Source organism: Telopea speciosissima, chromosome 6 (assembly GCF_018873765.1).
Source record: "Telopea speciosissima isolate NSW1024214 ecotype Mountain lineage chromosome 6, Tspe_v1, whole genome shotgun sequence".
NCBI classification, from domain to species: Eukaryota; Viridiplantae; Streptophyta; class Magnoliopsida; order Proteales; family Proteaceae; genus Telopea; species Telopea speciosissima.
This window is the reverse complement of record NC_057921.1, coordinates 48978132-49050220: the sequence shown is the minus strand read 5'-3', so window position 1 is coordinate 49050220 and position 72089 is coordinate 48978132. Positions and strand designations below refer to the sequence as shown.

General features: G+C 38.3%; 3 protein-coding genes and 1 long non-coding RNA gene across 4 annotated transcripts; 2 read left to right on the top strand and 2 right to left on the bottom strand.

The window, feature by feature from the left end:
• The first annotated feature begins 20002 nt into the window (after window positions 1–20002).
• LOC122665113 (tobamovirus multiplication protein 3-like) lies at window positions 20003–35339 on the top strand. Its single transcript, XM_043861180.1, has 11 exons — window positions 20003–20435; window positions 21495–21585; window positions 21673–21725; window positions 21831–21923; window positions 22002–22073; window positions 28304–28376; window positions 28460–28505; window positions 34046–34109; window positions 34195–34248; window positions 34494–34571; window positions 34928–35339. Exons 1-11 carry the CDS (start codon window positions 20283–20285, stop codon window positions 35018–35020), a joined length of 870 nt encoding a protein of 289 aa, XP_043717115.1. The 5' UTR covers window positions 20003–20282; the 3' UTR covers window positions 35021–35339.
• LOC122665114 lies at window positions 29926–34074 on the bottom strand. The gene is made up of 2 exons (XR_006333434.1): window positions 33991–34074; window positions 29926–30238 (listed from the first exon to the last, which is right to left on the bottom strand). It is a non-coding gene; the product is annotated as an uncharacterized LOC122665114 (long non-coding RNA).
• A 5769-nt stretch (window positions 35340–41108) lies between the features above and the next one.
• LOC122665875 (putative disease resistance RPP13-like protein 1) lies at window positions 41109–44000 on the bottom strand. Its single transcript, XM_043862007.1, has one exon. The coding sequence runs from the start codon at window positions 43998–44000 to the stop codon at window positions 41109–41111; it is 2892 nt and encodes a 963-aa protein (XP_043717942.1).
• Window positions 44001–55973: 11973 nt separating this feature from the next.
• LOC122665874 (flotillin-like protein 3) lies at window positions 55974–65202 on the top strand. The gene is given in 4 exon segments (XM_043862006.1): window positions 55974–56916; window positions 57384–57519; window positions 62707–63734; window positions 64693–65202. Coding segments are annotated over 4 exon segments (2604 nt in total). The 5' UTR covers window positions 55974–55986.
• Window positions 65203–72089: the final 6887 nt, after the last annotated feature.

Below are 72089 nucleotides of genomic sequence, written 5' to 3'. Positions count from 1 at the left end.
TCCTTGATGAGACTATTATTAATGTTTAGATTCAATGTTATGTTTGCAGGTAAAATGTCTTCTGCTAGTGTCAATGGGAGCTATTCAGCGTACCTTAAGTTTGAGAACAAGCTGTGTTTTTGTAGGAAAAGAGCTACTGTGAGGATCTCGAACTCAACAGACAACCCAAATAGGCTATATTATAACTGTGCAGACAAAAATAATGGTGGCTACAACTTCTTCCAATTAGGGCTGTAAACGGATCGGATTCGGCTCGGACTCACTACTATCCGAATCCAAATCCGTTTAACAAATGCCATATCCGAATCCGATCTCTTTTAAAATGTATTACCATATCCGAATTCGGGAGTTTATCGGATATCCGGATATTATCCGATCCGATAACCTCTCCGATTAGTGAACACATCTGAGATTACAATTATGGCCTCCTTCGAGCTATTGATTAAGATTCAAAACCAAAGAACACAAAGGAGTCACAAAAATCAATTACAAATTATTTTAGATATAGATTGAAGCAGGGTAGGGATTTATTATAGATCCGAAAAGATAAGAAATTAAAACGAGATTACAACTCAAAGGCAAGATCCAGTATGGATCAGACAAAGAAAAATAAGATTGGATGAAGACCGATGCATCTGAACGCTCTAGTGTATAGTGTCAATGATTAGCTTACTTCGATTCTCCATTTTCACTGTCTTCTTCGCTGAGATTTTGCCTTAAATCTCTCTTTTCTCAAACCTTAGATTCAGGTTTTCATTTCTTTTTTCTCTCCTATCCCTCCGTTTTCTGGCCTTCCTCACACATCCTTATGTAGCCTTACAAATTTCTTCCAGTTTCAAGAAGTTGGGTATAATGATGTGAAAGAGATGTCACAAAAGACTAGATCACTAGAATTTAAGTAGCAGAACAATTTCTCATTTTTTATCTGTTTCATAGCTAGAGAGCTACCCTGTTGTCATGAATTGTGCATTTATATTTCCCAGTGTTCAATATAGGCTGAACTCCACTTCGCTCGGTGGGATGCCTCAGAGATCAAATCTATAATTACTGAAAGCCTAAAAAGCAGATTTTCTTCCCCATCCACCCTCTTTTTGAGTGAGTGGGTGCTGAAGGAGGGTTTGTGAGAGGATGTAACTGAAAGCATCTTCAACTTAAATGCCAAAAAACCATCAGAGGGTGCTAGTGACCATTATCATTGAGCCAACATCACAGATCGGGTTCTGTTGCCATTGTCATCTCTGGCTGCTAGGCAGCAGTGCCATTACGAGGGCTGTTGAAATGAACCAAAGAGAAGGAAGAGAATGAAACAAAGAAAAATTAGGTGAGAAGAATCTCTATTTTCTCACTCAAAATGAAAGATCCCAAAAAATCCCTTTTAGAAACCCTTTTCTATCTTTTTCTCCTGTTTTCTCTCTTCTCTCCCTTTTTCTCTCGCCCAGAACGAAAAGATGGTTAAGAAACCTAATCAAGAGTTGAGATGGAAAAACAAAAAAAAGGGAAATCAGAAGGCAGAACCTACCGTTGTCGGTTGTGCGTGTCTCACTGTCGGTGAGAATCGAGTGTCGAGAGCGTTGTGCATATGCCGTTGCCGGTGCCAAGTCAAGAATCGAGAGTGAGAGTTGAGGTCTTGAACGACCTTGAGGCTTGAGTGCAGACTGCCGCTGAAGGGGAGGGCTTGAGACATTGAGACTTGAGAGACAAGAGTGAAAGAGTACAAACGGAAATGGGATTAGTCAATTAGGGATTAGGCTGTATTACCAAAATAACCTTAAAAAATAAAGTTGTAAATGAAAAGTTAAATGGATCGGATATCCTATCGGAAATGGGGAACTATCCGAATCCGTATCCGATTAGTTATCGGACGGATTCGGATAGTTTCCAAACGGATACGGATAGTAATTTTTTGAATACGGATAATCTTAAATGGATTCGAACACGGATCGGATTCGGATTTTTGGCTATCCATGTACAGCCCTATTTCCAATGGTGTTGTACCATTAGTGAACCAGGTCAATTTAGCCTCACCAATGTTCCAGCTCCACATCCAGGTCCAACAAATACTATGGGTGACATTAGTGTAGAAGAACAGCAGAGGATGGAGCAACAGAAGAGGGATCAACAGAAGGAGGAAGAATTCTGTAGGTTTAATAATAGACTGATTGAGCTGGAAAAGTCAGTGCTGCAATGAAGATGTTTTGTCAAATGATGGTTGCTTTTGTTTGTCTTGAACTTTGTTGTAATTGTTCTGAAAAGATGATAGAGTATATGGGGTAAGGCACTTAATGTATGGAAAGGGGAGTTTCACCTAATGTATGGGAAGGGGATGTTCAGTAAACATGGTCTTGTTTGGTATTTTGAATGTACATTTTGCTTTTAATGAATGGTATTTAGAATTATAGTGTATTGTATTTGGAATTTTATGGTATTTTGAATGCGAAAACTATATTGTGGGTCACTGCTTAAGTGTTGGAATTTTATGATTAGAGAGTATCTCAATAGACTTCCTGCTTAGTTCCTGTGACATGTTGGAAGGAGGATCCTCTGCTATGATGGCTCATGTGGGTCAGTGGGTCACTGCTTAAGTGTTGCTAATGCCTTCAAAAGGTATGAGAAAGCATCTCAGGGTACTATGTGAGATACATGGAGAATTAGTGTCATTGGCTTACCCATGTAGATAGATACCTTTTCATGTCTTTTGAGGCCATCAGCCCACATGAGCAGGGGCAGCAACAGTAGCAGAGAGGAATTCTACCAATGTTATTCGCATATAGAATCACAAAAAACAGTTGATGGTAACCACAACAAGATTCATAGTGAAATCATGGATCTAATCAGAGATTCTCAATGATGGCTTACTTTGTATCTCAGAATAACTCACCCCCTAATCCAATGCTCCTAAACATTTTGTGATTTATCCCCTTGGTTCAACTGGTTGGGATCAACTCACCCACTACTTCTCGGGTCAATGACCATGTCAACTAGGCTTAATTAAATCTTACTGTTATAGATGATGATGGTTATTGGTTAACCCATTGCTATTAGCATTATGGTTTACACACTGAGGGAGCTAGGAGATAGCATCATCAACATGAAGAGGTTTAGCAAAGTTGTGGCCTCTCAGCCCTGCAGTGTTAATAGTGGTAAAGTTGCAGTTATCAAGAACTACCACATGATGATGATGGTTTTGCAATGGCAGGCTTTTGTGTTTCTGCTGTTGGATTGACACTATTAGAAGTGATCTGCATTGCTCAATGACCAAATTTTAGGATAAAAATCAGACCATTCTCAAACCATTACATTGCTAATTGTTTTCCAAGCACATTGGTCCATCCATCATATTAAAAACAACATTTGCAAACATAATACAAAATGTTGATCCAAATCCAAGTCAAACCATTACATTACAAAATGTTTTCCAACCAAATAGGTCCATCAAAATAGAACTTGTTGAATCATAAATCAACCCATAGCCTTAGCTTATCTAGAATGGTCCTAGACAGCAACTCCCCTAGATAGCAACTCCACTTCAGCTCCACCAATCTTTAGCTCCAACACTTCAACTCCACTTCAGCTCCTCCAGCCTTCAGCTCCAAAACACTGCACATCCAACACAGTAACTCATCAGCTCCATGGACTGCTCCTAGATAGTAACTGAACTGTACATGGAAAAAACACATATCAGTTTACCAATGCAGGAACTCATGCATTTATTTAAAATTTTAAACTGGCTAATAATTCATCAAAGTAAATCACATGTTGTGCAGTTAGACTGGTGCTAGACAGCAACTCCACCCACCATTTCATTGGGTAGCTCTATTGGCTCTCCTTGCCTTCTCTTTCATAGCCTTGGCTGCCATCCTTTTCTGAATCACATCTTGTGCAGTTGTAGATGAATGTTGTGACGATCTGACTACATTTTGAGAGGATGATCTATCATCAGGTGTATCACTCCTTGCTTTTCTCTTCAATTGCATCAACAAAACATATATGTAAAATTTCAAGTTTTATGTACAAAACTCTAATATGAAAATGATAATTCAGTTAATAGTACTACCTTGACACCAACATTCTGCTGAAGGAACCTCTGTTGAGAGGACCTGGTTACCACCTAAGGGGACCTCTGCTAGAGGGATCTAGTTACCACTTGAGGGGACCTCTGCTGAGAGGACCTGGTTACCACCTGAGGGGACCTCTGCTGAGGGGACCTGGGCTGAGAAGATCTGGTTACCATCTGAGGTGACCTCTGCTGAGAGGACCTGGTTACCACTTTAGGGGAGCTCTGCTGAGGGCACTTGGGCTGAGAAGATCTGGTTACCATCTGAGGTGTCCTGTGTTGAGAGGACCTCTACTGAGGGGACCCCTGACATCAACAAAACAAAGAATTATAATGCTAAATATTTATGCACAAAAGTTTAATTGTAGAATGATAAAATCAGTTAAGGTACCTTATTCTTGGAAGAAAATTTCTTCTTCTCAGCAATTGGACCTCCTTTGCATGTCCTCCTATTGTGATCAAATGATTTACATTTACTACATCTTACAATACTAGACCTCTTCCTAATATCTTCTTTAGGTGCCTCATCTTGTTCTCTCCTCCTTGACTTATTTGGTCTGCCAATTGACATCTTCATTGGTGGTGGAAGTAGGGATCTGTCTTCTAAAGTGCTTAGATCAAACAATGGATCAATCATTCCCTCGTGAACCAGTATATACCTATTTATTGAGTAGTATGAATCACAGTATTATAGAAGAGTTACCCTATTAAATTGAATGCATGCTCCCACATGTTTACATGGCAATCCAGTTGCTATGTAGATCCCACCCTCACAGAAGTTATTTGCCATGTCCACCACATACCTAACACTGTTATCCTGTACCTCATACTTATTTCCTCTAGATAATGTTGGTCTACAATACCTGACACATTTCTGCAAATCATCAAGTTTTTTCTTCATTCTTAGAGTGAAAGTCTCTTCAAAGTTACAACCCTTTGAATACACTTTCTGTAACCTACCCATCAACTTAGATCTGATTAAATCGATTAAGGCAAGGACTGCCTTATCCCTACATGGTCCAACCCAATGGTTGAATGACTCAGTCATATTATTGGTTATTTGATCACTCTTGGCTCTATAATCAAATGCATATCGACTCCACATACTAACTGGAGTTTTCATCAACCAATCATATGCCTCCTTCCTTTCTGCTCTCATACCATCCATGGCCTTTTAAAATTCAAAAACATTGTATGGTTTGCTGGCTCTCCAGAAATAACCTCGTAATGCAGGCCCACCTCCAAACACTTTCTTGAAATTGTTGTATAGATGTCTGCTGCAGTGTCAATGGTTTGCTTCTGGGAAAATGGTTAAAATTGCTTCAATAAGACCCTGTACAAAACATATTGATTTACATAATATTAATAAGGGATCTTTTGTTTAAGTGAGGGATCTTAAGAAAAAAATTATAAATTTGAACTTAAGCTTAAGAAAAAGATTATACCTTCTATTTGTCAGCCATAAATGTGAGTATATCATGAGGGGTTGGTGTTCCATTGTAAACCTTTTCTATGCATCTCTCAATGGACTCATGTAAATGGTGGAGGAAGAATAGTCAACTGTCATTTCCTTCAGATTCTACAACTCCATATGCAACTGGAAATATCCCATTGTTTCCATCAACTGAAATTGCAGAAACTAAGACTCCACCATATAAACCTTTAAGATGATAGCCATCAAGGCCTATGAATGGCCTACATCCTTTAAAAAATCCTTGTATGCATGCATCAAAGCATAGAAACATACACTTGAACTGTGAATTTACTCTCACCACCCCATATGCATCCTCCTCTCCATATTTATTTCCATTCTGGTATTGGATAACATATGAATTGCTAAGGTTTTTTGCCTTTATCATGTCCCCACATGATTCCAACTTATTAAATGACTTTGCATAGCTCCCATCAATTTCTTCCCTGGCTCTCCATCTTGTCCTATATAGTCGCATATTAGTTGTATCCACATTGTACTTCTCGTTCAACATATTTTTCATTACCTTGTTGCTCATTCCAAGGTCTGCCCTAAGATTGGAAGCAAGTTTCTTTGCTATCCATTTTGAAGTTACATTCAAGTTGCTAACTTCTCTCCTACAAGTATGTATGTCCACAAGTGTTTTGACCACAAATGTGATAAGATCCCTAGGCATTACTGAAGCATGGATCCTCTATAAACACCCATCCCGCGCACATATATACTGCAGATACTCTTGATTTCTTATTCTTCTGCCTCAAAGCTTTGAAGCCCTCTTGAACTTCATAATCCTCTAGGACCTCCCTAAAATGATGCACATTCTTGAATTCTTGACCAACTCTAAATGTGACATTTTGGTCCACATCCCCTTCTCCATCACTCACATTATCCCCTTCTTCTGATTGACATTCAGATATGTCATCATTACTGTTATCCTCCTTCTCCAACTCTTCTTCACTAACATCATCTTCACTACTGCTTTGACTCTCACTTATTTCATCTGACTCTCTAGCTTCCCATTCATCATTAGATGTATCACTAATGATCTGATTTTCTTTCACTTCCTTGTCAGGCAGCTTGCTAGGTGAAGCAACAATTTCAAATGCAATACTGGTACCACTTGTGGTAGATGCCCTGAGAAATCCACCGTCCCTACTTACATATCTAGTAGACATCCCAACCTCTTGAAATGACATACCACACTCACTCATATTGGCAGTACTCTTGTTGTAAACAGTCACACCAACAGGATTTCCATCTCTAGGCTCGAGAACATAAGTGTTACTATAGTCATTCTTCACAACAGGATTCATTTGTGAGGTACTACTAATACCAACATTCCTTCTTGCAGTGGGTGTAGTACCAATGCGTGTAGTACCAACGCGTGTAGTACCAGTGGATGCACTACCAATGGCACCACTAATTAACTTGGGTAAACCTAAAGTACCACCATTGTACCCCTCCTTACAGTTGTTTTTGATCTCCTACTAGTTTCTTCAATTTCTCTTGGAAAAGTCTCAATTTCTCTTGTTAAAGCACTACCAAATAGCTCTGCAGGTGAAAGTAGTGCCTCTCCACTTACTGGTCTATCAATGGCAGTATCACCACCAATCACTTCAAGTGTGTGTCCATTCACATAAGTACATAACACTGGATCATCCACTTGCACATTGTAAACATATATGTTCAGTTCAGGTTGGTCCTACAAGACATGAAACATCTTCAACCCATCTTCATCTTTATCCAAGTTTATATTTTCACCCGTATCGGTGTTATGTATTTCAAACTAAAACTCACAGACCTTCCCTTGGGTATATAACTCAACAATAAGTTATATATGTCACTGTTTGAGTTAAAATAAAACAAGCGTACGGGTCAATCGTAGCTACGGTCGAACACAAGAAGATATACGCCACTCTATTTAACTAACTTAAAAGTAATGCAAAATGAACCAAATTAAAGTGTTAAATTAAACTAATTAAACTAACGAAAATCAATGCATCCTAACTCATAAGCATCTAACAAAATTAAGGAATTAAATCGGCTTCCTAACACATGAGCATCTAACCTATCAAACTAAAGCGAATTGAAAGGAATAAAAATACAGCCACACATACTAACCACATAAAAAGAAATAAGGGAATAAAAATGCATCCATAAACCACAACCATATAAAATTAACATAAAAGAAATAGAGGGGGAAGAAGAAGAAGATAGAGAGAGATAGAGGAGATGGAGAATGAGATTGAGAGTTTAGATAGTAAAACCTGGATGTGCTTGCATGAATGTAAATGAAAAGCTTGAATACTTGCATAAACTTACCATGGCCTCCTCTTCTAAATCTTCAAGTCTTGTCATCAACTTAAGAACTTAGACTAGAAGGCTTAAAACCTAAACTAGAATTAAGAAATTACAACCCAATTGAAGACTTAAATTGAAATTAAAGCATAAACTAAACCTATTATAACCATTAACTAAAAATCATAAAAGCAAACTAGAACTTAGAAAAGTCAAAAATCACAAATTAGAAGGAGAAGAAGAGAAGAAATTTCACTAAGTGAATGAGTCAATTTTTACAAGAGAGGTAGGGGGTATTTATAGGTGGAAGAGAGGAGAAGAGAGAAGATGGAAGTGTAGGAGAAATATTCCCTAAGAAAGAGAATATTCTCTTCTCTTTCCTCTTTTACAATGCCTTGAATCCTAAGAAAAAGAAAAAATAGAAAGAAGAAGAAGAAGATTGTTTACATGGCACCTTCTATTTCTAGAAAATAAACTTCCAATTCTAACAAGTCTTCCTTTTCTTTGTAGATATCTTCTCCAAAACAATAAAATCAAAGCATCTTTGATTTTTCAACCTTCCATAGATGAGAAAATATAAATCTATCCCAAGTAGAATTCCGAAGTGCCCTTGAGAAGTTGGAGGAGAGAGAGAGTAAGGGTGATGACTAGGATTCCTTGAGAATAAATAAAATACCCATTCTGTCTTTTAGAAAACGTGGAGCATGGGATGCTTATATAGGTCTCACCATTGTGTTCCTTGCGAAAAATCACACAAAATAGACCCAAATTTCATCCATTCGGAGTTGGGGAGCCCAAGATATCTCAAGTTGAAGTTGGACTGTCCGAGCCTTCCAAATGGAATCTTTCGGTACAGAAAGTAACTTCTGATAATTGCATTAAGGCTCCTAAAATCCGAACTTCCGCTTCACTTTGTCCCCATCCGACTGTCAATAATTATAAATAAACCCCTGCAGACCATTTTCCGCGCGTCGTTCTAAAACGCCATAACTTCTTCGTTTCAACTCGGAATTAAGTGTCGTTTGAACCATTGCGAAAGCTGACTCGATGGGCTATGCATCCATTTACACTTCTAAAAAGCTTAAAAACATCTCCTTAGCATCATCTCCTTCATTTTCACAAGAATTCACCTAAACCCTAAAAAGCACAAGAAAACACCGAGTAACTCGTCCAATGTGGTAAAATGTATAATTTATGCCCTAAAATTTCACACATAAATGTGTTCATCAGTCACCAATCAAGTCCAAATACCCAAATCTATTCACATCTACAATTTTGGATTCAGACTTCACATAATGATAGACTAACTTGCATACCATTTTCTCCATTATTCAAATCTTGCCCTGTAATCAACAACATTGTACAAAATACATAGACACAACATATTACTGCATTAAACAAGTATATAAATTTTGGATCATCATCAAACACGCCAAGAAATAGAACTACATCTGAAGCAGCACTTGAAGTACAAAGTCAATGTGACTAGTAAGAATACAATATTCTTCTCCAATAAAAGGAAAAGCGAAAAGCAGATCAAGAGAGAAAACAAGATAGTAATGATAAAGAACAAATATAAAATGAAAGCCTCCTATTTTATATTAAAGCCTCCACTTGTTTCACTGAATAATTATCAACCATGGGTTTTCAAAGCTGACTTCAGCAAGTATCCACCAACTCCAGACATTCTTGACAGAGACCTAAGTACTATTAAGAGGGACCAACTAATTGACTAGCTTCCACAGCCTCATTGAAACTTACAAGTTTTGACTTTTATTTACAGATCAAAAATTCAGAGGTGAAGATGGCCACATTTGAAAATAAGTTACAATAGGATCATTTTCAACCTTTACCAGAATCTCATCTTCAGAGGAAGTAGTAGAGAAAAGTGGCTCATAAGTCTAGGTTTGGCTCATATGTATTTCAAGTTTCTGTTTTGAGATATCTTCTTTGTCCAATAAACATGATTGTTCTTCTAATCTAGACCCATCAATTTGTGTTGAGTCTAAACTAGATGAACTACAAGATGTCGATGAGAGTGATCTCCGAAGTTCCTTAGGATCATCATGGCTCTGTTCCAAGACAAGTAGACTCTATTGCAAATAAAGACAGGTTCACTACTGTTTATCAGCACAACAAGTATATATCTCATTGCCATGCATAGCTAGCATTCATGATTATTGTTTTTCTTTGTCCAATTTTGGGTATTCTGGACAGCAATTTTGGGCTTCAGTGAGAAGTGAGCAGTGAGCTTTACTCAGGGTCATGGATTGGACTGAGATATATCAATTTTGGGGTTCAAACTCATATACGATTGCACAAGCTGATTAGGTTTTTCCAACATTTCAAAAATCAGAAACGATTGCTCTTGGATGAAGAAAAACAAAACATTACTTACAGCTCTTGGAGTTGCAGGTCGAACTGAAGTTGGAGAAGTTCCAGATCCAACAATGGTGGTCCTTGAACAGAGCTTGGAGAAGTTGCAGGTCCACGAACAGAGCTTGGAGAAGTTGCAGGTCCTCGAACCGAGCTTGGAGAAGTTGCAAGTTCAACAATCAGGTCCAACAATGGTGGCCCTTCCCTTTTTTTCCCCTTTGCTCTTATAGTATGGATTGATTAGGAGATCAACGCAGTGGTCATAGAGGTTTTAGGTCACGATTGGGAGGAAGACGAGTTGCAACTGTAAAAGGGCTTTGATTTGGGATTTTTCACCAATTTAGAACCCTAAATCCCTTAACGGTTTACATGGTTTTGAAACCCCAATGGCAAGGGCAATTCCATCAGTTCAAATCTAATTTTTAACGCAGTTAGTCATGAACTGACAGAATGGGCTTATTGTTACCGTTTACAAACCTCAGGGGGGTACGCAGAATTTTCCAAAACTAGGGGGTAAAAATATCCTTTCGTCAAACCTCAGGGGTGGTATGTGTAAACTACCCTTTTTTTTATTTTGGTTTGTACGTTGATTGTTCTGATTGCTAACCAATTTTTTTTTCCATTTCAGGTTTTAGGAAGTTCAATTAGGCTCGTTTTATTCTTCTCTTCTTGAACATCTCCACTGGAAGATTCATCTAGGTTTAACGCAGGTATGGCATATTTGTTCTCTCTCTCTCTCTCTCTCTCTCTCTCTCTTGCCTTACCTATCGTTGTGTATAATTAGGGTTTTTTTTAAACACGTCCTTACTGTTTTTTGATTTTCAAATCTTCTGTGTTTAGTCAAATTAGTAACTTTTTTAGTTAGGAAGCCATATGAAACAGAAAATATTGATGGATTCTAATGAAATAGAAGAGATATCTAATGGAGTATGAGAGGATTGACAACGTTCAGGTATGGTTTTGTTTGCAGAACACACTGAACAATGAAACCCATCTCTTAATTTTTTTTCCCCTTTTGATGCTATGTTAGCAGACCCATATTTTCTTGGTGATGGAGTTCTCTTGCAACTGCATTATTTTGATTTTTGCAGTTGCAGTAACTTCTGTTATTTCTTTTTGGTGGGTCTGAAAGAAATGTAGGAATTATCATGAGTTTAGATGGATTCAAGAGTTTCCTTTTTCTGTTCTTTGTTGTACTAGCCCTTTAGGATGGTTTATAAGCTGAGGTTGGACATGTCTGTATATTCTAGAGCTTGATCTGAAGATGGGAAATAAATATACTTTCGAAACTAGATTGCTTAATAGATATTGGTTCTTTAAAACTCACAGCAATAAAGTACAGGGAAAAATAAATCTAAAGAACTTCACAAGGGTCTTGGGTTGTGTTGTTTTCCTCTTGTAGATGCAGGAAATCTCTAATGAGAGACTAGTGGTGGCTGGTGAGAAACTGTTGCCATATCCTATCATCTTTTTGTTTGTTCTATCCTTTCAAATTTAATCCTACACATCCAAGCTTGGTTTGAGGTATCGGATCGGATCCGAATTTTGGCCACATCAGATCGGTATCGGCCGAGACCGATCCCAATACCAATACCAATCTGATCCAGCTATACAGACAGGGGTAAAAATGTAAAAAAATTAGTTTTATTTATAAGAAAACAGGGACAAATGTGTCACATTTGCCCGAGTTTGGGCAATCCCGATCCGTATCGGCCAATCCAATCCCAATCCAGTTGATACCAAGATCACGAACCATGCATCCAAGTAAGTAGAGTGGTTGTTCCTTTTGATTTAATACTGTTTAAAGGTTGGTGAAGAGGTTTCTGTTTCATGCGCTTAGTGGACTGCAACATTGTGGTGTTAATATCTCTACATCTAGCCTTTGGATTGCTTAGATTTTATGAAGTTATTAAGTAATTCAAGTTGTGCATTCAATCCCAATATGAATTAATCTGTCCTATAGATAGGAATGTGTATGTAGAAAAAGGGAAAACAATAGCTTGTACACAATTTTCAATGAAGAAATGGATTTGCCAATATGGTTGATGTCTCAGTCATTAATATAGGTGAGTCTTTAGCTCAAATGGAAGAGCATGTGGGGTTACACCCATGGGATGGTGGTTTGATTCCATCAGGACTCGAGAACAATTTTTCCTTTCATTTTTATTGTTTGTAGGTTTACTTTTTTTTTTTTTTTTTGGTTCCTCTAACTGTGTTCTTATAAGGTGATTCAGGTTCGATATTTCTCTCTATTTTCAAATTATTTAACTTAAGTTGTATATAAGGCTTGAACATTACATTAATGTGAAAAACTATGCTCATCTTATCCCTCAATTTTCTCAATTGCTCATGGTTTTTTTTTTATGTGAAAAACAAAACTAGGGGTGCATTCTCTCTAAATTTGAAAGTTGTCCTCCCTTTCTCTCATTGATCAAACAAACACATGGCCAGACCAAGTTTCTCTTCCTGTTACCTCATGGGAAGACAACTAGATGCAGTCGTAGGTAACTATGGTGAATATGTATTTTATGTTTGACAAGGATGACTATGAGTCATTTCTCATTCATTGTGGTTTTGTTTTAGCAATTGAAAAGGTTTTTAGTGTGTTATATCTATAAATCTTATCCTCAAAAGGCTTTATCTTTCATTATTTCCGTAGTATTTGATTTGCTGTTGTCTGTGACAATTCATACTTCATTTAGCTTTTGTACATGATGCTATCATAAATCTTGATCTTAACAAGTGATGATGTCTAGGAGGAGGGGGGAAGAGAATGTCAGAACTTTTTTAATTATAGGGTAATTTACACATACCACCCCTGAGGTTTGACGAAAGGATAATTTTACACCCCAGTTTTGAAAAATTCTGCGTATCCCCCTGAGATTTGCAAACAGTAACAAATAAACTCATTCCGTCAGTTCATGATTAACAGTGTTAAAAATAAGAGGTGAACTGACAAAATTACCCTTATAAAAAAAAATAAAAATTAAAAACCTACAACTCATCTTTCCCAAAATTGCAGTTTCAATACCCTTTCAACCCTTAAGAACTCTCTCCCTTTCAATTATTGAAGTTCTCCACCAATGTTTGCATGGCATGGCATGTATGGTGCGCCCCACCCACCAAGGTCGGTCTGAGATAGAGACGATGACTCACCTAAGGCTAAGGCCCACCTGAAATCAAACCAAAGCTCCTACGCTGCTATTTCTCTTTGTTGACGCAATCGTCAAAATCAGGGCTTCATCCTCCAGTCAAGCGCTGGTCTACTTCATCCTCTCCAAATCATCCTCCATTTTTTCCAATAACATCCCTCCTCGCTCCCTTAGTTTCAGACCTGCTCGCTCTCTCAGTGTACACAGATTCTTGGCTGCTCTCTCCGACTTACCTGCCGGCGCTGAACCATCACCTTCGTCAAGCGGATCACAGCCTCAGCCACCAATGACTCCCCAGGAAGAAAATTCTGCTGCGGGGAATGATTATTTTAAACAATCCTAGTTTCAATTTGGGATTTGAGCACTGTAATTAGCTATTTTGCTTAGTATTATTTTCATGAATACTTGTATTTTAGACCCCAAATCTGTGTGGCTATATATGTATATGATCTTTTATTCTTTAATTTGTTCTTAAATAATTGAGAGATATATATGGGTTCTCTGGTTCTTTGATGAATATGTTATCATTGATACATGCATTTGATTAAATCCAACCGATCTGTAGAGCTCTCTTCCTCCCTAAACCCTAATCTCCTCCACCGAACTGATCCACGATTTCTCCTACTTTTGAACTCTAAACTCTCTTACTCCCTAAACCAAATTGAACCCTAACTAATGGATGTCGTCTTCTTCGCTGAGGTCATGACTCTGTTCGTCGTCCTAACCCCAAAAATGCATGCCCTCCCAAATGATAGGGTTTCAAATTGTTTCAAAACCCTTGATCATTGTGGTTGAACTAGTTGAACAAAAATTTGGTGAAGGGGTTTCTGGAGAATGCCCAGGTTCTATTACCATTTGGGATTTTTTCCCAATTTGAAACTCTAAATTCTTTAAGGGTTGAAAGGGTTTTGAAACCTGCAACTCATCTTCCCCCTTGCAAAAAACAAAAAAATACGTGCAACTCATCTTCCCCAAATTGTTTGGGGAAGATGAGTTGTAGTTTTTTATTTTTATTTTTTGCAAGGGTAATTTTGTCGGTTCATCTCTTATTTTTAATATTGTTAGTCTTGAACTAACGGAATAGGCTTATTTGTTACTGTTTGCAAACCTCAGGGGGTACGTAGAATTTTTCAAAACTGGGGGGTTAAATTATCCTTTCGTCAAACCTCAGGGGTGGTGTGTAAATTATCCTTAATTATATTTTATTAATGTAATGGATGACAAGGACATTTATTGGATAGGAACTCGATTAACTGCCATTTTAATTAAAGTTTAAACATCAGGTGCATGCAAATTTCTTCATAATTGTTTCATATTCTAGCCATGTAGTAGCCAATGTGTTAACAGAATCTGTCTGAACCAAACAGTTTTTCATATAGATTCAAATTGAATCCAACTGATAGAATCAAGGTAACCAAACAGTTTTTCAGGAAGATGTAGCTAACAGACTCATACAAACCAAACAACTTTTCTGCCAGGATAACGAATCCACTGGTGCACCACCAATGGGTTCCTCATCAATATCAACGCAACCACCACTTGGTTTAGCAAACCAAACACGTCCTAAAACAATTCCCAAGTTGTTGGTGGAGACCTGTGTTACCGGTAGGTGTGTCACTCGGTCGGGCCTAATCGGTCCCCTCGACTTTAGGATTTCATTCATTTAAGTAATCGGTCATCATAGGCTAGGCATGGTCCTATATATTTATAAACTGACGATCGGGTACTGGTCTATAATTAGACTCGTACTAAATGGACTCATACTAAATGGGCTACAATTGAAGTATGCAAGTTTCATTCATAAAGCTCTTAACAAGATTCAATTCTTTGGGATGAAACAAGAACTAACTGGAGAGAGTGTTCCTAACTGGGTTAACAGCTAAATAAGTAAATCTCAATGCATTTGAAGCTCTATGGGTATCAATCTCAATGGACATATATATGATGGCATTTCTAACAGTATAAGACCTTGATTATGTGCTTCATTTATTTTCGGCTCATCAATGTCATAGTGCACTAATCTTCAATTATCAATTCTATGTTTTTACTCGGCCCATGGTCTTTTATATATAGCTTACATAATGCGAGAGAAATTAATCAAAGAGATTAAGGGTATGTTTGGGATAAAATAGGGAATTTAAGTGGTAATTAGAATAAAAACAGACAGTTCATAAATGGGCTTAAGTGTGTCGGGCTTGGTTGGGCATCCGTCGGTCCATCGCTTTGTACCGTGAACGACACGTGTAGCTAAGGTGTCAAGCCGGTTTTGGGGTTTCACCAGTCAGGACAGGTCAGTCCTTCCAATGCGGGCTTAGAATTGACACCGTTATGTTACTCTATTCGATCTTTTAGCCATGGCAAAAGCAGCCATGGAAGCAAGTCTCCATTCAACTTTTTTTATTAAAAAAAATAGTCAAATATTGCAACAAAACAAATAGTGTCATTACACTCCCCCCCTAATTGAATGAAGTCGATAATACTACCACCCCTATACGCGATTCCTTCATCCACCCATCCAAACCCCTTGGTCATCCCTTGATCGTGGGTGTGGGAAAACTCAATCGTTTGCACTATATAACCTCCTTTTTTTTTCACGAAAACTCTCATAGAGGGGTGAAATTTATTCATCCACAAAGGTAATTTATAATGATGATGAGTTCGTCTGAAATGATGCAACCCATAGCCCAACACGAGGATAGCATAAAGCCCAACATACAAGCAAGTGTGTTTCAAATTCTTAGTATGTAACCATTGTTGGTTACATTAGATCTGTTCCGTAGTGAACGACTGTTTGGTTACTTGCCAGTAGAGTGCATGCCCCTAGGAGATCAAGGGATTGAATTTTTTGTTTCACATTCATGCCATAAGGCACCTTTTCTCCCCCTCACCCCTTTAGTGGTTAAAAAAATTCTATTGTAGATGTAGTTACAGTCCCATTGGGCAGTTAGATAGGACAGACATACCCAAAAAACAAAAAATCCATATCAAATTTGTCCTTGTTTTATAAGGTTCTCTTAGACGAAGGTAAAATAGATAATACAGAAAACAATGATGTTAACTTTAATAATTATTTTTTATCTTATGTGATCAATAATCTACAAACAAGTGGATTACAAATGAATATAAGCATGCACGATTACAGAATTGATGATTTTCCTCAAACTATAAGCCGGGCCGGACTGGGCCTAGGTTGAGTTTAAGATCCCAAGAGTTTTGTATTAATGTATTTTAAATGAAAAAAATAATAATTAAAAATTAAATATGAGTGGATGTAGAGTACCTGCCTGGTCAAAGAAACCTCTCCCATGGTTTATTTATCTAGTTAATTTTCTCTCTTTACTTTCAATTAAAAAAAAAAAAAGTCCGAAGATTCAATAAAATCAAATAATATTTTTAAACCACAAATGCCCACATGAAATTTATTTTAAATGAGAAAAATAATGATTAACAAATTAAGTATGAGTGGATGTAGAGTATCCTGCTTGGTCAAAGAAACCTCTCCCATAATTTATTTATCAAGTTAATTCTATCTTTATTTTCACTTAACAAAAAAAAACAAGACGTTCGCAAATGCCCACATGAAGAGTGTCATTGACTCTTTTCAACAAGAAAAACAAAAAAGTGTGTCATGAATTCAGTCGTAATCTGGAGGATTTAAGTCGGAGGAGGCTCTAATAAGGTTGCTTGAGGACCATCGAAACAAGGTTTTATTTGGCAAAAATAATGCTGACCCGTTGAAAACAATATCTTTGATTAATAGTTGGATTTTTTATCTTAAGTTATCTCCATTTATAGAATCTCAAGATCATTCCATGTCCGTGGGGAATTTGATTGGTTCTTAACTTAGGGACTATAATCTATCTCAAACTAATGATCCTATATTACTCTTTGCAGGAACCTTTGACACAGCCGTAGACTCTCTTACCTAGGTTTGTTGTATCCTTGAACAGGGTAATGTTATTTTAGCTATTGCAAGATATATGACAACACACCATGTTTTGGAGCAAGAGATGACGGCTATTATCAAAGGGGTGGAGCCAGGCTTGTCAAACGGTACGATTTTGGTAATATGGTACGGTACCAAAAATAGATACCCAATATCGATACTGTACCATACCGTTTAATAACCCTATTTTCAATATCGCAACCATACTACTATGGTATGGTATAAAAATGGTATATATATGATACGATTTTGGTACGGTATGAAAATGGTATATATACGATACAAAAAATGATATAAATTTGATTTTTATAAACGGTATGTATATGAAAACAGTATCTATATGGTACAAAAATGGTATGCATACGGTATAAAAATGGTATGATTTCATTTTTACATATTTACACCCCAAAATGGTACGATTACGATAAAATGGTATGGTTTCGGTACATACCGATGGTATGATCGTAAAAACCGTTACCGTATTGTACCATGGTCAATACCGTTTGACCATAATGTACCGTATCATTTTTGCAACGGTGCGATTTGATACGATTTTATACGGACAGTTTCGATTTTAATATACGATTACGATTCCAGATTGACACCCTTAGATGGAGCAAGCAAAAACAATGAAGATCCATTTGAAGGAAATTCGAATATCCAACACAGTTGTGCTCGATTTTGCTCCTAAACCATATAAGGAGGCCTGACCATGGCACATTCGCCCTTTATGCTTTTATCTTCCTTTATGACAATAATTGGATATGGATTGAGGCAAATCTGTAATTTTTTAGTAAACTGATTTGGCTTTTTAGACGATTATAGGCCATAGGTGATAGATTTATCTCTCTTCCGAATGACAATATACATTTCTAATCCTTTTAATATATCTCTTTCATTAAGAAAAAAAAAAAAAAAAGAAGGGTGCTTGAGGATGGCAAACGCAAACCATGTTGCAACTTAAATTGGTTTTTTTTTTTTGGAAAAAAGATTTCTACTAGGTGGTGTTTCTTATGCCCTCTCATAGGCACCATGAGATGACGCCTCAGCCCCCTAGGTAGATGCCCAGGTGTGCTCATCCTTTGACTCAGATGCTTGTATAGAGCCCATGCGATCAAGTAGAGATCTCTTGCCTTTTTCTTTTTTTATGAGAATTTAAATTGCTTTCTTTCTTAAGGGCAAAGTAAAAAATACAAATAGTCTTAAAGTTCGTGTGCATGATTCGTAAAATTGAATCCGAGAGGTCAAAATTGTTTGGATCGGATTGGTATCAGCATTGATCGATCCCAATTAATGATTGATTCTGTCAGGCATTAATGTTTTGCTCTCTGGATCGATCTGCCTGATCAGATCAAGTCAATAAAGGTGTCAATTTTGGACCAAAATCGATCTGCTAGAAACTGGAACGGACCCACCTAATAGCTTATTGGTTCGATACTGGATCTATTGATCAGTTATTGGTCCAATTCTAGATCTGCCAATTAGGAATTGTTGGAACTGAAACAAATTCACATCTTAATCTTATATATTATATAATTCTTAAGACTCAAGGTCGTGAGATCCAAAGTCAAACCCTTTATTTTTTTAGTCTTTCAATTTTGGTTGGTACTACTTGTCTCATATACTATTTACCAAAGATTTTATTGTACATTTAAAGGTCCATTTGAGAATGCTACCTTAAGAACATACCTTTAAATAATCCTAACTTCTGAGGGTGGTGGTGTTCTTATTTATTAATTAATATAAAACAAAAGACAATATAGATTAGTTCTGTTATTTGAGGATAAAAAACATAAAACATATCTCATGTGGTTGAAATTAATTTTTATTATAATATCATTAAATATATGTAGCACCCCGGGGATTTTTTTTTTAATTATTTTGAATTGCTTGGAATCGTTTAGGAATCGGAACCGACTCACCAGTTAGTTAATGATCTTGGATCTCAAGTTTAGAACCGATTAACTTATTGGTCCGATTCTAGCCCTAACCCCTTAGGGTTGAAACCGTTAAGAGACTAGACTGATTGCCCAGAACCAAAGCAATTTACACCCTTGCCAGCCAATCCGATCCTATCCTATCCAATCCGATACGCGTGACGTTTTTTTGAGTTTTTTCTGTCGGGGATTTGATCATTTTTTGAAATTTTTGAAATTTTTTTTCACTGACTGATATCAAAATCGATCGAGTAAAATCCAAATTTTTACCACTTTTGACCGATCTTTACTGATTCGGATCAATATCGAATCGATATCGGTCTTGACCGATCCCAGGTTTACAAACCATGCGTGTGAGTATACTCGATCAAGAATATACCTAATGGTATCCTTATTTTAGCACTCAAAACATATATATTTTAAAACGTGAAGCCGTGTCGGTACTCGGTACTTCTGAAAATAAAATAAAAAACGTGACGGTAGAATAGATATCATTAACATATCCAAACTAGCCGATTACCATGATTAATTCCGAATCCAACGGCCCAGATTGCCAGATGCTATTTACTAATAATACTCCCGAACCACGAGATCATGTCCAGATATATTTAAATACATGAGAGCTGATCAGCGGATATGATATCGGATATCCTAAGCTGGGCATTGAGCTGGCATGAGTTGACACCCTCACGCACGCACGGGAAAAAAAGCTCGCCCACGATCTAAACGTGTCGGCCAATCTATAAATCCACCGTTGTTGCCGGTTACCCGTGCTGCACCGTCTTGTACCGTTTTTAAAAAGAAATCAAAACTCTTGAATCGGTTCTCTACGTTTCGGATGGGCCTTTGTCAGACACCCACTTATAATCGGAATTAAAAACCCTTCCACAGATCTCTCTGAATTTTCGCCGATCAATTCGCTCTATTTTTTTGTTCAATTTTTTTTAATCTTCTGCTTTTCAATTTTCTTTTCGGAGATCCTCTTGAAAATCTTCCGCTGTTTAATCGCCGGGAAATTTTTTTTTCTAAATTTTCCGGCGAGAAAACCATGGGGTCGATCAATGATACGTCGGCGGTGATCGCTTATGCCCTCAAAGACGCCTCTAATTTTTGGGATGATATCAACAAGTCACCTGTTTGGCAAAATCGAATTTTTCATGTTCTCGCTGTACTCTATGGCTTGGTTGCCTTCATTGCTCTGGTAAGATTTTGGTTTTGGTTGTTTCGGGTTTATTTAACTTATGATTTTATTTGAATTGTATCTTGGGTTTCTAGGTTTTTAAATTGGAGGGAAAGATAGTTAAAGTTTCAATTTTTGGGATTATTCATGTATTGTTATGGGTGGGTTGTTTTTGGGTTATGACTCAGAAGGTAGAGTTATACGTTTCCTTACGGATTTATCATGGGTAGCTGGTTTGTGTATCACATGATTTTATTGGAATTTTGCAAGCTAGGTTTTCTGGGTTTTTAAATTGGAGGGAAGAGATAGTAGAAGTTTCAGTTTTTGGGAATTTTCCTCTATTATTCTGGCTTTTTATTGGGGGATGGGTCTCAGAACATGGAATCATTAGGGTTCGTTAGAAATTTATCATGACTGGCTCAGTTTTTGTATCAGATGATTTCATTTGAATGTAAGCTACGGTTTCTGGGTTTTTTGAATTTGATGAAAAAAGTAGTTGAAGTTCAACTTTTGGGATTCTTTATGTATTATTATGGTTTTCTAGGGATAGGTCTCAGAATATAGAATCGTTGGAGTTCATTATGAATTATCCTCGAGTGGAAGTATCTATATGAAGAAAGACAAAATAGTTATTTGTATTTACAAAAAAATACAGAGACGGGTAATCTAATCAAATCAACTTTTCTGTATATCTATCCCAATGAGCCATCTATCGAATCGTTGCAATGGATGTTCAATCCTGAAGAGAAGGAAGAGATTTTTGAAAAGTAGGTTTTTACAACCCGATAAAGAACCAAAACTTAGTTAAATGTTCTCCTTATTCTAAATTTACTCGAAAAAAGGTGCCCAACCTACAGGAACTGTTCATGATATTTTAAAGAAGGCAACTGGTATTTGTGTGTTTCCACTTGAGCTGTACGAGATGAAATTCTCATAAACGGTTCTCAGAGGGGGAGAGTCTCTTACTTATCTCAATAAAGTCTATGATTGGCTTTTTGATTATGGTTTTGTCAATTGGTGTTGATCTTGTGAATTTTTGTTTGGGTTTCTTTAATTTGGGTAGTTGTGTGTTTATTGCAGATCCAACTTATTCGAATAGAACTGAGAGTTCCCGAGTATGGTTGGACAACACAGAAGGTTTTCCACTTTCTTAACTTCTTGGTGAATGCGGGTTCGTATCTTTTTGTATGTAGTTGATTTTATTTTTTTATATATGTTGTGTTTTTAATGGTTCAATATACTTGATTGTGTTTCACAGTTCGTTCATTGGTCTTTGTATTCCGTCGGAATGTGCAATTGATAAAACCTGAGGTTTGGATAATTTTTTTCATGGATTGTAGCTTTACAGTTATTATATGTAGACTTTGCCTGCCTCTGTTAGTTTGTTTCTAATAGTTTAGTACGACTTACTGTCAGATTTTCCAACATGTCTTGCTTGATATGCCAAGTCTTGGTTTCTTCACAACATATGCACTGTTAGTTCTGTTCTGGGCTGAAATATACTATCAGGTTGGAACTTGAATATGGTTAATCAGTTTATGGTTTTTATTTTTTATTTTTTTAGTTTTGACTCTTAATTTTCATCAGGCACGTGCTATATCAACCGATGGGCTGAGGCCAAGTTTCTATACCGTTAACACTGTTGTGTATAGCATCCAGGTAATGTCTGTTTTTTCTTATGGTCATCAATATAAGCCCTGATTTTTCTTGTGGTCATCAATGTAATTCCTGGTTAAGGGAAGGCTTGTAATGAGAAACTTTGAATGAAATATGCTATGTTTCCTAATGCACGGGATTATGAAGTGCTGTATTTCCTATTTTCTTTTAATAGGTAAGTGCTGTTTTACCTTTCTATTTCTTTTCCTTATCTTTTAATTTCTTTTTAACTTGTTGGTATTGGCTAAAGGAGAGAGCTATCAGTGGTTGTAATTGTGCAGGACATTGAATCCCTTATCTCCTTCAGGATGATAATCAACAAAAAACAAATGATGAAAATGGGAAAATACATTTTTCTAGTGACATAGTTATATTGAGAAGATATGTGTGGCAGAGATGAGGATGTTAAGATGGATGTGTGGAAAAACAAGGAAGGATAAAGTAAGGAATGATCGTATCAGAGCTGACTTGGGAGTTGCTCTAATCAATGACAAGCTCCGAGGGAGTGGTTTGAGGTGGTATGGTCATGTTCAACGGAGGCCTAGGGACGCCCCAGTAAGGAGGAGTGATATGATTCCGATAGAAGGAGCTAAAAGAGCGAGTGGCAGGCCTAAAATGACCATAGGAGAATTTGTGAGGAAGGACATGCATAGTCTAAGTCTTGTACCATGTTTGACCTTGGATATAGTCTATTGGAGGGCAAGGATCCATGTAGGAGACCCTATCTGTCACTTTTCTTTTATTTTCTATCGTTCATTTGTCATTTTCCATTTTTCACTTCTCATCTCATTTCCCATCCCTTTTTTTCCATCTCTTCTTTCCCTTATCTTATGTATACCTTAGTTTTACCTACTTTGTTTGATTGAATCCATGTAGCCGACCCCATTAAGTTGGGATAAGACTGAGGTTGTTGTATAGTTATATGGTTTCACAGATTTGAACGAGACCATTTGGTTTTCCAGCATCTCATTATTGCTTGTTATATATTATACGATGTCATTTAAAGTATATTTAAATTCATATGCTATAATTATTGTGAAAAAAATAATTAGATTGGGCTGGTCATATCAGTTCACCGTTTCAGGTTTATTTAGGTTTTAAAACATTAATCTTGGCATGTTATGCCTATGTTGGTTGGTTACAATTGAATGTTGATTGGTTCATCAAAATCATTTCTCAGGATCATTAGGAGACCTTTTTTTTGGGGGGGGGGGGGTGGGTGGTTAACAATCTAGAAAGGTAGTCTTAGAGAATGTGTGGACCGAATGTGTGGACCATCATGGGTTGGAGGACTTTCATGAGGGTTATTTTGTTTATATTATATACCTATGGAGAGCTTGCTTAAATGCATGATAATTATTAATTTCATTATTGGAGGTGTTCTGGTTCTCATTACAGTTTCCTTATAGTTTTTTTTTTTGGGTGAATTGTTTCCTTATAGTTACTAGTATAATGTTGTGATTTATTGCAAGGAGTATTGGTGAGTGGATTAAAATATGATGTTCCTTCTAACTTCTATGCCAGAAATTGTCTTCAATATGGTGCAAATTAACATAGAGCAATATGTTGAGGGAATCTAGCTATGTAGATAATGCAATCTTAAAATCTAGATTATGGATCTCAGATGCAAGCAATGATCAAAGATGTGATCAGATCTGAGACCAAGGAAGTTACTTTGTTGTTAAGGGAAGAAATCAGATCGATAAATGGGGAGGGAAAAGAGATGTGATTAATTTGCTTGGGAGCAAAAAGAGAGAAGAGAAGAGAAGAAATCAGGTATGGGATACCAATCCCGTATGCACTGCTCAACACCACCAAAACTCTTAAAAGAAGCTCATTCTTTACTAAAATCATCTTTTCTAATTGATGGGGGTGTATTATATATATAAAGACCTTTTAAAGTTCCTAAATTAACTCGTAAAAGGACTCTAATCACTGTACCACACTTAATAAAGTAAATAAACTCAAGACAGAAATTTATCTATGTATTAAGCATTCTAATCTATTTAAAACACTAAACTTAACTACTAATCCCGTGTACCAACTTTATCCCACTTTATGGGCTAATAAATTACGCCCATTACAATGAAACTAAAAAAAAAATGCCCAATTTATAATATACTTCCCAAAGGTCAATTCCAGCCCATTGGACTGCCACCAACACCTTATGGGCCTCCCAAGCTTGTACATACAGGATTAATGTCTAATGAAATTGCAATTTTCCTGGTTTTGAGAAAAACTCGCTCTCTAGTTTTGTAGAAGGGAAAAAATAGTAGAGCTTGAATTGTGATTCATCCTCTTGATCTCATGTCTCTACATCCTCTTTTTACTAGGGCATCCCCCGTAAGTGATGCGCCATATCGACTCCCAAGTGCGGTGATAAGTAGTCAAGGGCAAGTGAGAGGAAGTTTTCCAGCCCAGAATCGTAGGATTAGACTAGCTTCCTGGAACATTGAATCCTTAACAGGTAAGAGCCTGTGATGCAGCTCCCAGAAGGAAGAAGAAGAAGAAGAAGCCCTGAACTTAGGGCTTGAATAGGGAGCCTTAGTTTAGGATTATTATTTTCCATACTTAGTTTATTTTCCTGTTTTTAGATTGAACCGGTGTAGAATTGGTTGCATCCAATTGGTTCAATTGGTCTAATTTAAGTGAAGTGTTCTTATTGGTTAATAGGTCCTTATATCTTATTGGCTAATATGGAATCTTCTTTTAAATTAGTTGTTTTAAGTTAGATTCTTTTATTTTAAGTTAATAGGGGTAGTTGTGTCTTTTTCTTTTAAAATATTTAAGTTGTTTTTATTTTGTCCCACCCTTCCACGATTTTGTGAGGGAAAGCACTTTATTTTGTAGTAGGACTTGGCATCAAGCCATATTATAAATAATGAAATCGTGGAGGGCTCCCCCACATTGAAATTTGAATTAAAAAGACTGTTTTCTGCTATTGGCCGATTGCTGCTGCTGCTGTTCTGCTCCTTTGAGTATGCATCCTTGTGGATTTCAAGGTGGAAAGGGTGGGTGGATTCCTGCGACTCCTTACGCCGTGACGGCTGAGAGGATCTCTCTCTGAAGGTGGTTTCATCCTTCATCATTCAAGCTGCTGCCGGTGAATTGCAGTGGTGAGTTTGAGTTTAATTTCTGTTTTTTATCATTCCTTCTCCTTCCCCATTCGATCCCTTTATTTTCTGTTTTAATTTCATAAACCCTAGTGTTCTAAATTCAGTCCAGCCATATCCTATCAGCCAAATTCCTTCAAACTTCAGACACAGCATCACTACATCAACCCCTCCATTCGACCTAGCCTGCTGCCTCATCTTCCATAGCTAAACCCTAAATAGTCAAAAACCTGTTCTGACCTAATTAGCCATTCAATTCAGCCCATATTACAGTTGAACCTTCCCCTTACTGTTTTGAAAACTCGACCTCAGTCCCAGCCCTTAGATCCCACTCAAAACCCTAGTTTTGGTAATTTTTCTTAATTTCTAAAACCCGAAACCCTAACCCTAATTCTGCAGGAATTTTAAACTGATCCAAATCCCAATATTTTTATATCAAAATAACCCCTTAGACCTGCTGATCATTACCATATATTACTTTCATCCATAACCCTAGCCTAAACCCTAGATTTGCCCTAAACAACCTCAAACTGCCTAGCCAAACTAGCAGCTGTATTTAGATCCTGTTGCTTGGCCTGTAATAGGATCCTTATCCTATTGTGAGCTACATTAGCCTGGAGTTGGTAGATGTCATGAAGAGATGAAGGATTAATATCGCTTGTATCCAAGAGACAAGATGGAAGGGTAACAAAGCTAAAATGTTGGATGGCTTCAAAATTTGGTATTCGGGAGACCACAGTAACAGAATCGGTTTGGGCTTAATAATGGACAAAGATCTAAAGAACGATGTGGTAGAGGTCAAAAGACTGGGAGACAGGATTATGTCCATCAAACTAGTATTGGAGAAAGTGGTTGTCAATATTGTTTGCACCTATGCACCCAAAGTAGGATTGGATGAAAGTAGTAAGCGCCTTTTTTGGGAACTCATGGATGATTTAATGCAGGGTTTTGGGCAGGATGAATCGATTATCATTGGAGGTGACTTGAACGGACGTGTTGGGAGTTACCGTAGAGGTTATGAAGGGGTCCATGGAGGTTTCAGGGTTGGGGAGAGGAACGAGGAATGGACCTCAATCCTAGACTTTGCAGTAGCTTATGATCTTCCCATAGTGAATACCTTCTTTGAAAAAAGAGAGGAGCACTTAATTACCTATAAAAGTGAACCACACCAGCCAAATAGACTTCTTCCTTATAAGAAGGACAAATAGAACGGAGTGTAAGGACTGTAAGGTTATCCCTGGGGAGAGCTTAACCACCCAACATAGACTGGTGGTCCTGGATATGTACGTGCACGAAAGAGTAGGAGGAAGGGACCTATGTACCCTAAGATAAGGTGGTGGAGATTAAAGGGGGAGTCTCTAAGGACTTTTATTGATATTGTGGTCAAACAAGGAAAGTGGGACTTTGAGGGAGACACCAACATGATGTGGAACGAGATGATGACCTGTATTAAGAGGGTGGCCAAAGATGTCCTAGGGGAAGCAAAGGGTAGTCGTCAGGCCCCTAGGGAGACTTGATGGTGGAATGATGAGGTCCGAGCAGCCATTAAGACCAAGAAAGAGTGTTTAAGACTTGGCAAAGGACTAAAGAAATAGAGGATAAAAAGAGATATAATGATGCAAGAAATGAAGCTAGGAAGATTCTGGGGTTGGCTAGGGCGAAGAAATATGAGGATCTCTATACCAACCTAAACACCAAAGAGGGAGAAAAAGCTATTTATAAGATAGCTAAGATGAGAGAAAGGAAGAGTAGAGATTTTGATCAGGTGAAGTGCAGCAAGAGTGCTGATGGAAGAGTGTTGGTGAGAGATGAGGACATCATGAAGAGATGGGATGAGTATATTTGTGACCTACTAAATAGAGATACGTTGGGTAGAAATGACCTGGACGATTACACTTTTCAGCAAGACACCACACGCCATAGATACGTAAGAAAGATTAGTATGGCGGAAATTAAAGAAGCCTTAAGAAAGATGAAAGCAGGCAAGATCCCAGGCCTAGACGAGATTCCAATAGAAGTATGGAAAACCCTTGGAGGCTGTGGGGTTCATTGGTGATTGGTTAACAGGATTTTGAACTCAAAGATGCCAGATGAGTGGCGGAGAAACATTGTAGTCCCGATCTACAAAAATAAAGGTGATATCTAAAGTTGCAATAACTATAGAAGCATTAAGCTTATGAGTCACACTATGAAACTATGAGAAAAGGTTATTGAAGCCCGTTTGAGAAGAGAGACTCATGTCTCGGTGAATCAATTTGATTTTATGGCAAGTAGGTCCACGACAGAAGCTATCTACTTATTGAGGAGGCTCATGGAAAGATTTGGAGAAAGCAAGAATGATCTCCATATGGTCTTTATTGACTTGGAATAAGCTTATGACCAAGTCCCTAGGAGAAATTATGTATTGCAGGTAGAGTTACGGGTTTTGATGAGCAACTGAAAAACAACTTAATGCTTGAAGGGACAATAACAGCAAGAAATTTTGAGTAATTAAGTGTTTTGAGGAAACCAAGTACAATGCATATAACATTTTATAAGATTCAGGGGAATTGTATTACACTGATTCTGATATAAAATATATGCTTCACAGCATGGGAAGCCTGACTAATAAGATCAATGACCTTTTCTCTCTTCTTGACATAGCTTTGCTTATGTTTACTTTAATATGTGTAATTCACATATGTTTCTTGTAAATTCTAAACACAAGCTTGAAGAATGCCATTGTTACAGTTTTTGATTTTATGAAGATGATTTTGTAATGCCATTATTGTACTGTTGATACTTGATAGAAATAAATGTGTGACACAAACAAGGCTATTAACAATCATAGTTCAAAATTTCAGTTGAAATACCAAAATTTCGAGGAAATATTTTGGTTTCAAAAATTTGCCGAAACGAAATAGTGTGCGAATTGAGTTTTCTTAAATGTTTCAGTTTTTTTCAACGAAATGGCCATTTTGGTTTCATATTCAATGCCATATTTCGGTGGTGTAATTCAGTTTCAAGCAGGATCGAAACTGAAATCTTGAATCTTATTAATAATAAGGAAAAGATTTGTGGGTTTTTATTAGTGTTAAATTAGATTACTTTTGTTGACCTTTTTTCTTTGAATTTGTACAGATAGTGTTGTGGTTAATTTTGTGGTTGAAGCCCGTCTCTGTTGTACTCATCCTGTCCAAGGTCTTCTTCGCAGGTCCGCTCAGTATTACTATAGAAATTTATTAAATAACATATGTAGCTTAATTCTAATCTAACGTGCTAATATGTGTTCTGCAGGTGTGTCATTTTTTGCGGCCCTTGGGTTTCTTCTCTATGGAGGGAGGTAAGAGCCTTATTCTTGGACTCTCAACTACTCCTACTGTACTAGAAAATAGATAGCAGGCATGTGTCGAATCTTGCTTTTTTAAAATTTCATGCTCCCACTCTTTGAGAAATGGTATGCATGCAGTGGGCGCTGTACTTTACGTTCTAGAGACAGACCCAAACATATATATAATATAATCTGCATCATTCTATAAACCAGGTCAATTGGTTCATTGTCTAGGTCTTTAGCTTGCCAAGTGCACATAGGATACACTGACTAATTGAGAAACTAGGCTGAAAGTTGGGACTTTTAAGACTACAATAATGCATCTTTTATTTTGGCAGACTAACAACCTACCTAGATAAAGGCTTCAGTAATGGCCATAATATCTGTCAAATGGATGCTTGATTGGTGCTCAAATATTGGTGGGCATGTTATCCACCTCACCGTTTACTCGTGCCTCGTGTCCGGTGTTCGAGGTCTCTTGAGATCTCGACAATTTTCTCGGTTTTGACTAGGGTCGAGTCGAGATAGGGTGTGAAATAACAATACATTTTCTCGGCCGAAATTTTGGTATCGTGCTGAAATGTCACTGTCAGTTGTATAAATACCATGTTTCGACTTTTCTTTGTCGAAATTTCGATCTATTCTCAGTCAACTTGACTGGTTTCGCCAGTTTGTGAAGAAAACAGCTCCAAATCACTTATTTGCTCCAAATCTTACTAAAAAAAGCTTGGAGCACTTGGATTTGATGCTCAAGAACAAGATTTGGAGTAGATTTGCTGCCCAACAACCTTCCTTGGAAGAGATTTAAACTTGAAGGCCCGACACGTGTTCAATATTAGGATGAGCATATAGGGATAGGAGTGACTTGGTACTTGATAGTTGTTGGCTTGTATTGTTAAATGTTGACTCAAAATATATTTGACTCTATATGACAAACAATGTTAGATATATGATTTATGAAATGGTTCATAAATTGATGTCTTTTCATTCCTATTGCTTATTTAAATTGTTCTACTTGAATTATATGTGTTCTAACACTAAAGATTGTGTGGAATATACTACCAACCTAGGGTCCTAAGTCAAACTACCATTTTGGGTGTGATTTAAAAAAAAACTAAAGGTTCCACCATGTCTATAGGGCCTAAAATAGGCTGTCATGCAAGTTTCATGACCTAATTAGGTCATATGGCCACCAAAACCAAGGGCCGAGATCTGATATAAAAAATGCACCAACTCGGCCGAGATCTCGCCGAGTTAACTAGACAACTCAATTTTTTGTCAGAGCGAAACCAGCCGAGATATCGAGACCTCGAACCTTGCTCATGTCATCTCTAATGTTTATCATGCTTTGTGATGTGGCTGTATAGAAAGATTCAGGAAATTGTTGAATCCAGCCTCCACATAAAATGTCATGGAAAGATGCAATTGAGAAAGACACCTAAGGGTCCGTGTGATAGGGGACACCAAATTCATCTCACTAGTTAATTTTCAACCCCAAACGAGACGGAAGTGGCTCAAAAGCGAGTACAATGCGTCCAAAGTTATAAAAATGCCAGTAGGTTCGATTTCAAATAAATAACGTTTATGATAACTTTTGAATGAAGTTTGAGCTATTCTTCACACTCATTTGAGCCTGGCACTTGACCAATGATATGGCCACATTGTCCTCTGACCTCTATTACATGGACTGACTCAGGTGGGACTATGTATGCCATAATATAGGTTTTCACAATAAGTTCACCCACCTGGGTGACATTTAGGTTTTCATGTAAGAATATATGAGAAAGGTTGCTGACTGGAACACTTGCCAGAAGCCGTTCCAACTAGGTGGCTTTCTGCCATGTGGAACTGATGAATTGGACATTCTGACCATTTGATAGATGGAAATTCCCTGGATAGGCCACATGCCAAATTTAGTGGCTTATCTCAATTGTGTGGTCAATCATTGGTGGGGGTCTTCATCTGTTTTCTCTACAGCGGGCCTTCTTCAAGCAGAATTGGCTTTGCAAACAATCTCTAAGTCATTATATTTATTGGTGATTCTGTACAAGTACTGAATATCTAACAATATTCGAATGTATAACATCAGTTTGTTCTGAGAAAAAAAATGAGTAGATGATGACATGGACACGTCCATGTAATTTGAGCGCCAACATACTCTGCCATGTGGCATATAAATTGACATAGGCGGAAGGGCTTCGGGCTGTGACGCAGCAGGATCCTTGCTATGTGTGACCGCTTGATTTGAGCCACATTGTAGGATGATTTTTCCATTCCCATTGCTGGATAGATTGGGAATCTCTGGTTTCCTCACATGTCCAATTCTGCCGACTTTGCTCGTACCATTTTTTCCACTTTTACCCTTTAATTCTACCCCTTGAAATATTACCATTTTAGGTCAAATGCACCAAAAGAGTTTCCACCCCCCGCCCCCTTCCTCGCATGGAAAAAAGGTCTTGGACTGTAACCTCATGAGTAGAGGATGGTTTTAGTAATGTGGAGCATATATTTATATACATGAAAGTTTAGGTGGCATCTGTAAAGGTTCCCATATTGCCCTCGCCATCATCTACCTTTTGGTAAGTTTACCTAAAATCATTTTGCCCCATGAAGCCCTTATTTTTGGCAGTTTTTGACCTAAAGAAATAATATTTTCATGGCAGTAATTATAAGGGAAAAGTTGAAAAAACTGTCGATAGTTTTGTTGGGCCATGAAAGTTGAGATATGTGGCCAATCGCAGGTCCCCTACCTACCCAATGGTCAGAAGGCCACATCATTTCTTCATGCGGCTCAAATCTTAGGTGCGGCTCAAATCTTAGGTGGACCAGTCGTCAACAATCCCTTTTCCAAGGTGGAGATTGTTGGGGGTAAGATGTCTTTATTCCGTCTCTTGATTTGTGGGTTGATTCCTGTATAGGGTTTTGCTATAAATTTGTAGCAAGGGTTCTTTCTCTGTAATGTAATCTAAGGGAGGTGTGAGGATTCTTACCAAAAAAAAAAAAAAAAAGAGGCGTGAGGATGAGCAGCTGTAGCCCTATTTTTCATTGATAGTGAAACAGATCTCATCTCACCGTGGACATAGGCAATCTTGCCGAACCAAGTAAATCCTTGTGTTCGTTGTGTGTTTGTTGCTTACGATTTCCATTATTTTCTGCATCTTTTTTAGGATTCGTTTTCACCAAAGGAATGCTGTTATTTGCTGCAGGCTTTCAAGCCTTCTGCAAAGGGTGTTCCCATCATGTGGTGTTGACCATTGGCATGGTACATGTAGATTCCAGACTGTCCTTATGATGAGATACTAATGTAGTCCTAGGTTTGAAAAGTCAAACTAGGAGCCAATCAACCAGGATCTGTTATCAACAGGTGAATCGGCTAGGTCAAAAATTGGGTTTTTGGTGAAATTAGAGTTAGGGTTTGATTTATGGGTTGTGTCAAGTTGAGGTAGGGGAGTCTATCAGTGAAGGTCCTGAGATGTTTGATGGATGGAAGTGTGTAAACTTGAATTAACCGCAATTAGATTTAGAGTTTCGGGTTTTGGAAAAGAGGAAAATAATGAAATCTAGGGTTTTGGCTGGTCAGAAATGGACCAGCTTTGGATCGAGTGTCTAGGGGATGGAGAGGGATGCTCGGTCCTAGTATGGGGCTGAATGAATGGATGGTTAGGTCTGTGGGGAATTTAGGGTATGGGAAACTTGAAAATAACAAGGGTGAAAACTAGGGTTGGGTTTGTAGAGGATTAGGAGAAGAAAGATGGGGATGGGGATGCTTCCAACTTGAATTTAGCTCGTCTCCAGGGAGGCATGCGCCAGGGTGCTGCCAGGGGGCATCCAGCGGTTGAGCTGTGCCACACACATCTCGATGCATGCCTAGGGATGTGTGCAGCACAGCCCAACGGTTGGCAGCGCCCTGGGCGTTCCCTGCTCCCTGGAGACGATCCTGATACTTCCAACTTACTTGTAGTTGCAGAATTGTCCTGGCAGCAACTTGTTTGCTGGAAAAACTTGAATAAAAATTGAATCTTGAACTGAAACTTGAAGGAGATCTTCAAAGGAATCACCTGGGCTTCATATCGCAAGGTGTCGATTGGATTAAACACCAATCCCACCAGCTTTGATCAGACACAAAGCAAATCTTCAGAGAAGAAACAAAGTTGCAAAGCAGCAATAGCAGATTTTCAAAATTCAGAGGTGAAAATAACTCCCCCACCGAATCCTTTATCTATAGTGGCCTTTGGCCTTACTCCTATTCAGCCTAGGAGTATGAATACCCCTAGCCGGCTAGCTCTAATTCCACCTCCCTTTTTAAATTCGTGGGAGTGTGGACCCAAAGAAAAAAACAAAGTTGCATTAAAATAAAACTGGTGGGTTAAGTCTCTTAAATTGAACCACTGGCTCAACCAGGTTGGGCTGGTTCAATTTAAAAACACAAAACACTTAAAATAAAACTAAGTAGGGAACTTTTTTTTTTTTTTTTTTTGAGGGAACTACAATTACTACTACTTGGACAGCAGCTTCCTGTTCCTCTTCTTCTTGCGGATGTAGTGCTTCAGCTCTGCATCAGGTACCCTCTAGGGTGGCTGCTTTCAAAGATGCTCTTGTTCATGTTAGCCTAGACACCATTGTGATTGATAAATATGCCTTATGTATGGTGAATGGTTCTTGAATGAGGGTATGGAAGAAATGGCTTCTGGTTTTTATTTTTCCATTGTTAAGTGGGTAGTGTGGAGATGACCACGTCCTATTTAACTTGTCCAAATCTATATAGAATATCCATATGGTTTATTTCCTAGGGTTGATTGAAGAGTTTGACATGCAGTACAAGTTTCACAGGGCTCTGGCTAGAAATCATCTGGCTAATGGTTTGGAGTTCTTAATGGTCCAGTTTGTAGAATTATCTCTCTGTGACCATTCTGTGTATTTTCTGATTATTCTGGTGTCCTTTGTACAATTGTAAGGCTAGGGTTTACAATTTGGTGGGGTTTTGGTGGTTTAAGCTAATAAGTTCCTTGGGCAATAGGCATAGGGTGGGTTTCAGTGGCCTGCATAAAGATTGTAAAATGAAAGTATGGAAATTGCTACCTCAATTTCAACATTGGATAATTGGATCTCAGCTGTGCAGTGGGTCAGGCCAATAGGGATGGGATGTTGCCCCCACTGCACGACAGTGATCCGAGCCATGTGTCATTTGACATGGCATTAGCTTAGCAGATTCTTACGGAGAAAAGAAAATTTTACTTCAATATTATGTTAACTAAAACATGTTAGTACCATAGAAACTTGAATAGAGTCAATTGACTTGGCTATAGGGTATGTGTTTTGTTGGATGCAGCTGGTGTTCAAGTTCTCAGGTCTGCAAGCCATGGCCAAGTCCAGACTATATAATAATCGGGCTGGCAGGCCAAATCTAGCAACAGCTCATTTTTAGCCTGGCTGGGCTGAGAATTGGCTCCCATAGCTGACATAAACCCTGCTATTTGCTGTTTTGATTTTTACTTACATTGTTCTGCATTGAACTGATGGCCCTTGAATTTTTGGCTTTCGTATTCTGTCAGACTCTTCCTAATGCTTCAACGCTTCCCTGTTGAGTCAAAAGGTCGGAGAAAGAAGTTACAGGAGGTATTTTTGGACCATTTAATTTCTTCAGACACTAAACATCTTCAGGCTTCCCATTTATTCATTGTTTGTTTTCCGGCTTGTTTAGGTTGGCTATGTGACAACCATTTGTTTCTCATGTTTCCTAGCAAGATGTATCATGGTGAGTTTGTTCTGCATCACCCAATCTACTTGTAGTCTTGTGCCACACTTGTTCTAGGTAAATCTCTCATGGTAGGAAAGGTTTTTGGTGTTGTTCCAAATAGAGTATGCTTTTGATATAGTTGAAACCATCTCTGATGCTTTGATTTCCACTGATAAATGGTAATGACCACATATCAATAAAAATCATCAGTTTAGTTCTTTCTAACTTGCATATCGATTGTAACTTTTATATGTATGTGACAGATGTGCTTCAATGCATTTGATAAAGCCGCTGATCTTGATGTTTTGGACCATCCAGTTTTGAACTTTGTATACTACCTGGTAAGTTTTGTTCATCTATGGACAACTTGTGATATGTAATGATGTTAATCTAGCATTTGAGAAGTAGAGATCAGGCATCTCCTATTTTAGTTTTGCCAGGATTTGGGTGCTAGGATGTTCCAACTGTTGCATATGTCAGTGGGTAACCTGCACCCTTTCTTTTCAAAATGCTTTTGGTGTATCATTTATAATTGGAGGAACATTTAGCTGTCCTATTTATCCCCCGTGGAGAATGTTTACTACTTGTTGAGCCTTTCTCTAGGTTATAATTATGACCTTTCTCTTATGCAACTTCATTCCTTTCAAAATCTAAACAAAGTGTCGTTTTTTTAATTTTTTCTTGGAACGATCTACAGTTGGTGGAAATTCTACCTTCTATTCTGGTTCTTTTCATACTGAGGAAGCTCCCACCCAAACGTAGTATCACACAGTATCACCCCATTCGATGAGAGAATTGAAGAAGTCATTTGATAGCTGGGAGACCTGCGAAGCAGGGACTAATGGATGGCTTGGTTTTGGAAAAGCACATCTACCCTCTTTAAGTAGAGATGCATGCAACCAAAGGGTAGCAGGAAACGGTTTCTGCACATCTCGGACACACTCATCTTTTAGCATCTAAACAGGGGTCTCTGTTCCTGGTAAGTGTTGTAGATTATTAAAAAACAAACATCTTGATGAGAGGATTGTGAATTCTTGTGACCCACTTTAGTGTAACTTTTGATTGGTTTTGTTTAATATTGTTGTTATAACAGATGGTTTATTGTGTTGGGTCCATGTTTTGTTCAATACAATGATATCAAGCAGGAGGGGATGTATTCCTATTCACAAACCACCTCTTTAACATATCATAATGAATAATGTTGCTTCAATAATTTGAAAATATTTTTTTACAAGTTCAGAGAAATAGCCATCCTGAGAGCCAGGAAGAAGATAAAAAGAGGACTTCTATGCTATTAGATGATACTAAAACTAAAGAATTATAGACTGAAATACAAACGAGCATGCATAATCAAATGGGTTGCAGCTTTGGTAATAGGCATAAAGATACGTACCTGCTGCTTGTTAGCTAGTGGGTGAGGATTGTCTTGTCAGGACAAACTTGACAATCTTTCTCTCCCCTGCTCTCCATCTCTAGCTTTCCAGATCCTTGTGACTGCTAAATTTCTGTGCAAATCTAGAAACTAAAAGGGAGAAAGATCTGAGAGAGAGAGAGAGAGAGAGAGGGTTGAGGAAATATAATGGTTGATTATGTATCTCCACTTCTAACGGTCTCGATTTATCTAACAGTCTCTCCATGTGTTTTGAATGGTAGGTTTCTGTTATGTTAATTACAGCAGAATCACGCAATGAATTTTGTATCTCCAATTTACCATTTGGGTACCTCGAATGTCCAAAAGGGTTTTCCTTGGGAGGTCTATGACTAGGGCTGTAAACGGATTGAATTCAGCTCGAATAGTGCTATATCCGCATCCGCATCCGATTAGCTATCGGACGGATTCGGATAGTGCTAAATGGATACGGACACGGATATGGATCGAATATTTTATTCGTTTACATGTAAATATAGTTTTTCGGATAACTATAGTCTATCCATATCCGCATCCGTTTAGCTTTTGGACGGATTCGGATAGTACTAAAAGGATACGGACGCGGATACGGAAACGGATTTCGGCTATTCACTTACACCCCTATCTATGACTTCGGTTGGGGAAATCCATTTATTTCAATGGGCCTTGTGTCGATGGCAAGGCTGCAATTATACCAAGGAGGGAGATGGGTTTCGAATGTTGTCTACATGGACATGGATGGTTTCAAGAAGTTATTTTACCAGGACTATGTATCATTTTTTGTTTGGAAAAAAAGAATTTGTATTCAGATAGAAGATGTGAGATACACAAGGTTTTGATACAAAATGCAAGAAACCAAGGATTGGAATATGACCTTATTGCGTATATGTCATTGACAGGATCTTCCGAGATTGAGCAAAACTAATAAATTCCCTTGAAATATAGCTGGGCAAACAACCATTTGGAGAAACAACTAATGGATGCATGGAAGAAAAAATGAAATAGACTCCCACTTTGATGTTTTAAGCCACATGCAACCTGCACTACATTAGCAGGTGGGTTTGGCCAAGATTTTCTCTCGTTTTCTCTTCCATTTCTGACTGCAACAATGGCAGCTTCAAAGGTTCGACCAAAGTAAGCACCATTAGGCCCAAGATGAAGGGAAGAGTTGACAATAGAAGAACCAAAATAGAACCAAAATAGTTGCCAATTTTTCAAGAAAGAGAGCTTCTGGCATAATCCCACTGAAGTCAGGACTGAACCAACGCAAATGGAGGGACGGATAGTGAGTTTCATAGAGCATCCTTGAGCTAATCACAATAGCTTTTTAGGATGCTTAAGCGTTTTGCTATATTTTTATTCACTACCTCAATCAACAATAGTTGAGGAATTTGAAGAGCGTTAATAGTTGTAGCCGATTGGAGATAATCACCGTCTTGTAAAGTTGCCAAAATTGAAGATAAGTTACCATTGGCCTCTTGATGATCATTAAGAGTTAACACCGCCAATGTCATTTGATGAGCATATTAGGATGTAGAGCCAAAGCCATTTGATGTGGAACATATTGGGATGTAACTGACCAGATACATTGATGAACATTACAATTAATAACCGGGTTGTGGATCATAGTTGACTATAGATTTTGATGAGCCATGAATAGCCCGCTGATTTGTAGGAATTGGATATGGAAATTTTGGGTTCCAACAGTAAACGTGGGAGAATTGAGGTGAGTTCCAACTATGCTTGACGGTAGGGAAAAAAGTTGGTTTTTTTTTTTTTTTTTTTTTAGTTCATGGCTTTTCTGTTTTTTCCCTTTAAATATACATATGGCAAAAGGTTTTATGCACGTCCGCAGTCGTGCCTTCTACAGTTGGATGGGGGTAAGAGGGGATGTATAATCACACTTCTACCCCATTCCAATCCAAAGATTGTAAGTCACAACCATGTACATACATGGCTGTGCAGCCTATACTCTTATATATATCATTTCTGAGTCGAATGGAGTTCATAGGGATAGGAAGAAGCCCCATGAAATAGAGATTTTTTCTTTCAATCATATTTTGATTGTTAACATGATATAAAAGGACCGCTACTACAAGTAGTACTAGACATTTGACCGTGAAATATCGATTGCTTGTTGAACCCTGTGAATCACATGAAAATATGATACTCCAAATACAGGGGTCAAAGAGTTTCATAATATGTTCTTGGCGAAAAATATTTAGAGAGTGAATGAGGTACTAAAATCAAAGTAATCCTATAGACCATGCTTATCAGGTTCACTTGCCATCTTATAATTGCTTTAATCTTGTGAACAGATGGGAGTGATTCATCTAATCCTACAATCAGGATTAAGTCCGGTAGCCCAACCAGATTACCAGTCAGGATGGTTATCCCAAACTGAACAGAGTAAAAAACAGGGGATGATGCCATTTGAACATGTAGGCCTAGTTCTCTAGTTAAATTTTGGGTTTTCCTGGCTTCAACTAACCCGCTTCTCAAGCAAAGGATAGCATGGTGATCCAAAACATTAAGTTAAGCAGCTTTATCGACTGCTTTAACTCTCATTTAACCTGCAACATAAGAAAACAACTATAACTAAGGTCATACATAGAACCAAGGAGTTCCTATGAAGCAACAGTGCTTGCAACAGTTCTTCAGTATTATGAAGTTTATTTATTGCCATTAATCCAGCAAAAGCACAAGCTGCAAAGCATGTATTCCTAGCCTAGCAGTAATAAAGCAGCGCCAAAAGCCATTCTACCAAAGTGAAACATGGCATATGATAAACATAATGCCCATTACGGAAAAGAGAAGATGCTGCAAGGCAATCTTAGCATGAAGCATGGGCAATGGTGATCGCATACCCAGCCTGCAAAGCCAGACAACACTTAATGGATAAATCAGAGGATTGAAATTATGTGTATTTGGATACTATTAAATAGTCATGGTATGTTTTCTATTGCTGCCAATACCCTATAAGACTTTACCAGAATCTTAGAAGCATTAAGAAGAGCATACAAACTTTAAGAATCCCAATCAAATCTACCAAATGAGGATACCAATGGTTGTAGTTAAGAAAAATTATTCCAGAAGTTGGATGATTAATGCGGACCTGCACCGTTACCTGTCAACGAAAGAACCTTATCAATAAATGGCCATTGTTAGGGGATGAAGGGAGATCATATAGGGTGTCAGCAACATGTATGCACATGGTGTGTGTCTCTATGGAATACTGTCATTTGTGAGTGCAGGATCCATAAAATAATGATATGCATGCATTCATACGGTTTCTCAGTACAGAAAATGTTGTACACAAATCGGAACACATTAGTAATTACCAAGTCAAAAAGAAGTATATTTTCTAAATTTGATCAGATGGGCACAAATGGAATCATCTTATTCCACAAAAAGGCAACCCATATCTCTACCTGTGGCAGTTCAAACAAAATAGTTTAACTATGTAATCCATGTCAACATGAACCAAGGAAAACCATTTACAATGAATACCATTGAGTGCACTAGTAAGGAAGAGTGAGAAAAACATGCTTTAGACATGCTTGAACAGAATTGAATTGCAAAAGTGACTTGGGAAGAAGTAGTGAATAAAGATGTGTAAGGCCTTCAGTTGACAGCAAACAGGATTTATACAGAGTTGAATCGCGGAACAGGATCTGACTCCATTTTGTTGGGAAAAGGCTTAGTTGAGTTGTATAAAAAGAAAGGGCGTACCCAGTGCACAAGGCTCCCGCCACTGCGGGGTCTGGGGAGGGTCATAATGTACACAGCCTTACCCCTGCTTTCGCAGAGAGGCTGTTTCCAGACTCAAACCCGTGACCTCTAGGTCAAAATGGAGCAACCTTAACTGTTGCACCAAGGCCCACCCTCTTAGTTGAGTTGTATGAGATGGTTATATTAGGGGAGGGGGGTCATAAATAAAGATTGACAGGTCCACTTATTGTTGAATAAGGGGCATTTCGAAGCTGCCTACAATAAATAATTTCAATTTGGTTTTCCACAGTATTTGAACACATAGAATCATAACCATGGTTCAAGATTTCGCGAAATATCGCCGATATATCGGGATATTTCGGAAATCTCGGCAGTACCGAGACGAAATGGCAAGGCGAAATGGAAAAAGTTCATATTTCGGTGATATTTCGGGATCATTCGGGATATTTCGTGATATTTTGGAATATTTCGGCGATATTTAGTGATATTTCTTGTGAGTCTTGCACTCTTGTGAGTTGTGAACTTGTGACTTTGTGTATTGACTATTGAGTATTGAACTATTGACTATTGAACTAATGAGTTATTTTTGTTTCATTACTTTGTTTAAATTTCTTATATGTCTTTTAGTACCTAATCAATGTGTATTTAACTATTTACACATCAGGGTCGGCGACCGTATACTGTCAATCAAGGGTGCAAACCCAAAACACCACTTTGAGTTCATTTTTTTTGCAATATGAAGGTTTAAATGTGTTTATGTAGCTTAAATAAGGGTGTACATGAAGTATGAGGCCTTAATATGGCCAAAAACCCACCGAGATGGGAGTGCCGAAATATGGCAGAAAAAATACCATATTTCGGCGATATTTCGGATATTTCGGCCATCTCGACCAGCCTGAGATACTGAGATATCGCGAGATTTTAAACTATGATCATAACTCAAGATGGACACATCTCAAGTCAGAAAATTATAGATGTGGTTACTTGAGCATCATTTCATAAGAGATCCATTGCCAAATATCTAAATTCTTGCAACGGCTCAAAAAGATTAATTTCCTTTAAATATCTTATGTAAAACCAAAATGAAACATTGTTATTCCAGTGGATGCTAGATGACAATGATATTATATGCTTTCCAAAAGGTGAGGACCATATTAATAAAATGGAAAATGCCAATATGTGCATCAAAGAAGATAAATTCTGATATTTTTTTTCAAGTTTCACATATATTTCATTCAACTCACATCCCTCATGCTCTCTAACATGGAAAAAAAAATCAAGAATTACACATGGTATGTCTTAGAAGAAAGCTGAGTCTACAGCCAGGGCCATGGACCTTATTGGAAAGTTTTAGATTCAAGTATCATATCTTGAGGTTTTTAGAACAAGAACGAGTCTCTGCAGCGAGATTATAGACCGGAGGACCTAAATGATAATTTTTTTATCCAGCTGTTTTGCCACAACATCAACAATTGTAGTATAGAGCTTCAGTCCACTCCATATATCCTTGACAGTTAATAAGCCAATGATTTCATTGATCACTTATATTGTCACTTTCCCACATCCATGGAATAAAGAAACGTCTTGTTTTCAAATGTGAAGAGAAGGTAGCAAAACTTATCAAGTGATTAACCGGCTATGGAAGATTTAGGAATACTAACCTGGACAGCAATCACTCTTGGCACGTCACACAGCACCTACTTTCTTGTGAAGTTAACAAATTCGCAACTGTTTGAAGTCATTCTGGTACAGGACGTAGTATAGCACGCGACAGGTGTGTTGAATCTTCAACACTATAGACACTTAGAGGGTACAAGGAAGAGAATTGATGTGCCCAATTTGACATCCTCTCCGTGAACGTCTGCAGCTCTAGGCTGCAAATTGAAGGAAGGCTTGGAAAAATAGTCAAAGAATGACAGAACTCTATTTTGACTGCCTGCACAGTGGGAAGAAGTGGAGGTAGTTTCCTTAGACTGTGACATTGTCTCAGTGTTAGCATTTCGAGGCAGGGGAATTCACCATCCTCTGATCCATACCATTCCTCCCAACTGCACATACGGTCAAATGTTAGGAACTTCAATTTTTGAAACCCTTTTTTACCACCATTATCTTGACCATCTACATAAAACTCCTCAGCCAGATGTATCACTTCGTTTAACCCCACTATCTCGAGGGAAACCAGTGCAGGTAATTGCCCAAAAGGTGGAAGGGTTGTGCAATTTGTGCAGTCAGAGAGTTTCACAGAGACTAGCTTAGTAAAGCTGGACAAATCCCTCATCATCCAATTTGGAAACCTTAAACCGAGGTAACATGAGATCGTAAAAGACTTCAGCCCGACAGGAGGTTGTAGGCCTTCAAGTACAGCCAGAAATTCTCCTCTAGCTGGTAGACCAACAGGACCATTGCTCCATTCCAAAACCAAATTATCAAGTCTTTGCTTATTCTTCAAACATGCCTCCCCTGCCTCTGCAACATTGACTACATTCTCTAGTTTCACGATCCTGAGCATACCCTCTAGATGCTGCATCACCTTCAACTCTCCTATCTTGTAACCATCTTCTTGGCCCACAACATATTGAGGCAGTGTTTTGAGACAAGTTAATCTTCCAATTCCTGCGGGTCTATGGTCAATCCATAATTCTTTGTCCATTACTATGTATTGAAGGTTAATTAGGTTTCCCATGCCTTTGGGTAACTCATGAAGTTCAGGACAAGGTTTGAGCAGCAGTGTTTGCAACATGTAGAGGTCACAGATAGATTTAGGTAACACACTAATGTAAGTGCAAGAGAGATCGAGGTACCTTAGATGCTTCAAATAGCCAATGGAATCCGGCAAAGATTTGATGCTGGAGTTACTCAAATCCAACACACGCAAGCATCTCTTTGTTTCAAATAAATCAGGAAGGACCTGTCTACTGTAAGAAAGAGACGGATGTCTTACTGAAAGAAATGAAGACGGGCTCTCTATTCTGTCTTTTTCCAAACGGGCCTTTTTTGAGATATGATTTGGTTCATCATGCTCGATTCTGAAGCACATTCCTGTTGAAACGAATTGTGCTAAATCATGCATGAGTTCATGGATCACAAATACCGATTCTTCTTTTGTTGAGCCATCTCTTTCAATAAAGTTGCTTTTCTTCAAACACTGAAAGAAAGATCTGCGAAACAAGTCATCGAAGTACTCCCTACCAGTCACTTCCATCCTTTCTACCTGTTTAGATAGAATAAAACCTTCAGCCATCCAAAGCGGGACCAGTATTGCCTTTCTAAATTCATAACCTTTGGGAAATAAAGAGCAATATGCAAAACAAAGCTTCAAATGTGCTGGGAGATAATAGTAACTCAAACCGAGTGCCGGAATAATTTTTGCTTGATCCAAATCCCAAATCTTGCTTTCCAATACTTGTTGCCACTCCCTCTGATCCAACTCTCCCCGTAAAATCCCTCCAAGTGACGTCACTGCCAAAGGCAACCCTTTGCATCTTCCTACAATTTTCTTGCCAATTTCTTCTAAATTTGGATCTACTTCACAATACATATCAGTGAATACCTGTCCCTTGAACAAAGTCCAGCAATCTTGGTCTGATAAACCTTGCAGAGAAATTTCCACAGCAGCCATGACAGAAGCAACTTTCTGACTTCGAGTAGTCACCAAAATTCGGCTTCCTTCTGCAGCAACTCGGAATGGAACCAGCAGGGCATCCCAAAAACTAGGGTTTTCGTTCCACACATCATCCAACATGAGCAAAATTCTCTTCCCTCTCACAAAGTCCTGTAATTTGAGATGATTTGGATCTAGTAATGAAAGCAGACAAGGCTTCAGAGTTATTGATTCCATAATTTCATTGGTTAATCTCTCAACATTGAAATCACTAGGCACACAAACCCATGCCCTAAATTCGAAATGTTCTTTCACCTCTGGATCATTGTACACAATCTGGGCAAGAGTGGTCTTCCCAAGACCACCCATCCCAACTATGGCAACTACAGGGACTTTATTTCCATTGTATTCCTCAGCTAAGAGTAGACTAATCAAATGACTCTTATCTTGAAATCTACCAACAACATCAGAATCAACAACTAAAGAACTGCTCTTCTGTCTGGTGTCTAGAAGTGAAACAGTTTGTTGTCGCCTTTCTATTTCAACTTGTTTCCCTTCAATTACAGATAGATTCTGGTAATGGGCTTCAATCTTGTTCCCAATCTGAACTAGTCTGTCTTTGATTTTATCAATTACAGTATGAATCTCATGTCGACGAAGCATTTGGTTTTCATTCAAAGAGAAATGCAGATAGTTACGCACCTGTCTCATTGCTCTGTTTTGATTTCTTCCATCTTCGAGCCTCAGTCGATGAGCTTCGTAGATGAAATCGTCCAACATGATGTCGGCACCGAAAGACACTTCCCTCAGATCTCCGAGGTAAATTTTCAACAGATGTTTCTTTATTTGGCTTTCCTCTACGAGACAGAGCATTGAAGAGATCCATTTTAGAGAGTTGGAAAGATCGCTTAACTGTACTTCAACACCCCATGAAGCTCCAAAATCACTTAGCTCAGGGGACGCCAATTTGTCAAGCATTGAGTGCACAAGTGGAGATACGATTATCTCTGCAAGTCCAGTAGCTGCCATCGCCTTCGCCGGTGTAAGCTGCAAAGAACATTAGATTGGTATCGCTGGGGATGGAGTTTTCACCATTGTTGGAACGTAGTTCAGTTGCAGACTCCCAGAGTTGGAGTAGTAAAGTGTTTGTTCTAAGCCTCTCCTTCGTAGAAGCTTCATTTTCTTTTGACCAAAAAAAAAAAAAAAGAGTTATTTATATATCACTGTGACGTCAGATTTCAGACACGTGGATTTAATGTACGGCAATCGAATCTAAGTATCGACCATCTTGAAAATCGGTTAAGATTACCGATATGGATTATTGTCCTTAATTTTTTTTATAATAAAAACTTGAAGGGAAAGGGTTGAGTAAGTCGTCAGTTCCATCATCCATGTAAGTTATCGCTTTGCTCAATGGAGAGGGCAGAAATGGAAAAAGATCTTCTTCAATAACCCATCTAGCTGTGGGGAGGATCTGAACACGCATCCACATGTATTGACAGGTGTTAGATATGATGCGTGTCTAAGTTCTTCTAACTGTTGGATGGATGGTTGGAGAGGAATTGGACGCCAAAATAGTTTGATAGAATCCGAATCCCATTTTCATAAGGGATAGGCAAACACAAACTGGGTAAGCCACCTGCCTACTCAGCCTTTTCCAAAATTGTGTTACCAATTGTTTTGCCCTTGGTTTGTACCGTTCCATCAACACCGGATGAGTGGTTAATGACACCGATATAGATCGCTGGATACCAGTAATACCGATACCTCAATCCATGATTATATGTAGTCTCAAAAAGCATTTTCCAACTTCATTTTTTTTAAGAACCATTGTTTATGCAAACGATCATATGTCTTCAATCGTTGGAATCTAATTATTGATTAAAAAAACCCTCCTTACTTAAGGTTTAAAATGAGAAATCAAAATCTTACCAAAAAAAAAAAATGAGAAATCAAAAAGATGAAAAGGTTTTGTGTCGGCTCCTCTTTTATTAATTGACAAAATTTTCCTCCACCAAGCATGGTTGATCACCACCATCTTAGGGTTCACAAACCCCACTAAAGTTTTATTATTTTTCCAAAAGACCCTCTCAATGCCTTCTTCCGCCCTCACCCGTCTGCAGTGAAAGAAATCTGGGCGAAGTAAAACTCGATCCTTCGCAAATTATAATTCAAGGTTGAAACGAGAAATTCAAAGTATAATTCAATCCTTAACACATCGTATCAGCCTACATGACTTCATGTTGACTATGAATTGATGTGGCCAATGATGTATCAAGGAATCTTTAGATTAATCACATGTCAAATTTTAAGATTCCAATATGTGCTCACATTTTAGTAAAATATTTTTTTGAGAATGGTTCACTGGTAGGCTCTCCATACATTTTTAGGGGCATTTAGAAGGGAGAAACACAAAAAACGAATTTTTATCTGCCGCTGTGCACTGCAGCGCTGCTGTGCCATCGTGCGGCGCAGCAGCAGATAAATATTCCATATCTGTGCTCTGGCGACCTAGACCATAAATTCCCTAACTTGGTCAGTGACTCACTGCATTAGAAAACATTTTGTTCTTCTCTCTCTCTCTCTCGGTACTTTTAACCATTTAAACTTGATCTTGTTACAATATTACAATAAATTTTTCAACCTTTGTTGATTACCATTAAACTTATTAAACATAGAGAACTCCATTTGGATCTGAACACAAAAGTATTTTGGAGATGCATTGTAGAGAGAAATCACTATATGTCTATGTTTAGTATGCATTTTAGAATGCATTCTAGGTTGATTTCGCATTCTCGAACTATTTTTATCATCCGAGAATGCACAATCGACCAACAAGTGATCCCACTCGATAGCAATAAGGGGGAAAAAAATCCACATGGTAAACCTTGGGGTGCTAAGTGCTAACAGGCAGTTTTGTTCACTTCTCTAGCTTTCCTCATTAATCAAATGAACCGTATGACCCACCTTTTTATATCTTATTGGGCCATAAAAAATGGACTTTATATAGGCTGTAATATTAAATAAAAGGCACAACCATGTTATGACCTAAAAATGTCCAGCCCATTATCAAAATAATCTAGATTAGCCCATACGTATCAAGGTATAGCCTATTATCAAAAAATCCAACCCTTCAATAAAATGGTTTGTAGAAAGTTTTCCTTCACCCACTGTGGAGGAAATCAATGGTCAAATTATGTTGGCCCCCTATTGTACGAAGTCCTTTGTACCCTTGGGAATTTGAAGGGAAACTCGGTCCAAACTTCAATGTGAGATATATGTTTCTGCAAAACATCATAACCAATTGAATCATTATTATATTATAATAATATATTTTTTTCGAAAAAGAACGCTGCCTGGTCGCATGTTGCTTGCGGCTGTCATTCACGAAATCAAGCATTATTTTGTGGTTGTGCTGATCCCTTCAAGGATTTGAAAGAGCTCACCTAACTAGCTGCTCCCTTCATTTGAGACAACATTTAATCAGCTATTATCTTAGAGAACCAAAGAGTTTCTCATGTATTTTAAATCCAAGAGATAAAATAAGAAAAAAAAAGAAGGAATTTTCCTCCATTAATATCTATACACTTATTTCTAGGGGTGTAAATGAATAGCCGAAATCCGTTTCCTTATCCGTGTCCGTATCTGTTTAGCACTATCCGAATCCGTCTCCCGAATCCGTCCGAAAGCTAAACGGATGTGGATACGGATAGGCTATATCAGAAAAGCTATATTTACATGTAAATAGATAAAATATCTGATATATATCCGTGTCCGTATCCATTTAGCACTATCTGAATCCGTTCGAAAGCTAATCGGATACGGATGCGGATATAGCACCTACCCGTTTACGTCCCTACTTATTTCTCATTAAGAAAAAATTAATTCTAAACAATCTTAATTACATCATGTAAGAGCTTTCATTTCCAAATTGTAGAATGGTATCACAAAACACATCTGACCCTTCCATACATTAACAAAAAAGGATTTTCAAAACATATAATCTTACATTACACTACACCCTTCATATGTGTTATTACAAGCCAAAGAGCCATACCTAAGGTCTTCTACATTATGCCCATCACACTGAAAATAAGGAGATTCTGAAGAAATAGATTGTGGACTTATTGTATTCCCATTTAGGGCATGTAATGGCAAACCATTGTCATTGTTATTCATAGAAGAATTCTCAATGGAATCATCCAAAATGTTTTGAATGTCTAAATTATGATCATAAGACTCATAACAATATGGCCATGGGCCAAGATCAGATATAGGAGGGGAAGGATTGTCTCCATATGCCCTTGAGAGGGTTTTTGGTGATCTTCCTCACCAAGGTCTTCATCATAAGAGGGTTTAGGGTTACCTTCCTCATCATAGGGGTGTCAATAATACCCGGCTGGCCCGAACCCGCCCGAACCCGCCCTGAGCCCGGCCCGAACCCGACCCTGATCTGCTAGCCCGAAGGGCGGGTCAGGGTTGAGATTTTGGCTGACCCTGGCAGGGTCGGGTCGGGTCGGGTCGGGCTCAACATGGAGGGCCTAGCCCGGCCCGGCCCCGACCCGACCCCGAATTCTTTATAAGCCTTTATATGGCTGAAAATACCAAAATACCCCTAAGAGTGATAAATAACCCTAATCCCATATGGCCATATTCCCTTTTTGTTTTCACTTTTCACATTTTCGCCTTCCCATTCTTCTTCTTCATCCACGAGAAGTTGAGAAAGCCGCCGCCGACGACTAGCACCTTCTTCTTCCTCGGTTCCTCCTTCCCAAATTCGCATCAAGGAGTCAAGGACTCAAGGTATGTTCTAAACTTCTAATATTCAGCACTTCATTCTTATTTGGGTCTTTCCACTGCCTTTGTATTTGCCATGTATTCGAGTTTACCACAGAGGTGGTCCCGCAATGGCGTTTGTAATTGCACCTTCAACAAACTTCTAGTATCCTTAATTTAGTGCATCCATATCTTCTTTCCATTTTAATTTTGGTTTTTGCAAAGAGCTAGTGGCTTCATGGTTCTCTTCCTCCTTAAGCTTTTTCTTTCCATCATCATCCACTAATAAGACAATAAACTTTTGCAAACATTTACGTATAATCGGAGCAAGTTCAAAGAAGCGAATGCTTAAGTTTCTCCTAATTCCTCTTGTTCATAAAAGCAGGGGAACCAAAATAACGAAAAAATGATCGCTTCGAGTTTTTTTACACGCTTTTCAATTGTTTATGTTGCCCCATATGGTGTGTGGTACTTCGGCTCTTTATAAGAAGCAAAAACATCAAGAAGTTCACATTTTAGTGGGTTTCTTTCTTTTCAATGACTTTCACTCACTTGCAATGACATCAAGACTACAAAAACAGAAATATAGGAAACATATTGCATCTTCTTACATGACAAACCAAAGTAAAGAGGAAGTTTAATATGGTATCCAATCAGGTTTCAGATTGCAAAAATCGACATAATCATGTAAAGTCAACCCCAAAACCTGAATCTCTATTTTCCTCCTCGAATGGATCATAGTAAATTCACAACAACCACAACCTAACATAGAAACCTGGTCAACCAAGTGGATTAATTAATCTTCATAACAAGCAAACAATTTTGATGAAGATGTCGTGATTGTCCAAAGATGGATTGAAGCTATAGTTGTTATAGTGCCCAAAATTTCTCTACCCGAATCAATGCAATTCCTACCGCTTGGATTTCTACAAAACAAACAGAGGTTAGAAGGAGAAATTAGGGTCAAGCATGTTAGGGTATCAAATATCTTCAAGTGAGAGGTCACAATTTGAACCTATTAGTCGGGTCCTAGCTAGGATAGTATTCTAGTCTCATTCAGCTCTGCTCCACCAAATTAACAATAAAACCATTGCCTGGGAAATAAGAATAACCTCCCGAATGTATTAAATCATTCAAAACTTCCTTCATGTTGAAACATCTTATTAAACCATTAGGTGATGGCAGATAAAATAGTCAACTCCTCACCCTATACATGAGAACTGTCCTCATGTTCTGTTTAAAGGTATGGATTGCTGCCAATAACACTTAAATAGCAAATGTAACCTTTTAAAACAAAAGGCAAGAAGTAAACCATGTATCAATCATATAGAGCAAGTCTCCTTCTTCTTCACTATTTTCTTCAACTTATTGTTTCAAAGATCTTACACATGTCTGAATTTTTGAATTTGTACAGATCTCAATGGAGGAAAACTCAAATCCAAGGCAGCCAAACTCAAGTTCAAATCATCCAAATTCAAATCCAGCTTGAATCAAGCTCTAAGGATCCGTGACAAGCTCTACAAAGGCACAACCAAACTCTAATGCGTCTGAGGTATCTTCTAATCCCCTCACTATAGGGTCATCTAGGGTTTGGAATCACTTCACTAAAGTTATACCTCCTAGTGGTTCAAAAGCTACTAAGTGTACATGCAAGTATTGCCACAAGGAATTTGGTTGTGCAAGTGAACATGGTACTAGTTCACTAAAACGACATTTGGATAGATGTCTTCTGTGTCCAAGTAGTGAAAAAAATAAGAAGCAAAAACTTTTGGATTTTAAAGTTGACACGAGTGATGGTAAGAGTACAATCACTAGTATCTTAGCTTGGAAATTTGATTATGAATTGTGTAGAAAGGCGCTTGCTCGCATGATTATTATGGATGAATTACCATTTATATTTGTAGAGCGGGACGGGTTTAGAGATTTTTGTAAGGCTTTCTGACCTACTTAGGTTTAATACTTTGACCCGTAATATGGGGCACAAGATTGCTTGCAATTGTATCCGGGGAGAAAAAGAAGTTGCAAGATTTGTTTAAGAGAACTCGCTCAACGGGTGTCCTCACCACGTATATGTGGACTTCTATCCAAAATCTTGGTTATTTGTGCCTCACAAAGACATTACATTGACCAAAATTGGAAATTGCAAAAGAAAATCATTAACTTTTGCGTAGTCCCATCACCACATCTGGTGAAGCAATTAGTAATGCCCTTGAGCTGTGTTTGATTGATTGGGGTTGGATAAACCGTGTAGTATTATCAGGACAATGCAAGCGGAATGATGTTGCAATCGAAATTTAAAGAGAAGATTTAATAAGAAAAATGGGTTATTGTTGGGTGGTGAGTTTTTTCATATGAGATGTGCTGCCCATATTTTGAATTTGATTGTCAAGAAAGGTCTTGAGGATTGTGGAGATGTTGTAAGTAGAGTTCGTTCGTAGTGAAGTATGTAAGGAGTTCACCATCAAGGTCACAACAGTTTAGATTGTGTTATAAGCAAGAAAAGATTGAGTGTAAGAAAGCTTTGAGTTTAGATGTTTCTACTCGTTGGAACTCTACATATCTTATGTTGCAAACTGCTTTGGAGTTTCAAAAAGCTTTTGAATGTGTAGAAGATAGAGACCCAAACTTTACTATGGAGTGCAAGGATGGGGTCCCAACTACTCAAGATTGGGAGAGAGCTAAAGTTTTATGCAAGATGTTGGAGTTTTTTACAATGCAACTACAAGATTGTCTGGTCTCTTTTACTACTTCAAATCTTTACTTCAAAGAGATTAGTGTGATTGAATCACAGCTTGAACAAGTGGTCAAGAAGTGAAGATGACATGATTCGGGATATGTCATTGGCAATGAAAGAAAAATTTGACAAATATTGGGGTGGTAGTGGCAACGACAAAATGAATATTATGTTGGTTGTTGCTCGTGTTCTTGATCCACGATTTAAGTTGAGATATGTGAAATATTGCTATTCAAAATTATATTCTCAACATGAGGTGGAAGAGAAAATTGAGAGGATTAAAAATGTCATGGATCGTCTCTTGAAACATTACCAAATGCAGGGGCGACAAGTAGTACAATGAGAGTTGATTCATCTACAACCTCTTTTGATGGTTCATCAATAGATGATGATGACAAGTGAATTTTCGTAAAGGGGTTTTCATAATGCATTAGAAGAGGAGGAGCGTTTCCATGTGACATCCGACTTAGACAAATATTTGTTGGAAGGTATTGAGAAGGAGGATGAACTCAATTCTTTTGACATCTTGAATTGGTGGAAGGTCAATAGTACACGATTTGTGGTTCTAAATAAGATGGCAAGGGATGTTTTGGCGATTCTGTCTCAAGTGTTGCTTCGAGTGTGCTTTTAGCACCGGTGGTAGGATTTTAGACCAGCCCGTAGCTCTTGACACCTACGATGGTAGAGGCATTGGTATGTACACAAGATTGGCTACGACAGACACCGGTTTCAATTGATGTTGAAGAGAACTTAATTGACCTTGAGAAGATCGAATCGTAACAACCTTTAAATTCCCTTATATCATTTAATTACAATAATAATAATAACATTATGAATGATGATTAAGTTTATTGATTTGTTCATTTGTTAAATGTGTTTTTTTCAGCTACTAACAATGATTGTGGTGATGCAACTATAACTTTGACTTGATGGATGATAATGCATACTTATTTGGCGTGAACTGGTAAGGACTTGTATCCAAACAATAGTTCTTATTAGCTAATATTTTCTTTGACATCTGCTTTGTATTAATAGAGTTTTTCCCTCATTTTGGGCATTTTTTTCCAGAATCCCGATTCAAGCATATCATGGAGATGGATCATGGATGCCGCCGTGATTGATGGTTGATTGTGGCAGATATTTTATTCACTGATGATTGTAGCAAGAGTATTTTTATGGATGTTTGTGGCATATTTATATGGATATTTGTGGTAGATTATTATGGATGATTGTGGTAGTATTTTTATGATGTTTGTGGAAGTATTTTATTTATGGATGTTTGTGAGAGTATTTTTATTTATGGATGTTTATGGTAATATTTTTATTTATGGATTTTTATAAATGTTTGTGAATTATTTTTATTTAAATTTACAAGTCCCTCTCTCCCTCTCTCTCCTTCCCATCTTATTCTTATTATTTACGAATTTTTCGTGTTTTTTTAGATATATTCTTTGATATATATCAATCAGGGTCAAGACAGGGTTAAAACAGGGGTCAAGACAGGGGTCAATCAGGGCCGACCCGACCTTCGCCCGACCCTATCAGGGTCGGGTCGGGCCAGGCCGGGCTGGAGAAAAACCCTGGCAGGGTCGGGTCGGGTTGAGGGTTTCTTGGCCCCGCCAGGGTTGGGTCGTGGTCGGGGTCGGGTTTAGACCTCTAGGGTCGGGTCAGGGTTTTGGTAGGCCCGGCCCAACCCGACCCATTGACACCCCTACCTCATCATCATTAAGGTCTTCATCATCGATTTCGTCAATAGGGGGCTAAAGGATAGTTAGAAACATCAACTAATTGATTCCATAAAGAATCAAATTCAAAATCATATTCAAATTCTTTATCAGTACATTGCCTCAATTGGTACTGATGTACGAAAGGATCAGTATCGAAGCAAGGTTCTTGATCCCATGTAGAAAAATCTCTTACCTGGTTATTGAATCTCTTACTTGACATGTCTGCACAATCTTTGGAAATTTTTAACACCCAGACCTCAATGAATTAGCTTTGTCTCCCTTCCTTTCTAGCCTTCTTGAAAGAGAGAAAACAAGCTTCCTTATATGTTTAGGAGGAGAGGAGACACCCCTGGTTACATTTATCTCTATAATTTCATCTTGATACCCACTTTTTTCACAACTTGCTTGTAAGGAATCAAGAATCTCTTTTAGTTCACTATGTATGGTTGAAGAACTTTGGAGTTTCTTTTCGAAAAGTTTACTTGTTCTTCAATGGCAAATGGATAAGAATTGCATGGGCCTGATGACCCTAGCTAGCCCGGCCACTTTGTTGTGGGTGATGGATGGAATCTATATCTTTTACTGATAGTAATCAACCCCAAAGGCCATTTATCATTGCGATAGTCACACTGGCTAATGCAATGGGCCCGATTAATGCCATTAAGTGTGAGTTATTAACAACTGCTCCATGCCACAATTGCAAGGATGAACAAGTTACAACAACCTAGTCTTCAAATCTTAGGCTGGGTTTGGTATGTTGGAAATGCATTCTAGGTCGATTTCGCATTCTCAGACGATACAAACAACTATTTTTATCATTTGAGAATGCGAAATTGGCGTAGAATCCATTCTAAGAATGTATAACAAACTCAGCCTAATATGTGTTTCAAAAAGATTATATATTGGAAAAAAATTCACCAAATGAGGCCTCCCAGAACTGTCCTCCAGACTAAGCACAGCCCAGCCCACCAAACCCAATCCACAGACTTTTAGGATTGGGTTTGGGCTTAAACATTTTATAAGTTACAAGTAGGGCTTCAAGTTCAACCTAGATTTGGCCTAGTGACAGGAAAATTAAAAGTTAGCCGTACACGGCCGTTACAGATGAAATATTGTTAATGGGCACACCCATTTTTACCATATGGAAGAGTGATGTGGAAAATCTGACCAGTCAACATCTGGGGAATAGTTTGAAAGGCCGTGTGTTAAATTTCAGCCTCAAATTCAACCATTTACCCTCTTATCTAATGTCATACTCTTCCATTTATGTCCGAAAGCACCCCTTCACTGTAGTTTGGTGCACGCTCTTGGTAGTGTTATGCTGTGTTTCAGTATTGCAATCTTGGAATGGATTCCAAGAAATCGTGCGAAACATAGCGTTATTTTCAAAAAATCTGCTATACAACTCCAAATGCTCTCAAAGTATAGCTGTAAAGTCATTCTCTTTAACCAGAATTTAGAATTAAGATCTTTAGGGGTGGGGTACGGGGGACCCACAAAATATTGAGGTCGAGAAGATAAGATGACAAATGTACATTAAATAAATAGTGAGTCCAGATATTTAAGATCACGGCTGGAAGACTAAGGCTGCGTTTGGTATGATTTCGTGGAATGGATTGTGGATTTAGAATACTTTTCAGGAATGCATACCAAACACATTGCATTTTTCAATGCCTTATTTGCTACTTTAGTCCAATTCTATTGATGAATCAAACTCCAAGCTTGAGCCACAAGCCCCTCAGTTTAAGGCCAGTTAAACAGGCCTTAGACTGTTTAATATATACTCTTTGTGACTCTGCTAGAGCCACAAGCCCCACAGTCTCCACTTTTTCTTTGCATAAAGCTCTCCTGCAGCTTTCTACTTCTTAATTGTACAAATCCTAATTGGCCTCTTGCACCTCTTTTTATAAATATGGTAATGGGGAGAAATGAGTCCAAGACTTGATTTAATGCAAATAAAAACAAAAATCAGAGAGAAATGTGTTATGCAAGCAAAAGCAGGAATCCATCATATAATGGCCTGTCGATCCAGGGCTTGCCCTGGTGGTTTGCTACTCCCTTGGGAGAACTGCGTCAGGCGCTTGATCAGTGGTTCAAGTCTCCATAGCGACACCTAGACCACATTTAATTGCTTTCCAAGAAGTGGAGCCTTTGGTTACCATATTTGACCCCTTGTGGGGTCCTGTTGAGGTTGATGGCCTGTGGGCCCTTGAATTGCACCCCAAAAAAAAAAAAAATTCATATAATGGCCTCATATTAAAAATCTCTCATGTCAAAAGGGAATGGAAATGAATTATTACAACCAACTTATCACCATATATAACTCACTACAGAGAATAATTTTTATTGATCAGAACTAGCTAGGTAAAGTGAGTGAGATGCTTTGGTGATGGATCATGTGATGTTGGTTCCTGTCATTGTAAAGTGCCACTTTTCCTTGCTATCAAGGTTTATCCTAGATTAGCTAATGCAAGTTTTCTTCTTCTTATGGGATCAATGTGAGTTTGGGTTTAGACAAAAGTTGCCATTAAAACAATAAGGGGCAGAGAAGCAAAGAAGAGGAGAAAAGGGTTTCCTCTTTCCGAAAATCAGCAAATGGGACTTGTTTGCTAAATTGATGTACTCAATGTCCATATTTATATGTGAACTAAACTTGTCTACATTAAGGGCAGTGAGCATTGGGCATTTTGGTTCCCCTGGGTCCCACCAACTGTCGTACCTTCTTGGCAGTAGCCCCAAACCCACCCTGACTAAGCTTGAAAGGAATTGACTTATGCCATGGATGGATGGGTCTTAGGCCTGAATATATTCATACTCTACATTGAGTTTGGTAGAGTTTAGGGCCATCCGGCTAATCTTTGCTTCCACCTGCCCGTACTTCCATGTGCGCCCTACACATAATAGGGCACGCAAAGACCGCCTTACCCCTGCCCGAGCACTTGCCCGAGCGCTTGCCTGAGCGGGGGTAAGGCGGTCTTTGCTCGGTCCGTTGTGTGTAGGGCATACATGGAAGTAGGGGCAAGCGAAAGTAGAGGATGTGGATTTCTGCCATTTTCGATGGCCCAGCTGTTTTTTTTTTCCTCTCTTTTGATTAGAAGTTTATTGATGATCATGCGAAAAGCCTTATGCTCGAGACAAACAATCTTGGAACCAAAGAGTGGAAATAGGTCAATTTTGTCAGACACATGTTTGCCGGAGAAGGAAGCCGACGATGTTCTTGTTCCTCCGGTTTGCTGCAACTGGTGAAGTGAAGAGGAAGGGTTTGGACGAAGGGCATTTTGGTCCTACATATTCCATGACAACAACACAGTATCACTACTAATCCCCTCCGTTACGGGTCTGTAATGGTGGGGGTCACTTTGTCATTAGTATGCAACAGGGGAGGGTAGCAGTTGTTTGAAAGTTTTTGGGGGGGGGGGGGGTAATAGTAGAAATGAAAATTTTGGGGGTGATAATTGTAAAAATCCCTAAATAAATTGTCAAAATTAATTTTCACGACATATCCCAATAAGGGTAGATCCATCATTTGAGGAATACAAACACTTTAGCCGTTTAGCACGCATCCCAAAATAACTGCCAGTGGGAAAATAATATATTTTCGGATCTTCCCGAAAAGGAAACCATCGCTCTCAGTCTCGTCTCTTCCTAGGGTCCTTCCTCAGTCCTCACTACAAAAGCTTGCAACCTTTCTTACTCTTCCATCCTCTACTTTCCTAGTTTCCTTTCAAGCATTTCGTCTCCTTCAAGAAAACAAATTCCAACTTCCTAGAACTGAGTCATGCGGTACCGAGTCGCCAGCGCTTTCGAGTACCTAGTCATTACAGGCTATGGTATCGACAACATCAAGCTCGCCAAGAAATCATGGATTCTCCTTGGCCAATCTTGCAGAGTCTTCGATATCTCCCCTGTCAACTATACTTTCGAAGTCCAGGCCATGAGCGCCGAGAAGCTTCCTTTCCTTCTTCCTACACTATTCACCATCGGCCCAAGAGTTGACGACAGTGAAAGCCTCCTCAAGTACTCGAAGCTCCTCTCTCCCCATGACAGAATGTCCAGCGACGTCAAAGAACTCGTCCAAGGTATCATCGAAGGTGAGACTCGCGTTCTTGCTGCTTCGATGACCATGGAAGAGGTCTTCAGAGGAACCAAAGATTTCAAGATGGAAGTGTTTGAGAAGGTCCAGCTTGAGTTGAATCAGTTTGGACTTTTGATCTATAATGCCAATATCAAACAGTTGGTGGACGTAAGGGGTCATGAGTATTTTTCTTATCTTGGTCGGAAAACCCAGATGGAGGCTGCTAATCAGGCTAAGATTGATGTTGCTGAAGCAAAGATGAAGGGTGAGATAGGGGCGAAGCTTAGAGATGGGCAGACGTTGCAGAATGCGGCTAAGATCAATGCCAAGATGAAGGTTTATTCGATTCAAAGGGAAGGTGAAGGGAAGAAACAAGAGATTAAAGTGAAGACGGATTTACAGGTTTTTGAGAATCAAAGACAGGCTGAGATTGCAGAGGCTAATGCGGAACTGGCGACGAAGAAGGCTAGGTGGGCTCAGCAGGCTCAGATGGCCGAGGTGGAATCAGCTAAGGCGGTGGTGATTCGGGAGGCCGAGTTGCAGGGAGAGGAGGAGAGGAGGAATGCTTTGACTCGGAAGGAGAAACTCAAGGCAGAGCACCTCAGCAAGGCCAGTGTGGAATATGAGATTAAGGTATAACACTGGTGTTTCATACTCTGTACTCCTGCGTTTTTTTTTGACTGATTTTGAGCCTGTCCATGGTGATTTGTGGGCTTAACATTATAATTCTGATCATTCTGTTCTAAAGTTTCCTCTTAGGACCCACTGTCACTATTATGGTCGGTCTAATCCATGAGACTTTGGGATCTGTAGCTAAATTATATTATTTTCTCCTGTTTTTTAAGCCTTTAATATTGAATTATTAGTTAAACTTTGGTTTCAAGTATCTATGAAGGTTGGTAAACTGTGTAAATTAGAGATAGTTATTTTGTAACTTGTATACATTTCATTCCAGAGCACTACAAAGGTAGAAAGCATAAGAAGCGGAATTTGATTGTGTGGGTTTGCATTGGTTCTGACTTCTGACTTTTTGAGTCTTAGTTTATTGCCATATTTTTACTACTCCCTGATATTTGTGTAATCTCTTTCTTTTTTGATAGGTTGGTGGGGAGATGATAGAAGGAGCAGGGAGTGGTAGTGCAACAATGAAGGAGGTTGCTGGGGTGTACCGAATGTTGGCCCCTTTGTTTAAGACTGTGCAGCAGCAGACTGGGATGTCACCGCCGGCATGGATGGGCACACTTGCTAACTCTGAGTAGTGAGTGGTATATGCTACTAGATTTCAATCTTTTATTTACAGGGATTAGATTTCTTGATAATACAAAAAATTAGAAATATAGGATAGGTAGGATGTTATGGGATAACAACACTGTCATGGTTTCTGAAGAATGTTGGCAAATCTGCCACACTTCTCTCCACTTATAATGCTAGATCACTAAACCCAAATAGTTTGTGGTGTTGTATTGGAAGCAGTTATTGAATGATTACTAATGTACATAAAAGTTTGAATTTTAGGGGATTGATATTACCATATAGAAGCAAGCTTCTGGTCTGATATTCTTCAACATGTGGGGGGTAAATACTACTTGTTCTCTTGAATTCAATTTTTATTATCCAGATCTCTGTAACTGGATTTGGGATTTTAGTCCGAATTTTTTAAGAGATAGGTTTTGATCTTAAGTCAACTTTCTCTTCGATTAGCAGTTGGGCCACATCAGCTAATATTCTTCCAAGTAGCCCACATTGCCACATGCAAAGAAAACGTCTTAAGTCACAACCTTGATGTATGACCATAATTCAACATCCAAGTCCAATCCGTATGGATCAGTTTACGTTCAAGATAAAAATTATAACCCATGAATTACCAAAAAATTTTGGACCTTTTAATAATGACATAATAACAAGTCACTTTTATGTTATTTGAAAGCTCATTTTTACCCTTACATTAAATAGCTTTTGGGGAATAAGACAAAGGACAATCAAAAAAAGGTTACAACTTCTCACTCACTTCACCATTTTGGTGACAAGAAGATGCACCCATTAATTTTCATGAGGTATCTTAATCTTAACTCCTAATTCTTAAAGGGGAAGGGTGGGATATCTTGCAATGTATCATACAAAATCATTGCCAAACTCCTCGCCCTTAGATTACAAACCCTCTTAGACCGTTTTAATTTCTCCTTGTAAAGCAACTTTTGTAAAGGGAAGGCAGATTTCAGAAAACATGTAATCGGCCATGAAATCTTCCATTTTTTACAAAAACAAGAAAAAGAGGAAGGGTGGGATTTCTTCCTTTCAAACTAGACATATCAATGGTCTATGACCGACATCAATTTGGTTTTATATTATTAGACTTTGGACAGCAATGGTGTGATATGATCTGCTATTTGATCTCCTGCACGTATTCAATTAAACTTGAAGGTAGTAGTTTTGAATCTATTGAACCCTCACGTGACATTAGGCAAGGTTGTTCTCTAAGTCCTTACATTTTTATCACTATCATGGAGTGCCTCTCTTGATTGCTCTAAGCTTATCGAGAAATAAATTTATTCAAAAGAAATCAAGGTAGCTTGTGATGCACTGAAAATTTCTCATCTTCTTTTTGCGGATGATACATTCATTCTCTGTCGAGTGGCTGAGTATGATGTTAGCACAATCAAATACATTTTGAATCTGTTTGAAGATTTAACAATTCAACAAATCAACTTCTCCAAAAGTGGGTTATTCTTTGATAACAACACTTCTGATCAAACCAGAAGAAAAATCAGTCGATTTCTTGGAATTAAAGAAATGGGTTTTGATTCATATTACCTTGATATGTTTTTGTTCTCTCCTCCATCCAAATGTTTTGACCTTCAACATATGATTTGTAAGTTCGGAACAAACTCTCTAGTTGGAAAGGCAATCTTTTACCTTAAGCTGGGAGAACTGTACTCTTAAAATTAGCTCTTGGTTCTATCCCCACCTTCTATATATATGTCATGGTTTTTTTATCCCCAAAGCTATATATTTGTAAGCAATTAGAGACTCCATTAATGCAAAATTTTCGAGAGGTCACACGAATTCGATGAAATGGGTCAGTTTCACTTCTTGGTCCACTATTTGTAAACCCAAAGCTCTGTGTGGGCATTCGACTCAGCCATACCCCTAACAGAGCTCTCCTTCTTAAGTTAGGGTGGCGTTTTCCCACTCACCTCTCAGTGCTTTGGGATTAAGTGTTAAAAGGCCAAATATTTTGCTTCCACTTCTCTGTTGGATAAAAATCTCCAATGGCTGGTTTTTCATCAGCAAATTTTTAGACAGATTCAAAAGAGATGGAGAATTGGATGATGCATCATGAGGAGCATCCTTGGCCTGAACTCTTCACATATTTATATGATATTAGGGATGTAAACGGATCGGATTCGGATCGGATAGGGATCGGATGTGATCGGCCGGATATTCCCGCCGATCGGATACCTCTAACGGATTCGGATGCGGATCGACTTTTCGACCATCCGTTTACATCTCCGCCTTGTGTAACCCGACCTTCCTCCCCTAGTGGATACAATTCACTCTCAATCCATATCTCTTAGATCATGATTCTCTTTTCATCATATTCTAGAACCTATTGAATCTTCAAAAACCCTCAAAATCATTATTTACTTAATTTTTTATTATTAAGTATTCGGATTTTTTGACGGATTTTAATCGGAGTATTCGGATTATTTCCGGATATCTCCAAACGAATACGGATGCCCCTAAACGGACACGATGCAGTCGGATTCGGTTTCGGTTATCCATTTACATCCCTATATGATATTAACTTAACTTTTTATCTAAGCTTTTTCATTCTATTTTTTTTTTTTAATAAAAGCTTTTTCATTCTATTTCGGTTGTTAAAAATGATAATTAAATAATTAACACAGTCCTTTTGTAGGCCGGTAGAGACAGAACTAGTAACTTTAGTGGGAGTTTTGTTTATAACCTTGAAGATTTGTTGTTCTCGTGAGTTTTAAAAAATTTGTTGCGGACAAGGATTTCCTCCGACATCTGAGTACTAATTCAGGCAAAGGAGGAAATCAACATCCATTATGAATCTAAATTGAATTAGTTATAAATCAACCAAAATCAGAATCATTTTGCATTCAGCCTGATTTTATCGGTATTTTTATTTGGTTTTTGTTATCCAGTTCACAATTGGTTTACATGTGATTTGTAGTTTCAAACCTTATATATTCCCATGTTTCTCCATTTTCTCAAAACAAAAATACCATCCCATATTCACCCTTCCTCCTTTTTCTTTCTTGCTCCTTGTTTTCCCATCTTTTTTCTTCTTCTCCACTCTCACATATTAAACAAACTATTGCTTCCATTAACAGGTAGGATTTTGTTAATCCTTTTTAACTTGCGCCATCATTTTCAATCCGTACTAGATCATATATGTATAGGGCAAGAGATCTCTACTTGGTCGCATGGTCTCTACACAAGTGCCTGGGCCAATGGGAGAGCATGTTTGGGTATCTACCCAGGGGGGTTGAGGCATCATTTCACGGTGCCCTATGAGAGGGCATAGGAAACAACACGAAGTAGAGATCATTTTCCTATATATTATATATGGGAGAAAGAACGCCACCCGATCGTGTGCTATGTCGTGTACTCACGCCCAAACACAACCAGGTGTGGAATGACCAGTACACCCCTGCCTATCCATGGCAGGGAGGTCGTTTTGCACCCGACTGTGTCTAGGCCCAAGTACACGCCACAACCCATGACTGGGTGGCGTTCTTTTTCCCATTATACTTAATTTATGTTTTAAGAATGATGCAACAATTGTTGCGTATTAAATTATTATTAATCTAATTGATGCGTGTGCTAGTATTCAAGTTATAATACTGGTTTCTATTTGGTTTTTCCGGTTCTTATTCAGTTTAGAACCAATGATTTTGCGGTGTAAGTCAAAACCGAACCAGGAAGAGAACCTATGAAATCAAAATTAGTTGATTCTGATTCTGATATTCGGTTTTGATTCCATTTTGACACTCTTAGGTAAGGGTGTTAAACGGTCCGCTTTCACTTAAACCATTTAATTAAATGGTTTTAATTTTGAACCAATAACAAAACCATTTGTTAAACGGTTGCATGGTTTCGATTTAAATGGTTCAGTTTCGGTAAACTTTTCTATTTCATTTTGACACATTTATTATGTACATTTAAAAGTGTTAAACGGTCTGGCTTGGTTTAAACTGTTTAATTAAATGGTGTCAATTTTAAAACCATAATCGAACCATTTATTAAATGGTTTCATGGTTCAGTTTTATTTCGATTTGCTTTTGACAATCTTACTCTTAGGGAGAGACAGAGAGAGAGATTTTGTGTGTGTGTGTGTGCGTGTGGCGGGGAAGGGGAGAGCTCAAGGGCGATGCGTAGGTTCAGAACTGTAGTAGAGGCATTGTCGATCGTGGTATCACTGGTATGCAAGGTTCATAATCCTAGATCAGTCTAAAGTGGAAAAAATCTCGATTTTATTGGATAGGTCCTAGAATCGGTTAGTTTTGGTCAAAAAATATAAAAAAATTAAGAAAAAAAAAAATGGTAATTATTGGGTTTGCAAGGGATTAACCTCACACCATTATTCACCCAGAAAAAAAAAAAAAAAAAAAACCTCACACCATTATCTCCAACTTATTCCCTAATCCCAATTTCTCTGTTTAGTTTATCTTGACTTGCTTCCTCAACCTGAGCCACTACCACCATTATCACCATGTTATCCCTATTTAGCTTATGCTTTATGGAATGAAATCCTCCTTTAATCGATTCCTCAATAAAAAAATTTGTAATATCCTCCTTTTTTCTTATGGGTTTTAAAATCCTAATCACTTTATGCAATGAGATCTTCAAATCTGAGATCAAATCAATGTTTACTTTGAATGAATCTTTCCTTGATTGAGTCCCCAATAAAAAACGGTATGATCCCCTTATTTCCCATGGATTTGAAGCTTCTAAATCTATGAGTCGTGACTCGAAAGAAAGAGCAAGGAAACAAGTTTTATAACCGTTTCAGTCATCTGTATTGGATCGGTCGTTTGATCCCAACTAGTTACCCGATTCAGCCACCATTCCATAGAACTTGGATAGGAGATGCCGATCTGAGATTACAAACCATACTGCCATGCTGGTATATTGTCCTGGCGTACAATTTGGGTCCACACACGGACAGTGTGCGGAACATTTTCCCATTTGTTTTGAAAAAAAATTCCTAATTCTTCAACACTCTCTGTGTAAATACACACATAAATAAGGGTACATTCATCAATTGAAGAATGCGTAGCAACTCAGCACACTTCGGCCTTCCCAAAATAACTGCTCTAAATATACTTGATTACTTTCCTCTCGAAATGGAGTCGAAACCTTTTGTGGTTGTTTGGGATTTTGGATTTGTAGGTTTTACCAAATTTTTATCTCTCTTCCTCTTCCAAGCTCTAGTTTTCTTTCAAGAATTTGTCTTCTTCCTCAAGACAACCGATTCTAAGAACCAAGTCATGTGGTACCGAGTCGCCAGTGCTTCCGAGTACCTAGCCATAACAAGTTAAGGTATCGACGATATCAAGCTCACCAAGAAATCATGGATTCTCTCTGGCCAATCTTGTAGGGTTTTCGATGTCTCCCCTGTCAACTACACTTTCGAAGTCCAGACCATGAGTGCCGAGAAGCTCCCTTTCCTTCTTCCTGCAGTATTCACCATCGGCCCAAGAGTCGACGACCATGAAAGCCTCCTCAAGTACGCCAAGCTCCTCTCTCCCCATGACAGAATGTCCAGTGACGTCAAAGAACTCGTCCAAGGTGTCATCGAAGGTGAGACTCACGTTCTTGCTGCTTCGATGACCATGGAAGAGGTCTTTAGAGGAACCAAAGATTTCAAGATGGAGGTGTTTGAGAAGGTCCAGCTTGAGTTGAATCAGTTTGGACTTTTGATCTATAATGCCAATATCAAACAGTTGGTGGACGTGAGGGGTCATGAGTATTTTTCTTATCTTGGTCAGAAAACACAGATGGAGGCTGTTAATCAGGCTAAGATTGATGTTGTTGAAGCTAAGATAAAGGGTGAGATAGGGGCGAAGCTTAGAAATGGGCAGACGTTGCAGAATGCGGCGAAGATTGATGCTGAGACAAAAATTTATTCGATTCAAAGGGAAGGTGAGGGAAAGAAGCAGGAGATTAAAGTGAAGACGGATTTGCAAGTTTTTGAGAATCAGAGACAGGCTGAGATTGCAGAGGCTAATGCGGAACTGGCGACGAAGAAGGCTGGATGGGCTCAGCAGGCTCAGATGGCCGAGGTGGAATCGGCTAAGGCAGTGGCAATTCGGGAGGCTGAGTTGCAGGGACAGGTAGAGAGGAAAAACGCTTTGACTCAGACGGAGAAACTCAAGGCAGAGCACCTCAGCAAGGCCAATGTGGAATATGAGATTAAGGTATAACAATGGTGTTTCATACTCTTTACTCTTGTGTTCTAATTGGCTGATTTTTGAGCCATTCTATGGTGATTTGTGGGCCTTAAATTGTAATTCTGTTCTGAATTTTCCTCTTAGGACCCACTGTTATGGTCGGTCCAATCCATGAGACTTCGTGATCTGTAGCTAAATTTTTTTATGTTCTCCTGCTTTTCAAGCCTTTAATATTGAATTATTTTTACCCAAAAAAAAATTGAATTACTTGTTAGACTTTGGTTTCAAGTATCTATGAAGGTTGTTAAACTGTGAAAATTAGAAAGTTATTTTGAAACAGTTGTAAATTTCATTCCAGAACACTACAAAGGCAGAAAGAAGCAGAATTTGATTGGGTGGGTTTGTATTGGTTATGGTTCTTAGTTTATTCCAATTTTGACACACAAGATCAATATGTTTTCTGGACTTGGCATGAATTAGTAGCCTTGTGCATGTACTGATGTGGGGAATCCATGTGCTGTCTCTCTCTCTAAAAACAACAGGATTATCCCTTTTCATTCACCTTCTTTTTCCACATCCTAATTGAGGTTATCAAGTGGATGGGTGTTTATTATGAATAGCAGAGTTTCATACCATTTGCACACAGAGGGTCACCAATGTGCACTGGTTATAAGAATATTGTTCCTTGGAAAGTAATTGGCATTTGCTAATTTAGGATAAACCCATGATAGCCAGGAAAAGTGACACTCTATAATGACATGCACAATCACCCAAGCATCTCACCTTTTATCAGTTTCCTAGTTCAGATCAATCAAATGTTAACTGTAGTGAGTTTTGTTGATCAGTGTTGACTGTGATCATTCCATTGCATTTCTTTTGCCATGAGAGATTTCTAATGTGGGGTCATTTATTTGGTTGTGTTTATCTCCATTAAAGCAAGTCTTGGACTTATTTCTCTCCATTACCTTATTTGTAAATTAAACAGGTCCAAGAGGCCAATTGGGAGCTATATAAAAAGCAGAAAGCTATGGAGGCAGTACTGTATGAGAGGGAGAAAACAGCCGAGGTTCAAAAATTGGCCGCAGAGGCAGCACTCTTTTCCTGGCAGCAAGAGGCAGAAGTCGAGCTCTATGCAAAGAAAAAGGAGGCTGAGGGGCTTGTAGCTCTAGCAGAGGCACAAGGAGTATATGTTAGCACCTTGCTGAAGGCCTTAGGTGGAAACTACACTGCACTGAGAGATTACTTGATAATAAAAAATGGGATGTTCCAAGAGATTGCAAAGATCAATGTTGGGGTTGTGCAAGGGTTGCAACCCAAGATCAGTATCTGGACAAACAATGTTGGTGGGGAGATGATAGGAGCAGGGAGTGGTAGTGCAGCAATGAAGGAGGTTGCTGGGGTGTATCGTATGTTGCCCCCTTTGTTTAAGACTATCGAGGAGCAGACCGGGATGTCGCCGCCGGCATGGTTGGGGACACTTGATAACTCTGATTAGTGAGTGGTGTGTCAGTCTTTTATTTACTGGGATTAGATTTCTATTGTTGACACAAAGAGTTGGAAATATAGGATAGGTAGGATGTTTTGGGATAACAGTACTGTCATAGTTTGTGAAGAATGTTAGCAAATCTATCACACTTCTCTCCACTTAACCTACTAGATCACTAAACCTAAATAGTTTGTGATGTTCTTTTTGAAGCAGTTATTGAATGATTACTGATGTACATGATGGTTTGAATTTTAGGGGATTTATATTACTATATAGAAGCAAGCTTCTGGTCTGATATTCAACATGTGGGGGTAAATTCTACTTGTTCCCTTGAATTTCATTTTTTATTTTCCACTATCTAGATCTCTGTAACTGGATGTGGGATTTTAGTGCTTATTTTTGAAGATAGGTTTTGGTCTCAAGTCAACTTTCTCCTTGATTATGCAATGTATAATCAAGCTTATAGTAGAAAGCCCATGAACCAAAGCTACTTAGGCACTTAAGTGGGGCTAAGAGAACTCGGCATTGGCCCTGTGATTAATCAGTTTAAATTACACTAATCGAGCTGAATTGTCTCAGCACATTAAAAGCTTGGTTCATTTGAGTTTTTTTTTTTTTTTGGATGAAAGTGTAATCACACAAACCACACACCAAACCCAAAAGGTTAACCGACTTTTAGGACCATGAAATGGTGGATATACACAACACACACCATACTCACACACCCGATGTGGGACTAAACCCGCACACCCCTTCTTTTTTTTTGATGAAAGTGTAATCACACATAACAAAACGGGAGTTGCATAACTCCATTAAAGCGAAACGAAACTGAAAACAAAACTGAAAGGGTTACCTCTATTAGGCCCTATCATTCCTCTTCTTGACATGGCTGTTCAACCTTTTCATTCTTCTGCTATCTGTAATTCACTCAGTTGCTAGGAGAAGTGGAGTTTTCTAGCTTCCTTTAATCTCTTTGACTCGGTAGTGGTGATGGTCTTTCTACCTATATTTATGAAGTCAGGAACCCACTCCCATCTCAACTACACAACTTCCCACCATCAAGGGAGTTTGATGGAAAAAAATCCTCTCCAATTCCCTAAAAGTGTAGTGCAGTTTAGTTTTGGGTTGAGAGCTCAACACCTGGCAGGTGCAACATGCAACGGTGCCCGACCTTGAGAAAAAAGAAAAAAAAAAAAAACTGACTTAGTCAGCTTCTCAACTCTGAACTGCATGGCACTTGGCTATCAAGGAGTAGGAGAGGATTTTAATCCGAGTTTGATATGGTTTAAGAAACTGCCACACAAGGCGTGTAACACTATCCTTATATTGATGTGGCTGTTGGGCCACATCAGCTAATATTCTTCCAATTGGCCCATATTGCCACATGCAAAGAAAATGTCTTAAGTTGCAACCTTGATGTATGATCATAATTCAAAATCCAAGTCCAATCCGTATAGATCACTTTACGGCCAAGATAAAAATTATAACTCATGAATCACCACGGACATGTCCATTTTCTAAAACACTTCATTCCATGTATTATAATGAGTTGTCCTTCTCAAAACAAACTCTTAGGTGGCTAGTTTCAACTATTATAGAATCAACCCCACAACTACTTCTGGATCAACCCCATGGTTAATTCTGGGTCAGAAATTTTTTTCTCCCTTTCGTCCTTGCACAAACCTAATGAATGACTAAAAACTTAAATTTAAAATACATAAATTTTATATTGCAATATCTTTGATAAAACATCAAGTACATTATGATTTACACAATTTCATATGATTCACATTATCCAAGTACCACATACTTGTTTACAAATATGGACATATTTGGGTAGTCTATTCTATGGTTGTCACATTATATATTTACCTAATGGAAATTGCCATGGGGATATAGATGTGAACTTAGTTTTTTTGCCCTTTTAGTATAACATATATTTTTTTTCCAATGAAGGTATATCATGTTATTTCATATGCCTACCAAAACATTTTGCCTCTTTTAATAATGACACAATATCAAGTCACTTTAAAGTTATTTAAAAAACTCATTTTAACCCCTACATTAAGCAACTTTTGGGAATAAGACAAAGGAGAATCAAAAGAAGGTTACAACTTCTCACTTCACCATTTTAGTGACAAGAAGATGCACCCGTAAATTTCATGAGATATCCTAATCTTAATTCCTAATTCTTAAAGGGGAAGGGTGGGATATCTTGCAATGTATCATACAAGATCATTCCCGAACTCCTTGCCCTTAGATTGTGAACTCTCTTAGACCGTTTCATTTCTCCTTGCCAAGCAGCTTTTGTTAAGGGAAGATATTTTCAGAAACATGTAAACCGCTCATGAAATCTTCCATTTTTTTATAGAAAACAAAAAAGTGGAAGAGTGGGATATCTTGCTATCAATCTAGACATATCAACGGTCTATGACAGTCATCAATGGGGTTTTATTCGGTCAATCTTTGAATTCTTAGGCTTAATTTGGGCAGCAATGGTGTGATACGATCTGCAATTTGATCTCCTGCACATATTCAATCAAACTTGAAGGTAGTAGTTTTGAATATATTGAACCCTCACGTGGTATTAGGCAAGGTTGTCCTCTTAATTCCTATATTTTTATCACTACCATAGAGTGCCTCTCTCGACTGCTCTAAGCTTATCAAGAGATGAATTTATTAAAAGGAATCAAGGTAGCTTGTAATGCATTGAAAATTTCTCTTCTCCTTTTGTGGATGATACATTCATCTTCTGTCGGGTGACTGTGGATGATGTGGCACAATCAAATGCATTTTGAATCTGTTTGAAGATTTAACAAGCCAACAAATTAACTCCACCGAAAGTGGATTATTCTTTAGTAACAACACTTCTGTTCAAACCAGAAGAAAAATCAAACAGTTTCTTGGAATTAAAGAAATGGGGTTCAATTCATAATACCTTGACATGTTTTTGCTCTCTCCTCCATCCAAATGTCTTGACCTTCAACATATGATTTGCAAGTTCGGAACAAACTCTCTAATTGGAAAGGCAATCTTTTACCTTAAGCTGGGAGAACTGTACTAATAAAATCAGTTCTTGGTTCCATCCCCACCTTCTATATGTCATGTTTTTTTCCCCAAAGCTATCTGTAAGCAATTAGAGACTCCATTAATGCAAAATTTCAAAAGATCACAAGAATTCAATGTAATGGGTTAGTTTCACTTCTTGGTCCACTATTTGTAAACCCAAAGCTCTTAGAAGTCTAGGCATTCGACTCAGCAATACCCATAACAGAGCTCTCCTTCACCCATCTATTGTGAAAATTATTTACACATAGAAAGTTATCAAACTCATTTTTCATTCTACAATCTACTGTGTTTAGTAGTTACCAAACAGTTTTTCATTTTTTATCAAAATAGCTTTTAGTAATGATTTTTTGTAAATAGGCCAAAATGAAAATGAAAAGTGATACCAAAGAGGCCCTTGAGTTAGGATGTCATTTTCTCGTTCATCTCTCTGTGCTCTAGACTCAAGTGTTAAAGGCCAAATATTTTGCTTCCACTTCTCTGTTGGATAAAAATCGCCAATGGCCTAGGGGATCATGGATTTGGAACAATTAATGTGTGATCTATCATTCCAAATCTCCAAAAGATCAGCTATTGGCGAATTTGAGATGGGCGTAGTGTGGATACATGGATAGTTGCATGGATTCCACATTTACAAGGCTTTAGCATACCCCATACTCTTTACCGAAAAAAAAAATAAAAGCATACCCCATACTTCCCTTGGATCCAGATCCTCTACTACCGAGCTGCCCGGCAAGACTGTGCTGCCCAGACACGGTGCTGCATGCAATGAACACCTTAGAGGATCCCAGGCCTTAGGCGGACATTGCACTCAGCACCGTGTCTAGGCAACTCAACACTAGAGGATCCAAATTGACTTCCCTTCCTCATCCGCTGCTTAACACAGTCCACGCTTTTTTAGGTAGAGATAGAACTAGTAACTGTAGTGTGGAACTTTTGTTGATGACCTTGTAGATTTGCTATTCTCGTGAGTGTTAAAATATTTGTTTCGGATGAGGAGTTCCTCCAACATCCGATTACTAAATTAGGCAAAGGAGGAAGTCCCATTATGAATCTTACAATAGGGGGTGGGAGTAAGCATGTCAATCGGTCCGGTTCTGGTTATTTAGTTTGGTTGCGATATGATTTACATTTTGACAAGGTGAAATCAAAATTGAACCAGATATAAATCAATCAAAATCAGGATCGTTTTGCATTCAACCCGGTTTTACGGGTTTTTTTTATTCGATTTTTGTTATTTGGTTCACAACTCATTTACATGTTGTTTGTAGTGTCGATTTTGGGAAACGATAAAGAAGATAACCTTAGCTTTTCAAACCCTATATATTCTCGTGTTTCCCATTCTCTCCTAGTGGCCCCCAATTATCCTGTTTGTCATGCTTATTTGAAAAAAAGGGGCCAATTTCTTAGAACTACTAGATAAGAACGGATATTACAAGATATGTTGGTTTCAAATTTGTTAAATTGCCCCAAAAATCTGTTTTAAATCAAGATGGAGAAAATAGGAGGGAAGGGGCGCACAACTTTCTTTACCTGTTTTTTGACCGAGTTTCCTTCCACCCACGATGAATGGGATCCCATTCACTACAAGGCGGGAGAGAGTGGGAATAGGTATCAAGAAGATATTTTGGAACATACTAAAACCCTAGAGGGATTTGTGAACCCTAGGATGGTGGGTGAACCATCCTCTTTTTTTTTTTTTTAATACATTTCTATTCCAACAATTATGGTGTACTTCCCTTTGGACTCCATGCTATAGCTTTGTTTTCATTTTTTTAGGAAAGGTAATAGGAGCTTTGATTTCTACTCCTACAATTAAGGTGCACTTTCATTGGATTTTAAAGTTTTTAAAACAGTTAAATGAGATTGGGGCAATTTTAAAAGTTTGCTTTTATTTTGTTCTTGCATGGCATGAGTACTAAGTTACTAACCAACTTTGGGAATTAAGTAAATCTTTTTAAAATAGAAAGTAGTAGATGTTATACAAATTTGAAACCTATTTGTCTTATAATTCTGTTCTTATCTTGTGGATCTAAGAAATTTTGTAACACAAAAAAAAACCCATCCCATATTCACCTGTCATTTTCATCCAAAAAAAATATTCACCTGTCCTCCTTTTCCTTCCTTCATCCTTGTTTTCACATTTGTTTTCAGAAAAATTTCCTAATTCTTAAACACTCTTTGTGTAAATACACACATAAACAAGGGTAGATTCATCAATAACTCAGCACCCTTCGGCCTTCCCAAAATAATGGGAGGAGTTGGAGCTGGAGGATCAGTTCCCAAAAGGATTCTGTCCAGAACCTTGCTCGGGCTGCATGTGCAGCGCTGGACTTGGTTAGGTGTGAAAAGACCACCTCACCTTCACATCTCACTGTGTCTGGCGCTGGACATGCAGCCCGGGCAGGGTGCTGGACAGGAGCCTGAGTCTAGATAGAATTTTCTCTTTTCATTCACCTTCTTTTTCCAAATTATCCTAATTGAGGTTATCAAGTGGATGGATGTTTTTTCATACCATTTGCATACAGAGGGTCACCAATGTGCACTGGTTGTAATATCTCACATAGCATAAGAATGTTGTTCCTTAGAAAGTGATTGGTATTTGCTAATTTAGGATAAACCCATGATAGCTAGGAAAAGTGGCACTCTATAATGACATGCACAATCACCAAAGCATCTCACCTTTTATCAGTTTCCTAGTTCAGATCAATCAAATTTTAACTGTAGTGAGTTTTGTCGATCACTGCTGACTGTGATCATTCCATTGCATTTCTTTTGCCATGTGAGATTTCTAATGTGGGGTCATTTCTTTGGTTGTGTTTATCTCCATTAAAGCAAGTCTAGGATTTATTTCTCTTCATTACCTTATTTATAAATTAAACAGGTCCAAGAGGCTAATTGGGAGCTATATAAAAAGCAGAAAGCTGCGGAGGCAGTACTGTATGAGAGGAGAAAGCAGCAGAGGCTCAGAAATTGGCTGCAGAGGCAGCACTCTTTTCCCACCAGCAAGAGGCTGAAGCTGAGCTTTATGCAAAGAAAAAGGAGGCTGAGGGGCTTGTAGCTCTAGCAGAGGCACAGGGAGTATATATGTTAGCACCTTGCTGAAGGCCTTAGGTGGAAATTACACTGCACTGAGAGATTACTTGATAATAAAAAATGGGATGTTCCAAGAGATTGCAAAGATCAATGCTGGGGCTGTGCAAGGGTTGCAACCCAAGATCAATATCTGGACAAACAATGTTGGTGGGGAGATGAAATTCAACAATATATACTAGTGAGACTTTTTTTTTTTCCTTCTTCCTTTTTTGAAATGGGAGTTTGAAGACTACTCTAACATAACATAACATGAAGGGATTCTAGCTAGCATCATTGTGCTCTATTACAAATTAAGAACATTAATTAATTAATTGCAAAACAAAATTTCTTCTACCTTCATCCATTCAGTAAAATTCTGAGGAGCTAACCGTACATTAATTTTAATTATTATTACGAAGAACATTAATTGCAAAACAAAGCTTCTTCTTCTTCTTCTTCTTCTCTCCTCCATTATTCTGCTGTGATCTTCTAAAGGACCAAACTTGGACTTTATTACCGGATTCTAAACCATTCTTACTCACCAAATCCCACCATTCTGTGATCAATACGTAAATGCAACTGTGTTTCATAGACCATTTTGTGAATCTCATTCCCTCCCATAATTGGAGGCCATCTCCTCCTTCTCCTCCTCCTGTCACCAATACCAACACATCTACTTGTAACTTATTATCTATTTTGCCTGAAACTTTGATCCTCTCTTCAGTTGTTATGAACTCCTTCACACCCACTCTGCT

Excerpts from the sequence above, each read along its gene's own strand:
- LOC122665875 (XM_043862007.1), bottom strand. The coding sequence starts at position 44,000 with ATGGCAGCTACTGGACTTGCAGAGATAATCGTATCTCCACTTGTGCAC.
- LOC122665113 (XM_043861180.1), top strand. The coding sequence starts at position 20,283 with ATGGGGTCGATCAATGATACGTCGGCGGTGATCGCTTATGCCCTCAAA. Across the intron at positions 22,074-28,303 it reads CTGTTGTGTATAGCATCCAG|ATAGTGTTGTGGTTAATTTT; the intron begins GTAATGTCTGTT and ends GAATTTGTACAG. Across the intron at positions 34,249-34,493 it reads TCCTAGCAAGATGTATCATG|ATGTGCTTCAATGCATTTGA; the intron begins GTGAGTTTGTTC and ends TGTATGTGACAG.